A 72,089-nucleotide genomic window follows, 5' to 3' on the forward strand; every position below is an offset into this window, starting at 1 on the left:
TGTCCTGCTATTCACAGGCGTGATCCCACTACTGATCAGCACAGGAGTTTTGACCTGCTCCTTTCCCACCTGGTCCAGTGTACCCCCCTTTAGGCAACCTGGTGGTCTTCTGCTCCCAGAAGGTCACATTATTGATGCCAAACTTAGTACAGACACCAGATCAGCATAGTACACTACAGCTCAGAACTCCTGAACTCAAACAATCCTCCTACCTCAGCCTCCCCAGTAGCTTGGACTATAGGCAGACACCTGCCTTTGCAAACTTTCAGTATGTAAGATGTGTACATTTAAGGTTGGCCAGAGACAAAATTGTATAGTACTTGCAGTTGTATTTCATGACTCATTACCTCTCAAGCCCCTCTCTTACTCATATACCCAGACATATATACACATGAACTCATCTATCTCCTTCTACACAGGGCTCCCAATCAAGTCCCTACTCTATAGTTTTGGTTTTGGCCCTTCCCATGATACTATCTTCTATCTCATTCTCCCTCCAGCCAGTGATTTGCTAACTATGATGGCATGACACACACCAGGCAAAGAGTTCCTGAATATTCATGAATTGAATTTCTTTCTAGTTATTATATTTGCAATTGAAGGGGAAAGTTAACAAAAACAAAGTGCAATGGTAATACTGTGCGTGAGACAATATTACTAGATCATTTATTAAAAATACAGAGTTTTCATTATTTAATAAAATAACATGTACTCTACTTTTGATTATTTTAGTCCACGTAGTTATATTATGCATTTGGCAATCATCTTGCACAATTCATAGAGTTACCCTTTGTTCTCTACTTAGGTTATTCCAAAATCAAATAATGTGTCAGAACAGGTAGCTCAATTAACTATGGGAGAGATATAAAGCAAATTTGTTTTGAAGTACCCAGAGAATGACCATATTATTGGCACTTTATAGAGCTAGGCATTTTATATTTAATATACATTTAATATTAACCAAGGTTATTTAGAAAACTCTTTATAATCATGATACAGAGTTGTCCAGTAATGATATTTTTACTTGTTAAACACTCAGGATTCCCCTTGAAAAATATACTACTAATTTCTTTCTTCAGGGTTAGAAAAAAAAAAAACAGCTGTTAAATGTCACGTATAAGCATTAAACAATAAAGACTTTCCTTTATTGCAAAGGAGTTATAAGTCTATTTACAAATAATACAAATTTGTCTTTTCAGCATTCTATTATTCTCCTAAATCATCTCTAGCGCAAAACCAAAACTTAGAGAGAGAGAGAGACAGATGTGTTTCTGCTCCAATTTATACACAGCTGTCAAATGAGATGGGTTACTGTTGTTAACAGAGTGACCATTTCTGTATGCGTAAAACTGTTAGATGTTTACCTCTATCAGAAGGTCTCTCTCTCTATTTCTCTCTCCCCTCCATCTCTTCCCCACTCCCTCCCCTTTTCTTAAAACAAGCTTTGAAGTGTTTGAACAACCAAAGCCAAAGTTTATTATAGAATTGAGGGTCAGCCACTGCAAAATCAGCTACAGCACATGGTTGACTATAGGGAAATCACCAAAGACAGAAGGAGTTGAGCATTTGCACTTTCAGCTGCCTTTTGTCTTCTGGAATGGCAGGGTGTCTGGGACTCCAGCCTTCCCCTGTGAATTTGCCTTGCCTGTGGCATTTGCCACATAAGACTGACAAGGAGCAGTCTCTGTGATCAAAAGGTCATAAACCCCTCTTTCCAGCTGCTTCTTGCATAAACTTTCATACAGCACCCTTTCATGCATGTGTTGCCTTCCCATCTTCACCTTTCTTTTAGAGCCATGACCTTGTGAACCAAAGAATGAATTCCCACATCTATTCAGATCTGGGCTCCACCAAATGGCAGAATCAGTCTCAAATATAGGTCCTGTGTTAGAGGAAGGTGTGATAGTTCATAGAAAATCAAAGGCAGAGGATGGGAACAGTCTTCTAGAACACTCTAATGAGTAATTATAAATGAATCTTCCAATAAAACATGTATCTCCTTTTTTCTTTTTTTCCTTTTGTTCATCTGTCTTTGACCTCTACCTCACTTGGAATATGAATTATCCAAAATCATCATTGGTAGTAACGACTGTGGCTTCTCAACTATGCAGTCATGTGCTATATAACATTTCATTCAAGAACAAACCACATATAATACGGTGGGCCCATAAAATTATAATGAAATGGCCAGGCACGGTGGCTCATGCCTGTAATCCCAGCACTTTAGGAGGCCGAGGCAGGCGAATCACCCGAGGTCGGGAGTTTGAGACTAGCCTGATCAACATGGAAAGGCCCCATCTCTACTAAAAATACAAAATTAGCCAGGCATGGTAGTGCATGCCTGTAATCCCAGCTACTCGGGAGGCTGAGGCAGGAGAATCTTTGAGCCTGGGAGACAGAGGTTGTGGTGAGCCGAGAATGCACCATTGCACTCCAGCCTGGGCAACTCCATCTCAAAAAAAAAAAAAAGGAAGGTGAAAAATTCCTATAACCTAGTGACATTGTAGCTATCCCAATGAGGTGGCACAATGCATTACTTTTTCTATATTTAGATATGTTTAGATACAAAAATACTTACCATTGTTTTACAATTGCTGACAGTACTCAGTATAGGAACATGCTGTACAGGTTTGTAGCCTAGGAGCAATAGGCCATCTCATATACCCTAAGTGTGCAGTAGGCTGTCCAATCTATATATGTGTAAGTATACTCTATGATGTTTGCACAGCAACTAAATCACCTGATGATGCATTTGTCAGAGTATATTCCTGTCATTAAGCGACATGTGACTATCTATGTTCAGAAGTAGAACTCTTAATAGTTTTCAAAGAGGACTAATGCCCGTTTGTGGGTAATGGGAAAAACATGGGTTTGCCAATAAAATATATTTATTTTATTTTTTAGAGACGAGGGTTCTCACTATGTTGCCTAGGCTGGTCTCAAACTCATGGGCTCAGAAGATTCTTCGGCCGAAGCCTCCCAAAATGCTGGCATTACAGGTGTGAGCTGCCATGCCCGGCAGAAAATAAAATATAATTTAGAACAAATCTCAGCTTTCTCACTTGATGCCAGTGGAACATTGTATGAGTGATTTCACCTCTTGGAACTTCAAATGCATCTTATTAGAGGAGAGTTAATCACGTTCGTTTTCCTGGTTTGTTATGAGAATTAAGCAGTACAAAATAGTGCTCAATACAACCTTTCATAGAATGGTGCTCAATACATAGCAGCTTCCCTTGTAGCCAGTACGTTTTCAGTTTCTCCCACATTATTTTATCATAGTGATTTATGCTACTTTGATGTGAAAGTGTTTTCTGATTTTAAAAAGGTCCCTGTTGATTTACCAAATGAATATGACCAGTAACTATCTTTCTTAATATTTTCAGGACCTAATTACAGTATTTATCTTTTATATAAGATGCATATACTCAATATGACTCATGATCACAAAGTATTCTCATTGAATCATGCATACTTCTGAAAGAAAATCACATACATACACACACGCAGAGAATGAGGCTAGTTAATAGCTTAAGAAGGCTAATTTTCAAATGTAGAGTAATGCTTTTAAGCCGTAAGACTAGGATCTGCAATTCTAATATGCAGGGTTCTTGAGTTTTAACTCCCAAATAATGTCAGCTAATTCATGTATGTCTTTGCATAGAAATTTTGTGTTCTTTTTAAAATGCAGAAATGCATAAAGATTTTTGTTCATTCTTCCAGGGCTTCTGAAAAGAAGTTCTACCCATCCATCCAAGCCTATAGAACCAAGGATAAGGAGAAGCTGGGAGCCTAAAATATAGAAAAGAAATGATATATTCATAAGACACTGCCAGAAAAGCATAGTAATCACAAAATCATGACATTCGAGAGGGAATTTTATAGCATGTGCTGCATCCTGAGGTCAAAACCATAGTGGAATAGCATAGCTCCCTCTAAACCTCTTAGACATCACCCTCTGTGTGAGTAGTCACCATTGCTTTGCTTTTTTTCTACCCTCAATAGGGTTACAGTTTCAATTGCATAGCCTCTGTGTTACATTTATGATAACAATACTTCAAAAAAATCTGTCAAATCCTTTTTAAATCAAAGTTCAGAGGATTGCTTCTAAGCTAGGAGATAGAAATGGAGTGTTTCTTTAGGCCTTTTTATCTTTATTTTAATGATTATACTATAATTGTGAGGGCCATCTCAAATACAATTTTAAACATCATCAATGTATTCGGTGAAAGATATCAAAGGTGGGTTGTGTGAATTGTCTATGACTGTGCCACTGGATGGCAAAATATGGATGTCTCTGTGATTAGTTTTCTAGCTCATAAAAGCACACTTTTCAAAAAAGGCTAACAGCGGTTATTACCTAATTTATAAGTAATTGTATGTAGTGATGTAAGGTAGCCTGTCATTTTTAATACTTTTTTTGTGATTAAGTAAAAGTTTGTTATCTATTCTTTGCAGTGACTTTAAGTGTTCTTGGCTGTTCTTTGTTTGTTTGTTTGTTGGAGTCTTGCTTGGTCACCAGGTCACCAGGCTGGAGTGCAGTGGCAGGATCTCAGCTCACTGCAACCTCCACCTCCCAGGTTCAAGCAATTATCGTGCCTCAGTCTCCTGAGTAGCTGGGACTACAGATGTGTGCCACCTCGCCCAGCTAATTTTTGTATTTTTAGTAGAGACAGGATTTCACCATGTTGGCCAGGATGATCTCGATTTCTTGACCTCATGATCGGCCCAACTCGGCCTCTTGAAGTGCTGGGATTACAGGTATAAGTCACCGTGCCCGGCCCTTGACTGCCTTTATACCTCTGCCAAATAAAAATAAAAGTATGAAACAAAAAGAAGATTCCAGTTACCTCATATTATTCACAGCCTCATGTCTCAACTACACTTCCAAGACCCCTCTACAGGGTTATGATTTGAAGTCTGTCCCCCACAAAAGATATCCTGAAATCCTGACCCTATGGTACCTCAGAATGTAACCTTATGTGGGGAATGGGGTTGTTGCAGTTATAATTTGCTAAATTAATCCAATATGGCGGGTGTGCATATAAGAAGACAAAAATTTAGTCATAGGCCCAGAGGCAAAACAGCCATGTAAAGACAGAGGCAGTGATGGGAGATATGCAAGCACAAACCAAGGAATGCTGGGCCTCCCAGAAGCTGGAAGAGGCAAGGAGGCATCCTTTCCTAGAGGCTTTAGAGGGAGCATGGACCTAACCATATCTTGATTTTGGACTTCTAACCTACAGAACTATAGGACACTAAATTGCTGTTGCATGATACTTTGTTATGGCAACCCTAGGAAACTAACATACACAGTTTCACAAGTTCACTAATCTTCCTGCTTTCTGACCTTGGGACTCATATTCCCAATTATTTCTTTGCCTAACCCTTACACTTAAAACTGCACTATGTTTTCTGGCTTTGAGTGTTTATTTTCTTTCTTAACCATAATTAGTGATTGCCGTTCAATGATTTTATGAAACACAGGTGTCCTGGTGCCAACCAATCCCAGTTTGCAGGAGACAATTGTTAAAATTTGGAAATTTTGCAAGCTGGTTGCTAAACACAGTCATTATTTTAAAAATTACACTGTGTAAGCTTTAATATAGGGAAATAAAAACAAAGGTAACAATCAAAACTCATGACTTCCTAATTATTTGAATACATTTTACTACTCTCTGTGCTTACTATTCTTGCTGTTTTTGAGATTATTTACATGTGTTTTACCTGTATAGTGGAAACACTATGTAATGCTGAACTGCTTCCCATCCTCTCCCAACTCACATCTCACATTGGTAGCTTGATATCAGCCATGATGACAGTATTTATACCATGAATGTTGCTAAAAGCTACAAATCAATTATTTTTATATTTTCAGAGAGTTGGTTGTAAACATAAACCAGCACAGCATTGAAATAACCTATAAAGTCCATTCTATAGGCCAAATTGGGATGGCTGTAGAGGAACAGACCAAAGTTAGCTGTAGAGATCTCTTTTCTTGGCCCTGCATTGTACCTTTCGGGAGGAATTTAGAGCTCAGGATAGCAAGAAAAAGCAAATAAAGTATGCTATTACAAATAATGAAGGCAGAGAGATTTGACAGGGATTGTGAAGAGGGGATAAGGAAGACTTATATGCTGGTGACCTACTTTTAGTATTGTCTACTAAATCCTCAGGGAAGTGTTTAGCTCTGATTATAAATATTAACTAGATTTCAATCAGAGACTATTTAAAGGGTCTGTACACCTTAGAGAGAGATATTTCAAACACATTAATTGTTAAATAGATATAGAGATATAGTAATATATATAGCATTCTCATGTACAAGTGGTTCAAGTTGGTAATAAGTAGATGATTTCACATAGTAAAACAGACCCAAGCCAGCTACAAAATTATAGGTAAATTAAATGACTCTATAAATAAGCAGGATAAAACCTTAGTAACTTTAGCAGATACATAATTCAACTGTATATGGATAGGGTCAACATTCTTTAGCTTTGCTATAACATCTTCCTTGTTATGCATATAAACCAAACAAAAATATTTGTAGAAGCAGCAGCTCTACACATTTAAAAACAAACAGTGAAAGAACCTGATACTTATTAAATAGTGACTTCCTAAAATTCTTAGGCGTAATTTGAGGCTGTTGGCTGCTTGATAGTATTCTGCACTGTGGGGAGTGGAGTCTCAGGTAAGAGACCCTGCCCTACCCCTTGAACTCTGTGCCAGCAAGAGTTGGGAATGCTGCAAACTTGCAATCAGTGCCAGAAAGAAGGTGGAAGGCTTTTCTTCTTTTAACCACAATGCCAGCAGCAGACTAAGGAGTGGTGTTACCCACACTACGTGAAGCGTTGTTGAGTCTACTCTTGCTGGGAGTATTGTGTCTCAAACCAGGAAGTGTTCTAAGTGTGGAATGAGTGAAGCATGCATCACATCAGTCTGTTGTGACTGAGGCATTCTTTCAAAACCTGTCATCTGAGTCCAACAATGTTCCTATTAGCCACTAGTTTTTCTTTCTTTTTAATGATAAATAAGAGGCTCCCTTTCCTTCTCCATGAACACAACATAACTAGGGAAGAAACTCAGACTCTTAAAGTCCTCCATAGTTTAACACTCATTCTTAGACTCCTTATGCATTTTGAATAGAAAAAAAAGAGGCAAATCCAGCTTATACATATGGTGGTCTTAAAAGGAAGCACATAATAAAGTATAAAAAATTATATCACAAATAAAAACAATACAATAACCATTTTGACAGTTTTACTCTGCAGTATATTATTAGGCTTAGAGAAACACTGTGAGTTTAGGTGTTTGTTGACATGGCAAATACTACTAATCAAAGAAAGAGAGGTAGTTGGAGATGGACAAGAAAAGTATGAGCAGCGAGGGAGTGCTACTAAGAGTGATATGACTCAAGAAATTTTCCCCCTGTCTTTCTCAGTCCTCCCTATATTCCCTCTCCTACTTGTTGCTGAATTCACTCCTACCCCAAGCCCCCATCCTGGACTCATTACTGCAAAGTCTTCTCAACTGATTCCCCAAATCAAGATGTAATTAACTTCTCAGGCTAAGAGCAATTGGTGAAACATCTCACACATTTTTGTCCTTCTTGTTTGTGGGCATTTTTGTCTGTTTATTGTTTTGTTTTTGTTTTTTGAGGCAGTTTCTCACTCTGTCTCAAAGACTTAACGGACAGTGGCTCGATCATAGCTCACTGCAACCCTGAACCCCTGGACTCAAGCAGTCTTCTGGTCTCAGTTCCCCACCCCTAACCCCTTAGCTACGACTACAAGTGCATGCCTGGCTAATTTTTAAACTTTTTGAAGAGGTGGGGTCTCGCTATATTGCCCAGGATGACTCAGTTTCTTGAGAATCTTGAAATAAAATCATGCTCAAGAACCAAAGTAAAAAAATATATATATTTTCAAATAGAGTAAGAAATGTCCTCAGATCAAACCACATAAAGCAGTTATGGTAGCACTAACAACACTCTATTATAGATCCATAAACATTCAATGATTTTAATATATTCTGAAAACTAGCTAAAGCGTCATCCAAAATGTCTCCATTTTAAAATAAAATGTCAATAGGCATTTAACTGAAAAAAATTGAAAGGCTTGACATACTAAGCTTTTGTTCAAAAGTTTGCATTTTTTAAAATTTCACTGGAACTAAAGGTTACTTTGCATATACATCACACTTTTACTTTCAGAGGAGTTTCTTCTGCAGACTTCTTTAAAAAACTATATATATGCGTGTGTGTGTGTGTGTGTGTGTGCATATATGTTATCCTCAGCCTCAAATACTGATTTTACAGTCTGTGATTCATAGCAAAGGAGGTGTCCCATTTTTCTATGTTGACACACAATAATTTGACTTTTTTTTTTACTGATCAATTTCAAGCTAGATATTGCATCTATAAACTGCACTTAGCCAGCCCTGTGGTGAACTTTGTAAGGGTTTTGTAATAATAAACTGTTCTTGACTGAAACACAAGCCTTTCATAATTACATGTCATAGTGCAATTCTTATGCAATGAGCTTGTGTTTCTCCAAATTTAGGAACAAGCATGTAGTTTTATCAGTGAGCTGAGATTTGGTCTTGTTTTCTCGTGATTCTATAAGTGGTAGTTCTAACTTTGAAATGGGTCACCTAACTTATAACTATTTTCTTCATTTCTTTTCAAAAGGGAGAAATAGCATGCAAATTTCTGGCATGTTGATAAGAAAGTTCAGCATTTTTTTATCTGACACAAAATATTTCCTTTAGAATGCCTGTTTCCTCTCCGTATAAGCTGTCCTAGAGTCAGATATGATAGAAACAAACTCTGAGATGTATATATCTATGTTCTTACAAGTGTAAAACTTGAATGATGTCTCTGGAAATGAAGCCTCAGAGTGACCAGGAACACAAATACTTATTTGTCGCAGAAATAGAGGGGCACATACTTTGAAATATTTCAATGGAAATCAAAAATTGTAGTTTACTAGACTGAAATTAGTATCCTCTACTAATACATTTTTGACACAAACTCAATGCTGATTCAAATCTGTAATCCATGTAGCTCATAATAACTTACTCGGTAGAAGTATCGCAATTAATGAATTGTACAATTGTATAAATTAAAAAATTATACAAATTTTCAACTATACAATTAATTGTACAATTTGTATAGTTGAAAAAATCTATAAATTAATTTATAGCCAAATTATTAAAGAAGACAACATTTTAAACAGTCATTCCCGATATTTTTTCTTTCATAATTAAAGTAAAAGTAAGTAGCTCAGCAACTGTTCCCTCTTAAAACTGCTGCTATCTCAGGAGTCATATAAGTTATCCTGGCTAATTAATTCTTCGCTTTTGTTTGCATACGGTAACAGTTGGTAGGATAATTAAGTTTGATTGTACATTTTCACTGAACTTTTGATGAAATTGTTTCACTCTTTTTATTAGTATAAAATTGCTAGGAAAGTCTTCTGAAGAGAAGTTTTTTGTTTGTAGAGAGATGGGAAACGAACGACACCAAATATGAAGTCATTCCTCTATCTCTCATTTTAAAACCTGTTTTAAAGGTTGTAGCCACCAGGCGATTTAGTCAGGAAAACTGAAAAATCAACTGTTACTCCTAACTAAAGCAGGACGTTAAAACTCTTCTACCAGCGACAGGGTTGGGAAAATTCCTCTTGCTCTTCTTATCTGTGATATACGGTACAAGGGTTGGCCCTGGTTTGGTCCACCTGCCAGCGGAGTTTAAAGTTTCCGAGGCTAAGAGGAACACAATGACTTGGATCAAACAGCCTAAATGGGAAGAAGGACATTTTTCCTGCATCAAGGAAGCCGTTAAACTCCTGCTAAGCTAACTAGCTCTTTTTTATGCGTCCATGCACAAGACTGAACTCCTCTTTCACTGACCAGAGATTATTTCTGACAATCCAGGATATCCCGAAAGCTTGGAGACATATGGCTGGAAAATGAAACGACCCAGGACATCGTTTCTGGCTGCATCATTATTTTGTGTCGCGTGGTACCAGATGGGCAGTCAGTGAGCGGCGCAGGGATGTGAACGGACGGTTTTATAATGTGAAAATGTTCCCTTGGTAAAGCTAAAACAGGTTTCATTTCCCTCTCTTTTCTTTCACTACTTGCTTTATTCCCCCTCTCTCTGCAATATCAGTGAACTGAACTTTGCAGTGAGGTGGCCAAAAAGAAAGAGAATGAGGCGATCTTGGTCATCTTAGTGTCAGAGGAGTCGCAGCGACCAAGGAACTGCAGCTGCGACCCCCCGCGTCCTGTGCGGATTTCAGGGCTGACACCGCGAGGGCGGTTATGGAAAGGATGGTACACCGGAGCCGCAGAGGATAGAGACCCTGGGGCTCGGAGAGGTCTGCTGAGCTCGCAGCAGCCTTCGAGGCCGAGGCTGCCTCTCATCTGCTGCGTTTTATTACCATTATCGCCGTTCCCGAAAAGTCATGGAAGACAACCCGCTGCCAGACCTCAGAGACATCGAGCTGAAGCTGGGGCGCAAAGTACCCGAGAGCCTAGTGCGCTCGCTCCGTGGGGAGGAGCCGGTTCCCAGGGAAAGGGACAGGGACCCCTGCGGGGGGAGCGGTGGTGGCGGCGGCGGCGGCGGCTGCAGTAGCAGCAGCAGCTGCTGCAGCTTCCCTCCCTCCTTGTCGTCCTCCTCTTCGTCCTCCCCAACCTCTGGCTCCCCACGAGGTAGCCACTCTAGCGCCCTGGAGAGGCTAGAAACCAAGCTTCACCTCCTCAGGCAAGAGATGGTGAGTGTGGTGCGCCAGCCGCGGGGGCTGGGACCTGGGCTGGGCCAAAAGATGGGGGGATCTGAGAATGGGGCTGGGAGATAGGAGGGCAGGAGCTGCAGAGCGGAGCGCTGGGCGCGTGGGAAATGCTGGGTGGAGGAACGCGCAGGGGGCGCTCATCCGAAGGCAGCTGCTGCGAGACTTGTTTATCACGGACTTTGCTCGGTCATGGCTTGCAAAGACAGCACAGTCGGCTGGCTCCAATGTGTGTACTTTCGGACAGCGCCGACTCACTGCGCCGGGCTCTATGTAGCTGCCAGCCCGTAGCCTCTTAGGCACCAGCCCGTTGAGAGTTTGCAGTTACTGCACCCTACTAAGGCCTGCTGTGTGCTGTTAACTCTTTGGGTAGGTTCAAAAGGTGGCTCAGCCCAATGCACTTACTGCAAAAATACTTCCTGGTTTGCCGGGAGGTGGCGTGGCAGGGTCCTTGCAGCCCTCCCTCCTAGCTCACCCTTCCACAGTACCGCTCCGCCCTCCTGCCCTCCCTTCTTGGTGCAGCAGCCGCAGCTGTTCCAAGGCCACTGTTGAGCAGATTCTCCACAGCTGGTTCTGAAAAACAATGGCCCACTCGTCCTTGATGTACTTATGAATAGCTTTTTTCACTGTTTTGATCTCTGCGAGCAGGTGATCCCCAGGTCCAGGGATCTGCTAAAGACCATCTCCCACCCTTCTCCCTCAAGTCTCAATCTGCAGTTGTTTTCCCTGCTGTTTGCAAACGTTTGCCTAAGCATAGGACAATGAAACAAGTACAAGGTCTAAGAATACTCATTCTGGATGTATTTAGACTAAGACACTATTTACTTGTCATGGGCTCTTAGGCACGTCACTTCACTTCTGTAGACCTCCGTGAATTTGATGAGCTGGTTAGAGAAAATGATCCCTCCCTAAGTCCTTTGCAGAATCTGACCACAAAGCAACAGCATTTTCCACCAGCTTGGAGATGAGGAAAGTTGCAACAGTGGGCCTCAAAAAGAGAGGATAATTTCATTAAATTAACTTCACAGTTGTTTTGATTTGCTTCAAAGAAGGCTAGGAGATTTCTATCACGCTGACAGGATGCTGGAAATGATTTCTATCATTCTGTCATTTAGTTATTATAGAGTTCTGTCATTTAGTGATTATTAGTTTTTAGGTTGGACAAAAATTTAAGGAAAACCCTTAGGTACATAATGGAGAAGCTGGAAAGTGGAAGGCATCTTGATGAGTTTGCAAAATAGATGAAAAGATAAAATGGGAAAGAAGACAAACCAACAGGTCAGGGGATGCCTGATACCATATCACAAAGATCAGACATACGTGTGGAGACAAACAGGTAAAACTATTTTCCACAGGAAAATTCCTTGTACAAGGTATTAAGAATGTTGCTGACTCTGCAAATTAAGGACTTAATATGAGGGATGAAGATATCAAGGAGATGAGGACATTTTATTCCTAACCATGTCTTCTGTAATTTTGCCCATGGAATGTTAATATATTCACTTAATCTAATAAATAAATCTTGTTGAAACATATTTTCTTACTCAGTAGCTCACTGATAGCACATCAAAGACAATACTGTCGTTTTGCTGGACACTCAGACACAATTTAGAGTATTTATGTATAACTTGAAAACAGTAACATTTCCAAAAACCGATGAACCCCACCCTGTCCCAAGGAATGATTGGTATGTATGTGAAGATCATTTTCTGACAAAAATAATTACGTTCCACTTAGGATGCACAACCATGCTGTCCTGTAGAGAAATTACAAGTTTTGTGAGAATTTTTAAACTGATGACATTTATTTCCATGATAACATAAGAGTATGCATTTTACCTTCTATGTGATGAATCACAATTAGTCTTTTTTATAGGTTGGTGGAAAAGTAATTGCTGTTTTGCCATTGGTTTTAATGGCAACCACAGCTACTTTTGCACTAACCTAATATTTATTAAGACTTTATGAGACACAATTTCTGAAACTGGGATTCATGATGAGAGTCTCTAAGGTCCCTGATAATTTGTCACGTTTGTTGTTGTTTTTTGGAGAATATTTTGTCACTACTCAAATGATGGTTCTCTGGTTTAGTGGAAGCTTCATAGGCTTTGGAGTCAGATAAGCCAGGGTTTCAGGCAAGTCTAAAGCAAGTCAGGATATCAATAAGACCTAATAGGATGTCAGGGCTGCCAGTCTATGTATTTATCTTCCCTGGCAAAAAGGCTGGGCCCTCTCTCTGTGGTCCTCATTCTAGTCATGGCTTTTTCACTCACTAGTGTGTGGCATTGAACAAGTTATATAACCACTCTGAGACTCAGCTTTCTTGTTAACATGGGAATGAAAGCATCTCCATTAAAGCATTTTAAGAATTCAGTGAAATAATGTAAGAAAAACAACGATTACATAGGCATTCAAAAACAGTAAGGATGCTGGCAGTAATAAGCATTACGTCAATGACATGGGTTCTGTTGATCTTACAAAAGCAGCCCTAGATGTTCAATGTGGCTTTGGGACTGATGAAGGGCTAGATATTTTCTCCACCAGACTGACTCTATCATGGCGTCTCCCATGTCATTAGATACTCTCTGTAGAGACGATGTTTCCAAACTAACAAAGAAAATATGTGTAGGCTTCCCTAGCTTCAATTCAACTGGAAATCTTGATTTTTATTTTAGATTTAATATTTATTACACACATGCTATGTGCTAAGCATGCTGCTGATTGAAGTAGCATGTATTAAAGAATTGTGGAGCCTAATGTCAGATAGCCCAGGAAATCTGAGGAACTTAAACTAGTACAGTAGCCCACCTTATCGATGGGAGATATGTTCCAAGACCTCCCATGGATGCTTCAAACTGTGGATAGTACCAAAACCTATATAAAGACTGTTTAGTCCTATAAAGACATACCTATTACACAATTTAATTTATAAATCAGTTACAGTGAGAGATTAATAATAACTACGAATAAAATAGAAAAGAGTATATTGTTATGTGAATTTCTCTCTCTCTCACTTTCTCTCTCTCAAAATACTATAATATTTTCAGACTGCAGTTGACTTTAGGTAACTAAAACCATTAAAGCAAAGCCATAGATTAGGGTGTACTACTGTATTTGGTTACTTTGGTGAGACTTTTCTATGGGTAAGCCACTGTGATAGTTAAACATTTTATATGTATTTTCCCGTTGGAACCTATAATCTTTTAACTAAATGTAATTGTCACCACAATTTTATAAAGCATTGAGGTTTATTGAGCTAATGCTCAAGATAGTAAGGGGAGGAGCCAGAATGAGGTCAGAATCTGAGATTTTAACCATGCCTATGCTGTCACTTCTTACACTTTAGAATACCTCCATGCTCAAGTGGACACCCAGGAATAAATGAATATTTCTGTTCTTCTTCCAGAATTTCAAAACATTAAACATGTTAAACTGTATTTTTGTTTACCATTAGCCTTCCCAGGAGGAACAAGCACTAATCAGTCTCTGGCTTAGGATTTGGATGAACATATTCAAAAGCCCTCTGCTTCCCAGCAATCACAATCATACCCTTTCCTTTTGGCCACTATCACCAAGATCTCCGGTAGCACTTCTTCTCAGTCCAGAAGAACTGCCATGAGCAGTTCCAGGTTCTCCTGACATGACCAGTTCAAGTTTTAGAGCTCTGTAATATTCATGATGTAGGAGTGTCAAGAGCTTTTCATTGGTAGTATTTTAGTTCCGCAAGAGATTCTGTTCATGATAAAACTTAGACCTTAGGTAACTCACTGGAAAGAACTAGAAACTTGGAATCCTGACACCATCTTGTGTTCATTTAAGCAGTACTTTCAAACTGCTGTTCTTCCAACAGGAACTCAGTTATCCTCTTCTTCTCAAATGATATCAATTGCACAGAACTGTGTGGTGACTTCCCAGATGTGCGGTTGAAAACACATCCATCTGAATTGTGCTCATGTAAACTGTACTCATAGAATTCACAAGGAAAAAAATCAAGGTTATATTTTCAAGCATATATTTCAAAGGTCTCGATGTTAGACCTCTAAATTAAACCTGAATTATTCATTTTCTTACAAAGGGGCTAAACACTGTGGTGGATGTTGAGATATAACTAGGATAGTATTATTTCATTTTACAGATACAGTAACTATGGCTTACAGAGATTAATTAACTATGATCCCCAGCCCGTCATTCAAACAAGATCCACTGTTAGCCTGGCTATCTGCTTGATCCAAAGTGATCCTAAATTGTACTGTATCAATGCACTATGAAATGTGCCCATTTACTGTGAATGAACATTCTTATAGTAATTTCATCACATATCTACCAATGGATCTTTTGGCATTCCCTTAACAATACTGTTTCTTTCTTAAAAAAATAAATGTTTCTCGTAAAATTTCCAATAATACAGTAATAAATTGTATAAATAAAAAGAAAAGTTCACTTAATCTTACTCCTCCCCATTTTACTCTGTCCTCCAGTGGAAATGCTGCTGACATTTTGTTTGTTTGTTTAATCCATGAGCTCAGCCATTTATCATTTCTTTGTGTTACAAACATTTCAATTATATTCTTGTAGTTATTATTATTATTATCATTTGAGATGGAGTTTCCCTCTTGTTGCCCAGACTGGAGTGCAATGGTACGATCTCAGCTCACTGCAACTGCTGCCTCCTGGGTTCAAGTGATTCTCCTGCCTCAGCCTCCCGAGTAGCTGCGATTAAAGGCATGTGCCACCATGCCCGACTAATTTTGTATTTTTAGTAGAGACGGGTTTTCTCCATGTTGGTCAGGCTGGTCTGGAACTCCTGACCTCAGGTGATCCGCCCCCCTCGACCTCCCAAAGTGCTGGGATTACAGGCATGAGCCACCGTGCCAGGCCCCTTTTAGTTATTTTTAAATGTACAATAAATTATTGTTGACTGTAGTCACCCTGTTGTACTATCAAACATTAGATCTTATTCATTGTATCTAATTATATTAATATATCCATTAACCATTCCACTTCCCCCAGCTCACTACTCCTTCCCAGCCTCTAGTAACCATCATTCTACTCCCTAGCTCCTTGAGTTCAAATGTTTTCATTTTTAGCTCCCACAAATAAGTGAGAACATGCCAAGTCTGTCTTTCTGTGCCTGACTTATTTCACTTGACATGAAATCCAGTTCCATTCATGTTGATGAAATGACAGGTTCTCTTTTTTTGTGACTGATTAGTGCTCTATTGTGTGTACATACAACATTTTCTTTATCCATTTGTCTGTTGATGGACACAGGTTGCTTGTAAATCTTAGCTATTGTGAATAGTGCTGCAATGGACATAGGAGTGAATATATCTATTTGATATATCGATTTCCTTTCTCTTGAATATATACCTAGTAGTGGGATAGCTGGATTAAGTATTAGTTCTGTTTTTATTTTTTTGAGGAATCTCCAAACTCTTCTCCACAGTGGCTATGCTAATTTACATTCCCACCAACAGTGTACAAGGGTTCCCTTTTGTTCATATCTTCACTGTCATTAATTATTGTTTGTGGTTTGGATAAAAGTCATTTTAACTGGGGTAATATAGTATCTCATTGTAGTTTTGATTTGCATTTCTCCAGTGATGAGTGATGTTGAGCACTTTTGAATATACCTGTTTGTCATTTGGATGTCTTTTGAGAAATGTCTATTCAGATCTTTTGTCCATTTATTAATAAGATTATTAGACATTTTTCCTACTGAGTTGTTTGAGCTCCTTATATATTCTGGCAATTAATTCCTTGTCAGATGGGTAGTTTACAGATATTTTCTCCCATTTTGTGGATTGTCTCTCCACACTGTTGATTGTTTCCTTTGCTGTGCAGAAGTTTTTAACTTGATGTGACCCAGTTTTTCCATTTTTGCTTTGGTTGCCTATGCTTATGGGATATTCCTCAAGAAGTCCTTGTCCAGAGCAATGTTATAGGGAGTTTCCCTAATGTCTTCTCTCAGTGCTTTTATGTTTTTGATATAAGTCTTTGATTAGATTTTGTATATGGCAAGAGATAAGGGTCTAGTTTCATTCTTCTGCATATGGATATGTAGTTTTGCCAGTACCATTTATTGAAGAGACTATCTTTTCTCCAATGTATGTGCTTGGCGTCTTTGTGAAAAATGAGTTCACTGTAGGTATGTGAATTTGTTTATCAGTTCTCCATTTCGTTCCATTGCCAATGTGTCTGTTTTTATGCCAGTATCATGCTGTTTTGGTTACTATAACTCTGTAGTATAATTTGAAGTCAGGTATTTCTCCAGTTTTGTTCTTTTTGCTTGGGATGACTTTGGCTATTCAGGTTCTTTTTTGATTATAAATTTTAGGATTTTTTTCTATTTCTGTGAAGAATGTTATTGGTATTTTGATAAGGATTGCATTGAATATGGAGACTGTTTTGAGTAGTATGAACATGTAAAAAATGTCTATCTTCCAATCCATGAACATGGAATATCTTTTCACCTTTTTGTGTCTTATTCAATTTCTTGCATCAATATTTTATAGTATTTGTTGTAGAGATCTTTCACGTCTTTAGTTAAATCCTAGGCATTTAATTTTATTTGCAGTTATTTTAAATGGGATTACTTTCTTGATTGCTTTTTCAGATTGTTTGCTGTTGGCATATAGAAATGCTACTGATTTTTATGTTAATTTTTTATCCTACAACCTTACTCAACTTATCAGTTCTAATAATTTCTTAGTGGAGTCTTTAGGTTTTTCCATATATAAGATTATATTATTTGAAAGTAAGAATAATTTGACTTTTTTCTTTCCAATCTGGTTTCCCTTTATTTCTTTTTCTTGTCTGATTGCTCTGTCTAGGACTTCCAGTACTATGCTGATAAACAGTGATGAAAGTGGGCATCCTCATTATTTCCAGACTTTAGAGGAAAGGTTTTCAGTTTTTCCTCATTCAGTATGATACTAGCTGTAGGTCTGTCTTATGTGTCTTTTATTGTGTAGTGGTACATTCTTTCTATACCCAGTTTTTTGAGGGTTTTTATCATAAAGAGATACCAAATTTTGTCAAATGTTTTTCCAGTATCAACTGAAATTATCATATGGTTTATTCCTTCATTCTGTTGATATGATGTATCATATTGGGTGAATTTGCATATGTTGAACAGTCCTTGCATCCCTGGGATAAATTCCACTTAGCCATGATGAATGATTATCTTAATGTGTTGCTGAATTAGGTTCACTACTGTTTTGTTGTGGATTTTTGCATCAATGTTTTTCAGTGATATTGGCCTATACTTTCTTTTTTTTTTGATATGTCTTTGTTTGATTTTGATATCAGGGTAATACTGGCCTCATAGAATGAGTTTAGAAGTATTCCCTCCTCTGTTTTGTGGAATAGTTTGAGTAGGATTATTCTTTTTAAAATGTTTGGTAAAATTCAGCAGTGAAGCCATGAGGTCCTGGGCTTTTTTAAAAAAATAATTTTGCATGCTTCATTCTTTTTTATTATTTTATTTTGTCTCCCCTCACTGTATATTTTCAATTAGCATGTCTTCAGGCTCACTAATTCTTTATTCTGCTTGATCAATTCTGCTGTTAAGAGACTCAGATGCATTTTTCAGTATGTCAATTCAATTGTTTAGCTCCAGAATTTCAACTTGATTTTTAAAAATTATTTCAATCTCACTTACATTTCATTTTACATTTTCATTATCCTATTTATTGGATAGGATTCTGAATTCTTTTTTTTTTGTGGTTATATTTTTATCTTTCTTTTTTTTAAATTATACTTTAAGTTCTAGGGTACATGTGCACAACGTGCAGGTTTGTTACATATGTATATTTGTGCCATGTTGGTGTGCTGCACCTATCAACTCGTCAGCACCCATCAACTCGTCATTTACATCAGGTATAACTCCCAATGCCATCCCTCCCCGCTCCACCCTCCCCATAATAGGCCCCGGGGTGTGATGTTCCCCTTCCCGAGTCCAAGTGATCTCGTTGTTCATTTCCCACCTATGAGTGAGAACATGCGGTGTTTGGTTTTCTGTTCTTGTGATAGTTTGCTGAGAATGATGGTTTCCAGCTGCATCCATGTCCCTACAAACGATACAAACTCATCTTTCTCTCTGTTATCTTGATTTGTTTAGTTTTCGAAACCAGCTATATTGAGTTATCTGTCTGAAAGGTCACAGATCTCTGTCACTCTGGGATTGGTTACTGGTGCCCTTATTTAGTTCATCTGATGAGGTCGTGTTTTCCTAAATGATCTTGATGCTTGTGAGTGTTCATCAATGTCTAGGCATTGACAAGTGAGGTATTTATTGTAGTCTTCATAGTCTGGGCTTGCTTGTACCTGTCCTTCTTGGGAAGGCTTTAAAGAAGTACATAAAGAAAATTGAGTGTTCAGATCTAAGTATTTGCCTATTGCAGCCATATCTGCATTAGGGGGAACCCAAGCCCACTAATAATATGACTCTTGCAGACTAACAGAGGTAGCACTTTGGTGGTTTGGGGTACTAGATGAGATAATTCCCTGGATTACCAAGTAGAGACTCTTGTTCTCTTACTTTACCCCAAATGAAGAAGTTTCTCTCTGTGTTGAGCTTCCTAGAGTTGGGGGAGGGGTGACACAAGTACCTCTGTGGCCACCACGACTGCGACTGTGCTGAGTCAGACCTGAAGCCACCACAGTACTTGGTCTCACCCAAGGCCTGTGACAACTATTGCCTGGTCACCACTGATGTTTATTTAAGGCCCAAGGGCTCTTTAGTCAGCAGGTGGTGAATCATTCTAAACGTGTGTTTTTCCCTTCAAGGTGGTGAGTTCCCTTCTGGCCCAGGGAGGGTGTAGAAATGCTGTCCAGGAGCAAGGGTCTGGAGTCGGGAACTTTAGGAATCTAGAATCTACTTGGTACTTTATTTTACTGTGGCTGAGCTGATAACCAAATTCTGAGACAAGGTCTTTTTTACTCTCCTCTCTTACTTCCTCAAGCAAGAGTTTCTCCTCATGGCCACCACTGCCCTAGGCCCATGGCAAGTACTGCCTGGCTACCACTCACGTTTACTCAAGGCCCAAAGGCTCTTATTCAGCTTATGGCAAATCTTGCCAGGCCTGGTTATCTCCCTTAAGGGCAGTGGGTTCCCTTCTGGCCCACGATGTGTCTAGAAACGTCTGTTGTCTGGGAGCTAGGGCCTGGCATGGGGGCTTCAGTACTCTGCTTCGTGTTTTATTTTACTATGGCTGAGCTAGTATTTAAGTTACAAGACAAAGTCCTCTTTACTGTATCCTCTTTTCAAACAGAAGGTGTCTCTGCCAAAACTGCGAGCTGCACTGTCTGGGGCTGGGGGAGGGGGTGACACAAGCACTCCCTTGGCTGCCCCAGCTGATGTCTCACTAGGTCCTGTACACCCTAAGTCTACTGGCTCTGAGCCCAGCACAGCACCAGAACTTGCCTGGGAACTTTACTTCTTGAAAGGCCTAGGTTACCTTTCAAGTTTATTTATGACCCCAGAGCACTTTGGCCTGCAGTGTTGATGCTAGCCGGAACTCAAATTCTGACTGCTGGCATAGAAAATTCCCCTCTAGCTACGTCCAGTCTGAATGCTTCTAGTGTGGGAGCTAGCTAAATTCTGCCCTGTATGACTTTGCACTGTGACAGTTAGCACTGAGTTCCAATGCAAAGTCCCATAATCACTGTATTCTCCCTCCTTCAAGCACACAGATATTCTCTCTCTGCAGTGCTACACTGCTAGGAGATGGGGGAGAGGCTGTGTAAGCAATATAAGAGTCTTTTCTACCCTCTTCAGTGCCTTCTTCCTTGATATGATGTTAAAACTGGGTACTGTGATCTCTGATCGTTCACGTGATACTTGGTTCCTATGAAGGTACTTTATTGTTTAGATAGTTGTTCAATCTGATGTTTCTCTGGGGGTGACAATTGCTGGAGGGTTCTATTCAGCCATCTTGCTCCACCTGTCTCAGATCTTTTTTCATGTCTTTGCCTGCATATATTTGCATTTTATATACAGACTTAATGTTGGTATATTTGGATATCATTTTTCTTATTTTACATAATATTTTTTATATTACCTGGTGTTTATTAGATGATTACAATATGACACATAGTATTTCAAACACTTTTCAAGTATTAGGTCATTTCATTCTCATGCCTCACCCACTTATGAGGTAGACACTATGGAGTGTTAGATAATGTAAACAAATTACTGACAGAGCTTAAGAAATTCTTATCTAGTCAGATTTTATATTATTCTGTCGCTTCTCCTATACAAACCCAAATTAGTTACTAATTATATAGAAAAGGTAATTACTTCATTTTTTATAAGTGATTATTCAAACATTTCATAGTTGTTTTCTAAAGCAGATTCTGTTTACAGAGATCTGACTTAATCAGAACACTGCATTCTTCAATATAAAAAAAAATTAAAAGCCTTCAAACTGGACTGTACTTAAATTATATATCATTTTTTAATGTAATTCAGTGATTCTTTTTCTGGTAATAATATTAATGAACCCTCTAAAAATTGGACTAAATGGCTAACATGTATATATATGATATATATATGTGTGTGTGTGTGTGTGTATAAAACCTTGAGTCTTAAGTCTTTATGGCTCAAAATCATCTTAAATTTACTCATGATAAAAATCTTCTTAGATTTGCTCATCTGGGATGCTCATGATAACAAAACAGATTCTGTTCTTAGAGATCAGACATCATCAGAATATTTGATTCCTCAACTAAAGACATAACATCTCTCAAATAGGCTCTTATGAGAGAGTGATGTGTAAACCAGAACTATAATATATAACTAACTAATGTCACCTCTCTTTGCTGACCCACACCATGGAAAGTTAAACGACTGGGAAAGCATAGAATCAGGGCAAGAATGAGGTAAGAATTTACTTGTCTACTGTTACAATTAGACCCATCATTTCATTTGGCAGGTTCAGATTTTTCTCTATTTTTGGTGAGCAGAATAAAATTGCTATGTTTATGCCCACCTTAGTAATTTCATAAAAAGGTTTTAACACAAGCATCTGTAACAGTGAACTATTACAGCTTATTATTAAAATGATACATACTATTACTAAAACAGGCAAAGAGTACAAAAATATTTAAAGTAGAAGATAAAAGTTCTTCACATTCCTCTTTCCAATTCCCATTCCCTAGAGATGACTCTATGATGTCTTGTGTACCTTCCTGGAAATGTTCTAAATGCATACAACCATATCTAGTTTTATCTATAACTTAGCTGTCATTGTAGACATATAATTGTGTATGTTTAATTTTTAAAATTGAGATTCTGAGAAGTTCATGATGCAGCCATTTTTCTAGGTTCAGCAAATACTCTGCTATTGATTTTATGCGCACACACACACACACACACACACACACACACACACGGCTTCAAAGCACAACTTAAAATGCTGTGACTTTGAATATATTGTTTGCAAAAGACACAATTCAGAGAGAGTTAGTCTATTAGTATAAAAAATTGCAGCTGATGAGGCAAAGAGACAGAATCAGTAATCTCTAGAAACAGACAAAAGCATCACAGGACCATAGCATGGAAAGAAACTTTAGAGGTTATCCAGACAAATTCTCCACTGTCATCCTAGCCAGTTGATCATCAACTTTTGGTTGAACTTCTTCAGCAATGAGCACTTCTCTGGCTCCCAAGGCACACCATTTCATTTTCAGATACTTCTATTCAGTATATTTGTTAATTGGCATTCCAGTTGTTCCTCAAAAGACAATTCCATAATCATTCACCATGGGACAAAAAATGCTTCAGCATGTGTGCCTCAAAGTCATAGGTTCATAATTCATGATGGAAACTTTGTTGGGTATTAAAAACATAGAAAGTTCAGCCAGGCGTAGTGGCTCACGCCTGTAATCCCAGCACTCTGGAGGTTGAGGCAGGTAGGTCACTAGAAGTGAGGAATTCGAGACCAGCCTGGCCAACATGGTGAAACCCCATCTCTACTAAAAATACAAAAATTAGCTGGGTGTGGTGGCGGGCGACTGTAATCCAAGCTACTCAGGAGGCTGAAGCAGGAGAATCACATGAACCCAGGAGGCAGAGGCTGCAGTGACCCAACATGGTGCCAATGCTTTCCAGCTTTGGTGACAGAGCAAAACTAAGGAAAGAAAGAAAGAGAGAGAGAAAGAGAGAGAGAGAGAGAGAGAGAGAAAGAGAGAGAAAAAGAGAGAAAGAAAGAGAGGGAGAGAGGGAGAGAGGGAGGGAGGGTGGGAGGAGGAAGGAGGAAGGAAGGAGGGAGGGAGGGAGGGTGGGAGGAGGAAGGAGGAAGGAAGGAGGGAAGGAGGGAAGGAAGGGAGGAGGAAGGAAGGAGGGAAGGAAGGAAGAAGGAAGGAAGAAGGAAGGAAAGAGAGAAAGAAAGAAAAGCTCAGTGTGTTTCTTATAGGTTTGTATGTATATGACTAAAATAAAAGACTTTCATGTGTTTGTTGCAAAATGAGAAAAGAATGACGATACCTTGCATTGGCAAGGATGGAGAAAAACAAGCACTCTTCTGCACTACTGCTAGAAGTATACGTTGAAAAGCACCTTTAAAGGTAAACTGACACTATATTTTTAAAAAAATAAAAATAAAACATATACTCCTTAATTTGGCAATTCTGGTGCCAGTAACAATGTAGAAATTTATCCTACAGAAATGATAATGAATTGGTACAAAAATGTAGTTAGTGTATACATTTGGTATAATGTATAATTAAGAAAACTGGAATGACCTAAATGGCCAATAATGGCAAATATATTATTTATGTGAATATGATAGAAATTTTTGTAGCTATTAAAATTATGTTGTAAAAATTATTTATGGAACAGAGAGAATGGTTATGGATGTATAAAGCATAGAACAAAAAGCTCAAATGAAATACCCTGTAATGTTAACAGTGATATCATAGAATGATAAGGTTAGGGTTATAGGTTACTTTCTTTTTCTTAAGCTCCTTTATTTTGTTCAGCTTCTCTACACTAAGTACATATTATGCTTACGTAAGAAAAACTATTTTGAGGTCAGTTCAAGACCAGCCTGGGCAACAAAGTGAGACCCTATATCTATAATTTTTTTTTAAATTAGCTGGGTGCAGTGGCATTTGCCTTACTCCCAGCTTCTCAGGAGGCAGAGGCAGGAGGATCTCTGGAGTCAGGGAGCCAAGATCACAGTGAGCCATGATTGCACCATTGCATTCCAGGCTGGATGACAGCAGAGTGAGGGTGAGATCCTGCCTTCCCCATCCACTCCCCCCCAAAAAAAGAAAAGAAAAATTATTGATAGATAAATAGATAAAATAAAAATTAAAAAGTGGGGCTGTGGAATAAGGTAGAGTATAATTCAAGGAATCACAGCTCTGTATTTTTCTTTTTCTTTTTCTTTTTTTTTTGAGACGGAGTCTCGCTCTGTGGCCCAGGCTGGAGTGCAGTGGCCGGATCTCAGCTCACGGCAAGCTCCGCCTCCCGGGTTTACGCCATTCTCCTGCCTCAGCCTCCCGAGTAGCTGGGACTACAGGCGCCCGGCCAGCTCTGTGTTGTTCTAGCAATGTGATTTTAAGCACTTAATTTAAATAATGAGATGATATATGTAAAGTAGCTGAGATTCTGTCTGCTAAATAGTAACTACTTATTAAGCATTAGTGTTTTTGCTCTTCCCATTTGATTAGTGGTTTATCTCTTTGGCTCAGGAAAAGATGAGACTAGATTTTTTCCACCCTTTCTCTTTCTTCCTTTTATCTTATTTCATAGAAGGGTGAATGACAATATACAAATAACTTGTTTTCCTGAACATGCTACATCGGAGTCCCTAAATTTGGTATTGAGTGCCCCTGCACAGATGCAGCACCTGGAGTGATTAGTGCCCAAGTAAGAATTGGCCATTTAAGGTTTGGAGTGTCCTCTCTCTATAGAATCAGGTGAATTAATAACTAACTGGCTCTTTATGATTTTAGTCATATTGGCTAATGCTATATGGACAGGTCTATCGGAAGGCAAGGGAGTTGACAACTACTTTAAGAAATATTTACAAACCATTCTACAGTTTCTTCATAGGGCATATAGGAGCCTTACGCTTCTTACCAGAAATAGGTGAATAAAATAGGACTCAGATAGATGTTCATATAGATTTTTAGAAAAAAACAGTAGTCCTTTCCCAGACAGCGGAAAAGATTACAAATAAATTAGGACTACAGATAAAGCCCTTTTTAGGATTATGCAGGAACCATGGGCAAGAATCTGAGACCATACTTTAGTCTTATACAATTTTTTAATGGGTGATAAAATTGTATTGCAAATAAATAATAATACATGAGAAGCCACCAAGTGGCTTAATTTTATCACTTAGATTTGTGATTTTAGTCACATTGTAAAACTTAATGACATATGATAAAGTAAATTTTATGCATTGACAAAAATCTTTCTGTGGTTAAGTCATGTTATTTTTTAAAAATATTTATAAGTCTCTGGGGCTAAAGATTTCCAAAGAGTGAAAGTCTGTGGACAAAATTCTCTATACATGACTTCATCTATCATTTTCCTATTGTGCCAAATTTTAGGCTCTTTCTCTTATCTTGGTTAATAATATTGCTCACTATCTTTTTCTCCTGCACCATAATCACCTTAGGGCAGAACTGTGACTAATCAATGCTTGTATGTCCTTAATGCCTGGCCAGTTATTTAGGGACTACACATTTATTTAATTTCTGAATTAAAGTATTCCTTAATTCTGCTTCTAATTTTTGTGTTTGGACTACACGAGCAACATTTGCTTTTTCTGTAGTGGATCATAGAAATTCAGTGCCTCCTCTGCATCTCACCAGCTAAACTCAGTCATCTGGAACTTACGTTCCTGGTTACAGAAAGACTAAAATATCTTTCCCCTGTCTATTACTGTAACAATTCACTAAAAAGAAAAAAGACAGTAAAGAAAGAAAAGAAAAGAAAAAAGAAGAGAGAAAAGAAAAGAAAAGAATTTACTGCCTGCTTTGAAACGCTGCAGGAGAATTTCTCATTGGTTGCAGGACCTGCTCTTTCCTCAGATATTGTCACTCTCAGGAACCGTTGTTCTCAGAGCTGCTAGCAGAATATAGAAATGAAAGGTAGTACTTTTTTTTCATCCCTATGTCCACAAAGAATATGCACATGTTAGTTTTTGGCATCTTCTTTTACTATTCTAAATGAGGTTTTGAAGTTTTAGGATCAGAAGAACTTACAACAGCAACAACAAAACATTATTTGTAGCATTGTATATTACACATATTGACAAACAGTAAAGTCTGTGTGGTTTTAACTGAAAATAAATACGCATTTAATTTGGTAGCCTGATTTATTACCTAAGTAGCATTAATCACTAGGGCATTAATTCCCTGACTATCCTTGGCACAGCCCTCAGTATAGACTTGGCAACTTTTGATTGAAATGTGACTTGGGCACATTGTACCTGCGGTGTTTGAAGCAGTTGTTAGCAAGCTTATAGTAAGCATGACATCAGTAGTGTTCACATAGGTAAGATGGATGAATGGAATGAGGAAGATTAGGTTTCTTGAGTGTTCATTATAGGATTCTAGAATTAGAATGAATTTTAAGGAATCAACCTGTTTTTCTCTGTGTGATTTGAAAACAGATCCAAAATACGAAAAATGGCTACCACATATTCTAATGTTGCAACCAAACCAGCAGCTGTGTGGGTTTCCCCCTAGAATTTTTTGTCTCTACATGAACTTTTCAAATACCCATTTTCCCAAAGGCATCCGTTTTACCACCTTGCAAGAAGCTACAGTACATACAATATTGCTGGTTTAATCTCAGTATTTTTTATTTATATCATCCAGAGGAGGATTTCCTACTAAGTGGCAGGAATTTTACATTTTTTGTTTTGAAATAATTCCAGATTTTATGTAAAAACTGCAAAAGAGTACCAAAAATCACGATGTATCCCTTACCCAGATTCCCCCAAATGTAAACACTTTACATTTCCCCTTCTCATTCTCCCCCTCCCTCCTCTCTCCTCTGTCTCTCCTGCCCTCCTCCCTTCTTTTTATGCGCGCGCGCACACACACACACACACACACACGTTTTCTTAAACATTTTTCAACTTTCTTAAGAGTTTTGCACATGATATCACTCTTCCTCAAAATACTTCAGTGAGCATTCTCCTCCAAAAGAACAGTTGTGGGGTATAAATGTCCTTCTTCCATCCTGTGTACACTGTTGTCACACAATTAATGAAACAATTAATGACTTATGTCACTTTTTTTCTGCCGACTTCAGACCCGTCCTAGGAATATTTTTCAACAGAGCTCTGCAAGTGGTCACCTCCTATAAATCAGAAACATACCTGAGGCCAGCATTCACTTAGATAATACAAGTGGGTCTGCCTGAAGCATAGGAGGGTTGATTAGAAGAACATGCCCTTAATTTCTCACCTTTCTATTATTGGCTTAATGCCAGAAATTCAGTTCTCACAAAGTCATCTTTTCAGCCAGAACTTCTGATTCATATGAAAATATAAAATAGTAGCTGGGAGTTTTGGGACCATACATCGTGTTTAGTGGGTATATTTTGGTGTTAGATGAAGTAACAGAACAATTGCCTTGCAAGAGCTGTATGGAAGCAAGAATTCTGAGAACCAGTTTTGTTAGAAGAGGAAAATGAGAATGAAAGACACAGGAAAAAGAAATAATTTCTTAGCACTTTTGTCTAAAAAAAAAGATTTCTCCTGTGAGACTTTATTTTGCATTGCACATATTTTGCATAGTGTACAAAGCACTTTGATGTGTGCCATCTTCTTTCCTCAGTCCTGAAGTTATGAGAGTACAATGATTAAATAATGAATGTAACATTTGCAGCATACATTTAAATACAACATTTGCAGCATATATTTGCTAGGATAGAGTATTTGTCCAATAAATGTGTCTATTAATAATGGCCTTCTCCCTGATGTTACAGTTGCTTGGTCAAGGAAGTAAAGAATCAAACTATGCTATCACTATTACCATAAACTACATTGGATTTAATTTTTTAAAACTCATACAAACTCTTTTTGGGGATTATATTTAGTAGTGAAATCCACATATTAAATTGACTGTTGAAAAATATCCACTTGTTATTTCTTGAATCTGGCTATGATTCGTGTTTTTCAGGAATCCTGACCCTGACAACCCAGAGAAATGAAACAGAATTTTACCATTTATATTTGTGCTTCTTTTTAAATTTGCTTTTGTGTTTGCTTTGTAATGTAGTACTAGTTCCAATTATTCCTTATTTGGAAGTTTCTAAAAATTAGTTTGAAGATGCCATTATAATTATGCGAGAAGAAACTTAGAATAACTAAGAGATTTTTGGTCTTCTCTATATATGTGTTTTTGTCCATGGGGAAAAATGAACTAGAATATGACAAGGACTATTTTGGTAGTCACTGGGCTCATGCTGATTAACCCATATTGCATGTTACCTTAGTAGGGGTCAAACTTATAAGGATTTAGAAGTAGATCTTGAAATTTCCCCTACTCTGTCTCATCCCCCTCCCTCCAATTATCATCCTTCAGTAGCCTGAGACATTATAAAATAAAGTTACCATTCCATCTTACCAATATGCATTCTGCTTCAGGGTAATCTTACACCACAGGGAAATGAAATCTAGATTTTTCTATACCAATATGTTTAATATAAAACAACTATTTTCTTAGATAACTGTCTGTTTTGATATGATTTTGGTTATCACTTAATGAAGTTGATACTTATCAGTGTACTTCTATTTGTTGTCCATGACTTAACCTTATAGAATTAGACTGATGCATGTCCTGTCTTTCCTAGCAAAAAATGCTAGGCATTTTTTGGACTTGTTTGGTTACTCAACAGCCGTGTTGTTTTTTTTTATTGCCCTCCTTTCCAACAATGTCACATTTTACATATACAAGTGGGATTATAAGAGACTAATTTTGTAAAAGGTGGAAAACATATTCAGTGAAGCAATTGACTATTTCCACTCGAAGTTGAAATCTTAATGGGGATTCATACATGATATGTTCAAAAATTTTGAGAAGATCTTAATGAACATTGTGCATTACGCTAAAGACAGTGAAAAGCTGCTTCAAACGGTATCCCATCTAGTCATAGTACAAAGAAATCTCTTTAGTGAATGGTAGCTTTACTTACCAAAGATGGAAAACCACCATGCTTTGAAGAGTGGTGCCTGCACAAAATGGAACTGCTCAAACATTTTGATTTAATTAATAAATAAAATGAGCTCAAAATATGGTCATTAGTAGTCAATAAGTAAATAACAAGGCTTAATTCAAAAAATGGATGCCGCTTTCTGTGTTAGAGGCTTTTAAATAATTATAGCACAAACTTGTTATTGGCATTAATAAACAAGTCTGTTGAAATGATTATTGTTAGAGTCAAAACCATTAACCATTAATTAAGCCTCCTAGGAGCAATATCAAATGTCCACATTGTTGAGTTTAAAATGGAGATACAGAGACTGAGTGATTCACAGTGGACAAAAACAAAGGCAGCTTTCCCACTTCCTAAACTGGTTGTTCTGGGTGCCATGCAGCAGCCAATATAAATAGAGAAAATGTATTTCCATGTATACTTTAATTCCGAAAGTCCAAACATCATTACTGAGAATGCTCAGTAATTTCATAACAGTAAATGTTGGGTCACTTTTGTTTGCTTTCGGTCTTAAGACAAATGGATTCTATTTGGATTTCACCCAATTCTGTTACTTTTTTTTTTTTTTTAACATCAAGTTGATTTTGTGTCAACAAGATCAAATAACTTGAAAAACGTACCCTCTACATGTAAATTCCCCAGTGTCCTTTTGTAAACAAAACTTGGAACTACTCAAGTGTATTAACTCTTCTGAGAACAAATAAAATAAGTTAAGTATATGCTGAGAATGTCAGATCGGTTCATACACTTGGAAATGAATCTAACAAAAATCATTTGCCATCTCTGTGACCTTACACATGAAATTACTTTTGCCTCAGCCAAAAATCTTGTTTGCTACAATTAAACACCGATGATGCAAATCTATAGCAAATATACACATTTCCAAATCCTCACTCCTTGTTGAGCAATTGAGACAGATGGAAACTCAGCTGCACACCATTTAGCTATGTAAATGTCCACACTTTGGATATTACTCCCCATCTCTGCTTCCAGAAGTGTTTGTGTGATAGGCATGAAGTAACTAAAGATATATTTTTAGACATCAGCTATATTCCATTCTTGTGATAGCCCCAGCAGTAATACAGATGATGTGGAAGATATGTATTTCAGGTTACTTACTTATCAATCAGTTAAGTAAAGTATGAGGTTGCTACTAAAGGAATTTAACCTCCATGGTATGGAAAACTCTTGTTTAATCTCAGAGGTCCCATGGTCTGTAAAAACAAATGATTTTGATATGAAACCTAGTCATTTAATGCTATGCTGGGGAAGCTGGTCAATTGCTTCTCAATTTACAACCTAAGCCCCATCTCAGTTTCTCAGACTTGCCCTATGCACTTTTGCCCCTTAACATTTGTAGATGATGTTGCTTTTGCCTGGGTCTTTCTTCCTGTCCCACTCCTATTTCCTATACTTCTTGTAGTTAACTTTAACTTGTTATCCTTCAGGTCACACCACTGATTACTGTATATATCTTACTAGACTATCAGTTCTTTCATGGCTAGAACCAAGTCCAGTTCATTCCATCTTTAAAGTTTAGCTGAGTGTAAGAGGTCAGTATTGGAGGAACAAATTAATAATGTATTAATAATAAATTAATTAATGATCTAGAAATTTCCTTCTTTGAGAAATTCCTTCTAGAAAAATCTTCCTTCAAGGAAGTGATTAGAGAAATAGGATAGCTGTAGGTGGTGGTAATAAGGTAGTGATAAGCATGGATTGTCTAGGAAACCACAGTGAGATTGAGACAGTTGTGATGGTTATGTTGGAGTTAATAAAAACAAGATTGAAAAGGTAAAATAAGCTTAATTAATAAAGAGTACTGAATGCCAAGCTAAGAAGTTTGAATATGGTTTGAAAGGCAACATGACCACTTGTAGTTATTACGTTAGGGAAGTGATACAATGAAAGTTGTCTTGTATTTTTGCACACTTACTCTATTTTTTTCTTACAATTCTCTTCTTGAGATCCAAATAGTCTCCATGTGTTTTTTGTATTATGGGATCATTAAGGGATGCTGTGCTTTTGGAATAGTCACGAACAAGAAAGCACAGTGTTGATTACTGAGGAATGAAAATATGCAGTAAAATTAAAAATGACAAAAATATTTTTGGAACAAGAATAGAAAGAAAGTGAAAAGATTATACTAGTATAAGATAAATAAATATTTTTAAAAGTTTGTTTTCTTCCTATCAGATACAGTTCAACAATTACACAGATTTTTATGATTTCATAGTGTCCTCTCAATAAATTAATCATGGATGCTTGTGACCTTTGTAACTATGTTGAAGTTTTCTAAACAAATATTTAAATGTTTTAATCATCCAAAAAACATTTATCTATGATTTCCCATTTGTATAATTCTGTATGTTCATGATGGTTTCATTTTATAATTAAAGATCTTTTCTTTTGAAATGTAATGTACACTCCTGATAAATATTTTAGTACATAAAACATAAAGAAGAGTGACAAAAACACCATTGAGTTATCCAGAGGCCATTTTTGTTGCCATTTTTAAAATTTTATTGAAGTGTTTATCTTCTGTAATTTTCTGCATTGTTGAAATTATAATTTATAACTTGTATCATTTTTAGTGCCTCCTTCTTTGCTTGACATTGTGTTATAAACCCTTTCCTGTGTTATTTTTCTAAACTTCATTTGTATTTCCTGGAAAATATTCTATTTTATGTGCATTTCTCTAATACTGGATATTTAACTTGTTTTTTATGCTTTTGTTGTGATGTGCTTTTCCATATTTCAGGTTATTTCTGTAATAATTTATAAGCTGGGGGAATATACCTCGTTCCTTTTACGATATAATTTTGCAATTCTTGATTTATTTATTTTTTGTCAACTGAATAGTCTAGTAGTTTTTTAAAAAGAGTGCATAATGCTGTATTTACTGAGCTCTCACATAGGGGTGAGGAAGCAGGTTAAGCATGTGAACTTCAGAGCCAAGTAAATCTAGGCCTGAATCCCAGCCCCTTCACTTTCTAGTTGTATGACTTTAGTAAGTTACTTGAGTAACTTGCTTGAGTAAGTTATCTTCAAATTGCAGTTTGAAGATAATCATTTCTACCATTTAAGGTTTGAGTAAGATTTGGTGGGGTGGGTGGAAGTATTTAAAGTATCTGTCATTGTACCTGGCACTTGTGCTTTATTAAAGGCTAGAAGTTATTGTTTATGCTATTATTATTATCATTGGGGTTCTTTCTTGTCACTGTGAAAGTCAACATGGGTTAAAAATTTCTGCATGGGATTATCAAACAAAAGCAATAAGATAAACAACATACATATTATCAACAGCCAAAACCCTCATTGCCTCTGAAATTCATTGCTACCAGGACTCTTCCTATTTATGTGATCCACCAAGAGCTTTACTTATGGAAACTATACTTATTTCCTAGAATGCAATACATCACCACCCACTGCTCCTTATCCTACTTCCTGAGCAGGGAACTCTGATAACTACAAAACCAGCCTAGAAAGACACTACTGCTATGGTTGAAGAGTGACAATAGGAATCACACTGCGATTACTTTATAAAAGCAGCACATACAAAACGTTAGGAGGTACCAATGCCAAGTTTTATCTAGCTAAAAAATTATATTTCTGAATCAGATGACAGACACTGGAGAAGAAAAAAACACCTTTTTACAACTTTGGGTGTGGGATAGGTATTATAAAATATGGACTGTATTTTTTAACCTGCATCCACCAGGATTTTCATTATTAGTAGAAAAGTATCTCAAATTCTAGTAATAGTTTGAGCAAAAGTTTGAGCTTTTATTATTGTAACTTTGTTTTTTTATCTGTATTAAAACCTAGGAAAAGCTTTTGGATTTTATTTTAACTTCAGAAAGTTCTCTAAGGATTTTATGTAAGAATTACGTATTTGCTTTAATAGAGAAATATGAAATAAACCCAACAGAGTTTTCTTTTTTTTAACAAATTCATATCCAAGGGAAAACATATAATTTGACATTATCTTTGCTAATTATAGGGCACACAGTTATATCCAATAAAATCCAGCTATTACTTAGTTTCACGTGTATTTGAATATAAATTCTTTTTGTTTTCTTTTTTATCTTCTGAGTTTATGAATTATATTTACGGAACCAACTTCAAATAGATAATGAAATATTCCCTAAAAATGAACAGTAATTTAGATGCTAGTTCATGGGGCAAGCATTTGATCTTAAGATATCTCTGCAGTGTTTTATGGGTATTGAATCAAAGTTTTAACATAAGCATCATTTTTATTTCTAGTTTACAATAAAAGCATGTATAATTTAATATAAAATTGTAACTGCTTCATAGGTAAAATTTTAAGTGTAATATTAAGATAGGGCAGCATCTGAGCAAGAATAATAAAACTTGATATTATAAAGCTGGCCGTCTGGACATGTCCCGATGAATTCATCATCTCATCTGCTTCAATAATTCTGGCCACCAGCAGACAATATTTTGCCAGTGAGTATTGTACAATCCTACCTATAGTTGGTCGAATCCTTTTTTATGAATATTTCTACCTGGCTATGGACAACACTATGACATGAAACATGCTAGCAAACTACAAGTTATGTATTTTAACAGCACATTTTAAAACTGAAGGACAATTAGGAGTCAATTAAGTCTGCATTGCCTAGATTGTTTTCTTCTCCATTCTTTTCACCTTTTGTAGTAAGAACTGAGAAAAGTAAACCAAGCTATTCCCAGTAGCTTTTCTTAAATGTGGTGACCCATCTGTTGCCATATGCTAGGCATCTGCTTTTATCACCCTCATTTGTGATCCTTCAAAGCTAGAAGTGATGAATTAACATCAAATTTATGCTAATTTGTGGTAGGAGAGAACAGCTTTTTGTAAACTATTTAATCTGGCCATAGTCATTATCAGATATAAGGAATACAGGAGAATAAGAATAGAAATCATAAATACTTTTGTGAATTAGTACATGACTTTTAGGTAATTGTAGCACCTCCATGGTTGTATTTCTGTATCAGCAAAATGTGCACGTGACCCTTGCTTGCAAATATTTGTTGATTTTACATCCAAGTGACTATGATATCAAATATAATAGGATAGAATCATTCATGAATGCTCATGCAGGTCAGTGCCTGTTTAACTTCAGTTGCAGAATTGCTTCTTTCTTGAAAAAGATTATTCTTTTTTTAAATCCAGTCCTAAACTGTCATTAGAAAATGTTCACAGAATATGAAAGGCCAATACTACACTGAACAGACCATAATAAAAATATTTTTCTATTCTTTAGTATTGTGGAAAAAAGGGAATTAGAATCAGAAGATCAAGATATTTGTCCCATTTCTAGCACTAAGTGGTGATACAATTTTGGCCAAGTCATCGAGCTTGTGTCCACTTACGTATCATAGAATGCGGTACTCTGACTCCAAAATTAACTATGGTTTCTTTTAGCACTAGAAATCTGCAATTCCTCTGTCTGTCTTTAGGGTATATTTTCATTGTGGCATGGAAATCATAACTTACGCATTTATCAGCCCAGTTTTTCAATGCACACATGTAATTTTTCAGAACAATACATGTAATATCAATGATACTTAGATTTAAATGACTTTTTTTAAAATAAAAATTAAATTAATGTGTATTGGGCAGGTTTTGTACTCTAAAACCATATATAAATAATCATTTTGAAAAAGAGAACAACCAGATCATTACTGAAAACAAATTGTCAGCTTAATTAACCTACTTGATTACATTATATTTCTACATCCTTGAATGTGGAAGACATTTTAAAAAATTAGGCTGGATGCAGTGGCTCACGCCTGTAATACCAGCACTTTGGGAGGCCGAGGTGGGCAGATCACGAGGTCAGGAGATCGAGACCATCCTGGCTAACACAGTGAAACCCCATCTCTACTAAAAATACAAAAAATTAGCCAGGCGTGGTGGCGGGCATCTGTAGCTCCAGCTATTTGGGAGGCTGAGCCAGGAGAATGGTGTGAACCTGGGAGGTGGAGCTTGCATTGAGCTGAGATCACGATCACGCCACTGCACTCCAGCCTGAGTGACAGAGTGAGACTCTGTCTCAAAAAAAAAAAAAAAAAAATCCCATTTTATTTTATGGTATATACTCTATGTATTTATTTATACAGCATAATCTTTTGGTATACATAGGGAAATGGTTACTGGTTACTACCGTCGAATGAATTAACCTATTATCTCATATAGTTAACTTTTACATTCTCTTTTTGGGGTAGTAGCGCCTAAAACCTACTCTCAGTAAATTTTCAGAATGCAATACAGTATTATTAACTATAGTCCTCATGCTGTGCATTAGATTCCTAGACCTATTCATCCAACAGAGCTATAACTTTGTACCCTTTGACCTATATTATGTCAATTTAAAAGTAGAGGAGATAACTGAATTTTATTAAGCACTGTCTAGTGAGGCTTTATGCTACATGCATATGTTATCTTATGCAGTTTTCCCAACTGCATTGCCTTGTCATGTACATAATATATACCACTTTTTGGATTAGAAAATTGGTATAGAGAAAATGTTAAGTAACATAACCAACTGACAAAAATCCAAGAGCTAATTAATATAAGAATAACATATCAACCCCAGTCATCTGAGATCCAAGACTTTTTATAGGGTGTCCAACTGACTGGAATACCATTTACCAAACTGTCTTCATTACATTGGGAACTTCATAGGAGTTTAGCAAAACAAAAAACATATTGAATCAGAAAGAAAAAAATCTATTACTCATTTGTTGAATTTATATTTCTGAGCAAGAATCGTTCAAGAGTATCTGAGTATTTGATAATCTAGTAATTTCCACAATAGAAAAGAAATAATGACTGTATGATAGTATCTCTTAATGAGCTCAAATCATCACCTTCTGCCATGATTGTAAGTTTCCTGAGGCCTCCCCACAAGCTGAGCAGATGCCAGCATCATGCTTCCTATATAGCCTTCGGAACCATAAGCTGAACGAAACTCTTTTTTTTTTTTTTTTATTTAAATAAATTACCCCGTCTCAGGTATTTCTTTATACCAATGTGAGAACCGACTAATATACTTAGTAACCTGCAGCACAGCAGTGAGCTAAAGCTCCTGTCAAGTGCTTCTGTTTAGGATAATGTGGCAAGTTTTTTATGGAATGAACGGTCACAGCATCTCTCAGGGTTATATTTGCTTAACTGAAAGACCTATCTAATTTTGACTAGGCATAATGTTAATTATGATACCTAGGTGTAAAAGCAACTGAAAATATTTAGGGCTTTTACATAATGATAAAAATCAAAATTATTACCTTTGGTGCAAAAATAATTTCCCAGTGAATTGTATAAGCAGAGAATGTGGCCTCTTAATTGTAGCAATTATATTGCTATTTCCCATGGCACCATTCATCCAAGAACATCCAACTACTCCGCAAGCTATAACTAATGGAGCTTAGCTGTATCTCTCCAAAGAAGTCTAGCATTAGGATATTATATTAAATGTGGTTAAGTATATTAAAGATGGCTAAAGCTGTTAAGAAACTTGCTCATGGTGAAGTTGTGAATGAGGAATTAGAGAAATACATCTTAGGAATCCATACCCCAGTTCCTTATTATGGAGCTCCAGGCTATGTATATATGTAGCATGTATATGTATGCATGTATGTGTGTATTTTCTAAAGGGAAACATGATTTCTCAAACCATCTATTACTTTAATAAGTTTTTATTAGATCAATTTCATTAAACTGCTGTAAGACTACAATTTAAAAAGGAAATATTGCTTTATGAACTTTTTTAAATGGACAAATGGATAAATTTAAAACAGTATATTCAGGAATTAAACTTGAGAATGAGTTTTATTGCATTTGAAAGTCATGTGACAAACTTCTTTTATGTTCATTCTTTTTAAAGGGGATAAACACAGACTTCAGGGAAATTTAACAATGTTCCAAAAAGGGAGAATAAGTCAAAACAAAAGAGGAAGAACATATTTGTCATGGGAATTTTAGTAACTGTAATACTGGATTTATAGGGAGGAAATAGGAGATCAAGCCCTCTGAATTTTTCTGGGTCATATATTTGAAAAGCACTTCATTGCCTCTGATTGAAACATGGAAAGCATCCATGATTCACATATACAAATTAACTCTTTGTGAATTCCCAGCCCATTTCCTTCTGAGAGTGAATCTGTCACTCTGGATTCAGGAGAATGAAGTAGTTTGAGTACTGGAAGAGTTAGCCTCCATTCCAGAAAGAGATACACATGATAAAGTTGTCCTGGTGTCAGTCTAAGCGGTAGTTTTATATAATTTCCCTACACAGCCAAATTATTTTTTCTTTAACTTCCTTTGTTGTTATTAGTACATTTTACCCACACTAAAGAATAGGCCTGAGATGCTAATAAAGCCTCTAAGCTATTTTGAGGTCAGCTCAAAGTCAGTGATATTGTTTGGATCTGTGTCCCCAACCAAGTCTCATGTTCTGTATTAATCGCCAGTGGTGGAGGTTGGGCCTGGTGGGAGGTGATAGAATCATGGGGGTGGTTCCTCATGGTTTAACATCACTCTCCTTGATGCTGTCATTGGATTAGTGAGTTCTCCTGAGATCTGGTCATTTAAAAGTATGTGGCACATCCCCAACCCTCTTCCTTCTGCTCTGGCCATGTGAAATGCTAGCTCTCCTTTTGCCTTCCTCCATGACAGAAACTTTCCTGAGGCCTCTCCAGAAGCTGAGCAGATGCCAGCATCAGCTTCCTGTGCAGCTTTCAGAACCATGATCCAATTAAACTACTTTTCTTTACAAATTACCCAGTCCCCAGTATTTCTTTACAGCAACATGAGAGCAGATTAATGCAGTCAGTAACCTGCAGCACAGAAGTGGGTTAAAACTCCTGTCAAGTGCCTCTGTTTGGGATAATGTGTTGAGCTTTTCTGTGGAATGAACTGTCACAGCATCTCTCAGGGTTATCGTTGCTCAATATTCCAGATCCTCCATAAATGCCTCCAAATTACCTTTCTACTTTTCCTCTACCACCACCTGTTCCCCTGGTTGTCTTGTCACTTTATTAGCACAAAATGAACATTTTCATCTCTGAGCCTTTGCTTATTTCTCTCATTCCAGATTCAAATTGAAATGTCCTTCTTGGCATGGATCACCCACACCCATCTGACTGACAGATGTCTTCTTTTCCTAACAAAAATGAATCCATGCTTACTCTCTGCTGTCTGTACCTGTTCTTCCTCTGTCATCCATTTCTTCATTCAGCGTGTTTATTGCTTTTCCATGTGCCACTTTAGAAACTGGGCTTATTGGGTAGGATACAACCACTGCACTGGAAGTGTTCATGCTTACCACCTCTTTGTCACTTGTCTTTATATTTCATTGTCACCAATGTGTTTCTTTTTCCTATATCTTGAAAAATTTCCTATCACTTCTAACATGCTATATCAGAGAAGCAAGACATTTTCAGGCTGAAAGGAATTTTGAAGATGATCCCCAATATTCTTATGTAACAGACAGGAGAATGGAGACATGGGAAGATTGGATACTTGTTATATTACAGGTTAAGTTACTGGTGGAACCAAGACTAAAACCAATGTTTTAGCTTTCTTTGCTATTGCCACTAAATGATACTGCCAATGGGTAGTTGAGTCATAGGGCATCATAGGTGTAAATAAATACAAAACACCTGTTATCTCTGTTTTAAATTTCGTTGTAAGTTATTTCTGCTGGAAATGGATCAGTATACATACAAACATGATAAATTATATCACCTTCAAAGGAGAGCAAACTCTCACATGTCCAGGTAAAATTGTTTACATTAATTAGACTAAAATTCTAGGAGAATACTAAATTAGAAAAGGAAATTGATATTTTAGGCAAGTTTCTTTCAATAAATGTAACATCATTTAAACTAACTCAAATACTTTAATTGTTCAAAACGGTAGCATGCCAAAGGACAACTTAAACACTTTAATTTCTAAAGACTAGAGATAAAGCATAAAAATTTAGTCATTGATATCCTGTGGTGCCAGAGATATCATTAAGGTATTTATGGAAAATAACATGTAAACAGCTACATGAAATTATTAGCACTGCATCATCACAATATTCAATACTTGGTATATGCTGAATCGCATGTCATCTGAGACAGAAACCTATTAGAAATAAAGAGCAAATCTATTATTTCATCATAGAATTCATTGTGATTCACACTGAAAAGACAAGGCATATTTAGTCATAGTTGTATTAAATTATGTATTTAATAAGTTCAGGGTATGAATTTTTCCTGTGCGACAGGGTGTCTTTTATTCTAATAAATCAATGACAAGAAGTGGCTAAATAATGACTAAAAAGGAGTTGAAGGTTTGGGGACAGATATTTGATGGGAACTTTTGTCACAGCAGAATCATAGTTTTAAATTCTTTTGTATTGTCTGCATAGTCTATACCGTATTGGCCCCATCTACATTTGCATCAGTTCTAATAAGATTTTTGTCTGTGGCTCTGTTATTTTGTTATCTGGTTATTATTATTATTATTATTATTATTATTATTGAGACAAAGACTTGCTCTGTCACCCAGGCTGGAGTGCAGTGGCATGGTCTTGGCTCACTGCAACCTCTGCCTCCCAGGTTTGTGATTCTCTTACCTAAGCCTTCTGAGTAGGTGGGTTTACAGGTATGCACCACCACGCCTGGCTAATTTTTGTATTTTTAGTAGAAATGGGGTTTCACCATGTTCGCCAGGCTGGTCTCAAATTCCTGACCTGAGGTGATCTGCTTGCCTCAGCCTCCACAAGCATTAGAATTAGGCGTGAGCCACCATGCCTGGTCCTCTGCTAATTTGATTCTATCAAAATTTTTTTTTTTAATAGTAAAAATATACAAATATAAAACGAGCATATGCTTAACATTTATTTGGCTCAATGAGGGAAATCATCAAGATGGAAAGATGGTTAAAGGAAGAAACAGAAGTCAAATAATTCATTAGGAAAGGTATTCCGAGTTAAATTAACCAGGAAGTGCTTTTTTTTCTTTTTTAATACTTGTCAGGTTGGGACCCTGGCAACTCACTGCCTAAATCCAGCCCACCTGTTTTTGTAAATACTTTTATTGGAACACAAACATGCTCATTTATTTACCATGACCACCCATATAAGCCAAAAATTGTGCCCAAATTTAAGATTAACTAGTGTCTTCATTAGAAAATAAATATAAACTATAAAAATTAATTTAAATGATGTTTTTCATAATGACCAAAGAAAATTTTATTAACTAAAATTAGCAAACCAATATATGCCTAAAGATTCATCTTGATTCTTACATACTAATGATGCTTCTGAGGTAGCATTTTTATGAGGAAATTTATTTTTCCTTAAAAGACTAGAACATTCAGTATATTAGAGTTCAGTTTCTTTATTTTCTGAGAATTCTGGGACTATTAAATTTGTACAAGTGTTTAATAGCCTCTTAAATTAGAAAAAGCTGTTTTTACTGAAGATACATTGTAATTTAATTTATTGGTATATCCTAGAAGAAAATACTTCATATTCTTATTATGATAAATAGTTATATGCACATATAAATAGTAAATATGCTAAATAGTGGTAAAAGGTTTTTCTCAGTTAAATACACAACCACCTACAGGACTTGAAATTCAGTTCCACAACCTCAAGCAAAAGACACACAGTGTCAATGGTTATTCTCCTTTTCAGTGGAAAATGAACATTTTCTTTATGGATTTAAGCAGACAAATAGACACACAAAAATATACAACAACTAACCATATTCTTTCTTCTACCACTCAACACAGAATATATTCTCATCATCCTAATATAGGTTACCAAGTGATCTTGTCATGAAACCAGATTGCTAATTATTGTCATCTCAAAGGGAGAACAATTTATAGGTTATGTGACCTCTACTCACCTAGTTATTCAGTACCTACTAGTCTCTGGAACTGGCTGTTGTATACACATCTTTTATACATGAGGGTTCTCTTGATTACATAATTAAGCCCAACCTTGTGGTCCAGTATCAGTTGTGAAAATGGACATAATCCTAGACAATAAGTTAAACAAATGTGAAACTTCCTGGCCAAGATCAGGAGCAACAATGAAACAAACCAGTAAAAAAGAAAAGAAAAGAAAAACAGAATCAGAAGACACATCTGACAGTCCAAAAGGGAAAGTTCTATTGCTATTTGTGATTCACTCCAGGAGTTTCTTAGGCAAGTTTGCGTAATAGCTCTAGCATGCGAGCACACTATGCATCCTTAGGGTGACCTTCAAATCTGTCAAAATACAATTTTTTAAAAAAGTTGAAAAACATGACTATCACACAAATATAGAGGGAACATTTGTCAAAGATTGATTTAGCTAATTTAATGAGAGAACCAGCAAGATGGTACAGCTGGTTCAAGAGTACTGGAGGAATAGGTTGTATATTTTCTCAGGAAAATCATATGAATTCGTTTTCTAGTATGCATATTAAATTATCAAACATCCAGTAGGAAAATAAAACTATAACCTTTGAGATTATCTTTTTTTTTCTGGATAGAAGTAATTTGCATTTCTTCAAAACAAGAATCTGCAAGTCAATTTACAGCTTCATAATGCTGGGCCAATTCAGTAGTAAATAGTAGGTCACACAAAACTATAACCACATAGATAATTAAATAATGCTTTGATGCGCCTCTTGGGCTATGCTCCATTTTATCATGGAAGAGACATTCAAACTTTGCTTTATTTTCAAATGTTGGATAATTTTCTAAAACAATTTTATGTTATCCTTTTAGAAGTCTATAGATATTCTTAAGGAATTTTGAAAATTTTGAAAATTTTTGGTAAAAGTAGATTATACTAACTTACTTTTCTATTTTTTCTGGTAGGCCTAGAAAAAAAATAAGGTGTTGAGATTTCTAGTGTTCTTCAGTTGAGGTGACAGTGTTGTCTCTATGCTCTACCAGGGTCTAGGAGAATGTCATATACATACAGTCTCTCAATAAGTGTTAATGGCCTCTTTTTGCCCCTCAATTAGTTCTTTTGCCACTATTCAACTATATCACTCTACTCTTCTGAACAACTAAAGTCTTTTAAAAATGAGACTAAACCATCTTGGCTAACACGGTGAAATCCCGTCTCTACTAAAAACACAAAAAAATATTAGCCGGGCCTGGTGGCGGGCGCCTGTAATCCCAGCTACTCAGGAGGCTGAAGCAGGACAATGTTGTGAACCCGAGAGGTGGAGCTTGCAGTGAGCTGAGGTTGAGCCACTGCACTCCAGCCTGGGCGACAGAAGTGAGACTCCATTTCAAAAAATAAATAAATAAATAAATAAATAAATAAATAAATAAATAAATAAAATGAGACTGAAAAAGAGAATTGGCTAGGGTAGTCTGATGTATTATGAGTAAGCTTTGGAAGATATCATCTGTTTCTCATAGCATGGAATATAAAAACCCTTTCCAGGCAGCACAGTTTGAAGGAGAGACTACAGACTATGTAGTTAAGTAAACTTCAGTCTGATTCTGGCTCTGCCACTTAAAATCTGCAAGAACAGGATGCCTTACTCCTCTGAGTCGCATTTTCCTTCACCTGCATAATGGAATTAATCTATCTGTGACTTTATATTTAAGGTGGGTTTCTAATAGACAGACAAGATATAATTGCATCTTATTTGTTTATCCACTTTGACACTCTTTGTCTTTTAATTGATGTAGTTAGACTATTCACATTTAAAGTGATTGATATAGTTGGACTAATAGCGATCATATTTGTAAATATTTTCTATTTCTTTCCTGTGTTTACTCATTCATTCTTACTTTTTTCTTTCTCTCTTTTCTTTCCTTTTTTGTTTTCCACTTCTCTGATTTTAATTAGGCAATTTATGATTCTTTTTCTTCTCTTGGCATATTAATTATACTTCTTTTTTAAACACGATTTTTAGTGGTTGCCCTAGAGTTTTTAGAATATGTTTACAACCAATCCAAGTGCACTTTAAAGTAATATTATGCCACATCATGATAGTACAAGTACTATATAAAACAGTATTCCCAATTCTCCTCTCTTGTCTCTAATAAAATGGCTATCATTCATTTTATTCACAAATAAGCTATAATCACTGAATACATTGTCATTGTTATTTTGAACAAACTGTTCTCTGTTAGATCAATAAATAATAAGAAACATCTTCATTTTTTCTTCAGTTTTTTCTTTCCTAATGCTCTTTCTTTTTTTTTATATAGATCTGGAGTTTCTGCCTATATATTTTCCTTCTCTCTAAAGAACTTTTAAAACATTTCTTGCAAGGCAAGTCTACTGGTGACAAATTTCCTCCATTTTTGTTGGTCTCAGAAAGTCTTTAGTATTTACTACTTCACTTTAAAAAAATTGTGGCAAAATATATATAACACGAAATATACTATTTTAACCACTTTTAAGTGTATAGTTCAAGGGCATATAAGTTCATTCACATTGTTGTACAACTATCACCACCATTCATCTCCAGAAGTTTTTTATTTTCCCAAACTTCTCCTTCATACCTGAAGGATAATTTGTTGGACACAGAATTTTAGGTTAGTAGGCTTTTTTTTTTTTTTTTTAAGACTTTAAATATTTTACTTCACAATCTTCTTGCTTATATGGTTTCTGAGTAGAAGTTTGATGTAAATCTTATACTTGTGCCACTGTTGGTAAGGTGTTCTTTTTCCTCTAGCTTTTAAAGAAGATTTTCTATAATTTGAATATAATATGCCTAGATATAGGTTTTTTGGTATTTATCCTCCTAGATGTTCTCTGAGTTTTGCAGATCTGCGGCTTTGTGTCTGTCATTCATTTTGGGGACATTCTTAGTCATTGTAGCTTTAAATGTTGCTTCTGTTCCTTTTTCTCTCCTCCATCCAGTATTCCCATTATACATGTGTTATTCTGTGTCAGCCCATTTGCATTGCTATAAAGGACTCAGGCTCGCTAAAAGAGCGAGCTGGGTAATGTATAAAGAAAACAGATTCATTTTGGCCCATGGTTCTGCAGGCTGTACAGGAAGCGTGGTGCCACCATCCGCTTCTGGTTAGGTCCTCAGGAAGCTTACAATCATGGCAGAAGGAAATGAAGCTAGCAGGTCACATGCTGAGAGAGGGAAAGTGACAAGATGCAACATTCTTTTTTTTTTTTTTTTTTTTGAGACGGAGTCTGGCTCTGTCACCCGGGCTGGAGTGCAGTGGCCGGATCTCAGCTCACTGCAAGCTCCGCCTCCCGGGTTTACGCCATTCTCCTGCCTCAGCCTCCCGAGTAGCTGGGACTACAGGCGCCCGCCGCCTCGCCCGGCTAGTTTTTTGTATTTTTTTAGTAGAGCATTCTTTTAAACAACCAGATCTCACATTAATGTAGAATAATAACTCATTCATTGTCGTGAGTAGGGCACTAAGCCATTCCTGATGGATCTGCCCCTGTGACCCAAACACCTCCCACCAGGCCCTACCTCTAGCATTGGGGATCATATTTCAACATGAAATTTGGAGGTGGCAGAACATCTAAACTGTATCATGTAACTTTTCTAATAGCCCACAAATCTTAGATATTCTGTTCTGTCTTTTTATTTCTTTTTTCTTTTTTCACTTCAGTTTGGGGAGTTTCTATGGACACATCTTCAAGCTCACTGATTCCTTCCTCAGCTATGTCCAATCCACTTATGAGTCCATCAAAGGCATTATTTATGTTACAGTGTTTTTGATTCCTTGCATTTTCTTTTCTTTCTTTCTTTGCATTTTCATCTCTCTGCTTTTATTACTCACTTGTTCTTGCATGTGCCCACTTTTTCCATTAGAACCATTAGCATATTAATCATAGTTGTTTTAAATTCCTTGTCTGATAGTTCCCAAATCTGTGCCTCACCTGAGTCTGGTTCTGATGCTTTGTCTCTTCAGACTTTGTTTTTGCCTTTTAGAGTGGCTCGTAATTCTTTGTTGAAGGCTGGATATGATATAAAAGGAACTGTGATAGATCAGCCTTTAGTGCAAGGTTTTATATTTATGTGACTAGGAGTTAGATTCTTCTTACTATTTGCTGTAGCTACAGTGTTAGAGACTAAAATTTCCTGTAGTATCCTTGCTTCCATCTACTCTATTGTCTTTGGGTTTCCTTTGACACTCTTTAAATACGGTCAGAGGCCTGCAGTTCTTTTTGCTGTAATCCCCTGTTATTATACAGTAGCCTTATTGATGTGGCAAGGTATGGGAGAAGACGAAGTGTTCTACTGTCCATAATTAGGTCTCAGTCCTTTAGCGAGACTGAGTTGGATATTTTGTTGATTCAGCTTTGGTAAAACTCCAGTCTGTTAGGTTCTAGTAAAATAGGTTCCCTTAGGGACAAGCTTTTTTAAGGAGATCAGAGAGGTCTGGATATATTTCAGCACTTTCCTCTCCCTGCCAGAAACACAGGGGATATTGAGAACCTGGTAGTGTTCCTGGAGGTAAAACTCATGAAAGTGTGGGGTGCCCCTGAGCCTGGGACCCCTTGGGTTTTTTAACTCACAAGCTAGTCCACACTAACCTTCCAGCAATTCATCAATTACACTTAGTGTTCCTACAGAAAGCTAAGGCTTTCTGCCTTCTGCTTCCAGTTTTCTGTTCCTGTTAAGCTATGATTCTCTGTATCCATCTATCTGTCTTCTGGGGCAGCAATTTACCCAATGACTTCAATTTTCTGATGAACCTAAGAATAGTTGTTGATTTCCAGGTTGTTCAGCTTTTTTTCTTGTTATGAAGATGGGGGTGATGACTTTTGAGCCCGTTACATATCAGACTGGAACCATAATGAGAATAATAATCAGCTTCTTCACCAATTTGTTGTAAGAATGGCACTACATTTATTAGATAAATTAATATTTAAGGCATCTAGCTAAGTACACGGTACATAGGAAGCATTTGATAAATGGCAGATACTATTATCAATATTCCTAAAGCCATTTTAAAAAGCTGAAAATGAATAAATCACTAGACTGGAAAGTTAATGTATTATCAGTGAATGTTGGAATATGTCAGGTGTCTCTTATTGGATGCTCTTCAGATCACCACTTACAGCTAGTGAAACTCTCCCATCTGGACAGTCCCACCCAAAAGTTTCCAAATGAAAATATTTAGTCAGTGTTTAGACACCACATGAAAAACAAAACAAAACTGATCTTAAGCATCATAAAGTATTCCAAATATTACCAAATTATCAATGGCAGGTGAAAATAAATATTTGCAGTAAAATATCTGATCCTTCATTATATTTCCTATGCAAAGGGCCATTGTACAGGTCTTTCCAAAAAAAAAATGTTAATCTATGAAAAAGAATTAACTCCTAGAAGGAAACTCAATAAACATAAGTAACTTTTATTATCATCCTAATCACCCCCTCTTTTTCTCCTACTGGGGCCAAGTCAAAGCACATTTTCAAATAAATGAGGAATTCTGAAAAGCAAGACTGCAACTTAATAAAGTTGTCAATATTGAAAATTCAGTAATTTCAGTTTAGTTAATCTCACTGTATTTTAAACTCTTTAAATTATATCTGAATGTTACTAAGTTTAGTCTATTATCTTATCAATGTATGCCCTACTTTCATGACCCTCAGATTATAGGGGATATAATTTATAAATGAAATATATTGAAAGCATCATTTTTGTCATTAATTATCAAACATAAATCATCTATCATTTCTCCTTCAGGGTAAGAAATCAATTTCTCTTAGGGGAAAGAAAAGCTGTCCTCCGGTAGATGCGAATGGCTCTTCCAATAATGACCTTCAGTTTCCTTGAACATTTTTTGTTTTTGTTAACAAATATTTAACTGCTTACTCTATTTGTTCCTTTTTTTTCAAACTACAAAGCAATATATTGATAAAGTAGCCTTCCATAGACGGTGATTCAGCATCTATCAACAAAATTATCCACAAATGGAAAGATCTCTAGGACCTTGCTAAAAAGTGTGATCTGTATACCAACAGCATTGGTGTATTAGTTATTCATGCTGCATAACAAATATCCCAAAACTTAACAACTTAAAACAACAAACATGTATTATCTCACAGTTAATAATATTCAGGAGTCTGGGCACATATTAAGTGAAGGCCCCTGGATCGGTGTCTCTCACAAATCTGCCATCAAGGTGCCTTGATGAGGCTGCAGTCATCTCAAGGCTCGATCCAGGGAGGATCCACTTCCCAGCTCAATCACATGACCAGTAGCAGTCCACAGGTCTATGTCCTTGCTAGCTGTTATCCAGAGATCTCAGTTCCTTACCTTATGCATCTCACAAGGGGCCGTTCACAGCATGGTAGATTGCTTCATTCAGAGCAAGCATTTGAGAGAGTGTGCACAAGGCAGAAGCCACAATCTTTTTGTAACCTTTTCTCAGAAATGACATCCCATCACTTTTGCCATAGTCTATTATTTAGAAATAAGTCAATAGGCCCATCCAATACCAGGACAGGAAACTACATGAGGATGTAGATACCAGAAGAGGGTGGTTATTAGGAGATATCTTTGAGACTGCCTACCACAATTGGTAACAACTAGGAACTTGTTAGAAGTGCAGAATCATAAAACTAGTGAGCAAAATTTAAATTTTAACAAGATTTGATCCATAGGTCCATTCAAGGTTGCAGATGTCTGCTCTAGGAGCAGGGCCCATCTATTTTATTCTGTTGCAGAGATTGCTTCCTCACTTAATTTTACTCACTGTCTGTTGCTTTATAAAGAAATACAGAGATCACTTTTGTTTGCAACTCAGTTCTCTCCTACAAAGAACTTTACAAAGTAAGTTCACTAAAGCACTACTGGGCTGCACATAGCAGATAGGAAATAGAATTGGGAGAATGAAGAAGAAATATGAGGCATAAGATACATGGCAAACAGACTGAATTATAGTATCAAGAAATTACTAAAAGAGAAGATAAAGCATTTGGATAGAAAAGATGTCAGGAATCATGTAAAAATAGGGATTATAGTCCTATCTCCTCAACAATCTTTAAATGCATTGCTGAACAACTGTGCATTATAAAGCCTACTGTTTATAACAGTGGCCTCTTATTTTAGAAATATAACCATCAAAAATTATAATACAAAAACATAAATGTTCAACTGAGTTCAGATACCTGGCTTATTCCCTTTTTCAGTATATTTCATGTCTCAACAATGTCGAGTCATTTATATTCAGTATTTGAAATCTTTCCATAAAAGGCACTAAAAACTCTGGTATAAATATTTTACATCTACCTCAAATTTTATTAAATGTAAAAGATAAGATTACATTCAGATTTTAATTATGTCTAGAAAAATAAAAGCCCCAAGAGGTAAAATGCAAGTCTCTAATCTGCTTATCACAAAATGCAATCAATTAAGTAAAGCCTTCATTCCGCACCTTCTCAATGGTATACTGAAGCCAATACCTCTGATATGTGTGAGCTCTTTGTTAAATTTTCAGGAGTTTTGTGAACTAGTTGCTAATTACAGACATTATTAAAATTTGAAGTATTTATATAAACTTACAAGTATTTATATAAACCTTCAATTTAAAACAAATGTAATAAAGACTCAAAATTCATCACCTCCTACTTATTTTACTTTCATTATTTTTTGAGGTCATTTAAAACATCTATTGTACTTATAGGGTGAAAATACCATATATGCTGCAGTACTGAGTATCTCTTATCAATCCCATGTTTATGTTTAAGGACATCCTATTGATAGCTTAAAATTGGCTATATAGGAGTATTTATGCTACATAAATTTAAAAACACGATAAAGCAGAACTTGATTTTTATTTTATTGATTGTCTAGACTTAAGAAAGCGATAGAGAAAATGTTAATACTGCAGATTCAACTTGAAAAATGTGGCATGTCCCTAGTTATTACATGTCCAATAGTGTCAAAAAAGGGAAATATTCTCCATGTATTTGAAAACTGTTATTCAATTCAGTGAAGAAGTTGCTCACATCATTGATGACCCAGTAAAATTCCAACATAACCAGTGCTGAGGCTGAAACAGGTTTCAGTTTAATTAATGTATTTTTCACTAAGTGACAAAGAATTTAACAGTGGATCACATATCAGGTGTAACGATAACAATTATTGAGGAATTAATTACCAATTAACTGTATTTGTGAAATTTTGTTTGAACTGCATCCATAGTTTGCTATACATACAAGAGTCCAGCAAGAATAAATAAAAGCATTCTCTGAAATCAGTTGGTCATATGGAATTGACAATAGAAAGTTCTATATATTTTATTATTATCTGTAAAATGTGTTATACATCTTCTATATCAGCACATTTGTATTGTATGTATATACACATGCGTGTGTGTGTGTGCACGTTTATTTTTCCCAGGAAGCTGCTTGTTAAACATTTACTGGCACACTACCCTGTGTCCTTCCCTTACAATGTAATTGTGGCCACTACAGATCACAGAGGAGCACATTAACATGCCCTGGTCTTCCATGTGAAAAGAAGAATATTTTAAGTTCTAAAATTGAAAAGACATGCATGCACAATACTTACTATAAATCAGTGGAAACACTTCTCTGGTCTGTGTTCAATGTGAATAAGCTTCTCTGCTGTGAATATGGGGAGTCCATGTTTTTGTTAGATCATTCTAAATGAATCTTGGCTCAGGTGATTTATAGCCTATTGCATCAGCCTAAATTACACTTTGCACATTCATGTTGAAAATATTCAGGGAAACAGTTTTCACTGTATTAGAATATGGAAAAGGAATTGACATCACAAGCATCTAAGTATCAATTGGACCTAGAATCTGATGAAATCATACTGAAAAGCTGCATGTCTTGCTTTGGCAATCAGATGACTCACCAGAAGAAACTGTACAGATCTCACGAGCAGGCCTGGTGGCCGGAATTTATGCTTATGATTCACGGGAGTCACATATGCCCCTTTCAAACACCACATACAGCTTTCTACTTTATCAAAACAAATCAATCAGTCCGCTGTGCTGATGACAGTGTTTTTATGTATGTAATTTAATCTTTGGGGAAATTACTCTTCTATAAGGTTCTGGGAAAAGAGTGAACTGTTTTAGTTATTGTTCAGTTCCACATATAAACAACAAAAATGGAGGAAGACAAAGCTGACTGATATAAAAATGGAATTCTCTGTTGCCCAATTAGAAACAAATTTTGTTGTAAATTTTGAACTGACTGAGAAAGTGAAGGAAAGCTTTGGCGGAAGGAACAGCACTGATTTTTGTGTAATTGTAGGCTTTTCACCTGAACCATTCCAAACCAAAAACAGTGAGTGGAAATGTTGTACAGTGCCTTCTCAGACTGCAAAAAGATGATAATATTTTATGGATCTTCTGAGAAACCAGAGGAGTGCTTTATAAGTATAGATATTGAAAAAACTGCTGGAAATTTTAAAGATGGGTAGGCAGAAAATCTTCTGTGATCATCAAATTGAGGATGTGCTGAGTTTGGAGAGAGGATAAATTTGGACACAAGAAGGTTATGCAAAAGGAACAAGCAAACAAACTGGAATAAATTTCTGGAAAAACAACATTCCAAGTGCTTTTACAACAGCTCTTCAGTTCATATAGACTTTTAAAAATATATTCTAAAATAAATGTGGGTAGAAAAGAGGCCTTGACAGAACTGAACTCTCTTCCACCAACTACAAGTCAGAGAGAATGATGATTAGTTTTTCCTAATGAGAAACTAGGATTAGAACATCACATTAAAAAGCAAGTCTAATCTTTCTTCCTTCAATGTATGTGACTATGGACTGGCAAAGAAGTTCTTCTTCCTTCTAATTCATATTACAGCTTGCAGAATGGTTGCGATTTACATCTTGAATATTGTGGATTTTGCAGTAGAAATGCCTAACTAGCAGGTGACCTGCTTTTATCTGATTAGTTGACATTCATAAATAAAAGGGTAACAATAATGGAGGAGTGCTTTATGAGAAACATAAGTATATGATGCTATCCAAGTCTCCAGTATGGCGAGAAAGGCAAAAAATGTCCCTATTTGGAAGATACATTCAGCAGCTCATGTGCACACTTCAGTTAATGTATAGACATATTAAAGATGATATGCATGTTTGTCTTGGAGTGGAATACAAAAAATAACTTTTATTCAAACCCAAATAGTGAGAGCAAAAAGTATTATTATGACAAAATTTTGGATAAAGTACCTAAAATTAACATCAAGCCCAAACTTCTGGCCTTAGCCATGAGTTTTTACCAGCTACATCTTGTGCTGGAGTTACTGAGCAGCAGAATTGACTGTTCTGTCTCCTCTATAGCCTGCATAATTTTCTCCATAGTAGAGACAATTTTGTAATGAAATGGTCACAGGAATGCAAAATATCAGAGAATATGTCAAAATGGAAGGAAATCCTGAGATTATCTGATCTGTAGAATCTTCTTACTAAATTAAACATTAAATGCCTGAAACGTTATAAGACGTTATTAAACATCTGAAAGGAAATCTCAGTATGAAAAGCAGGTATGTTAGGTGGATGCCTCAGTTGAATTCAGTCTTCTTATTGGGTAAGATTAGTCTTTGTTCACAGAACTACTTTACCACCTTCACTGAGTCCCATGGTTCACTGCAGCTCGGAATGAAATCTCCTAATTTTTCTTCATGTATAAGGAAACTGAGGTTCTGTATGCCAAGCCGCTTTCTCCAGAGGTCAAATAAGAAGATAGTGGCAGTGGCAGATTGGAGTCAGTACCATGGTTCTCATACAACATCACAAAGAAGTCAACTTGATTAGCAACCAAAAATCCGACTGCATTCTTAGATTCCATTGCGCCAATGTATAACATTTGTATTCTTTCAGTATTAAAATGGCAGCCTAGAAGAAAAAAAGGTGTCTGGGAAAGTTTACTGTTAAGAATATTTTCTCCTTCAAGATTCCTCATTTCAAGTTCTACCATAGACTCAGTTCATCACCTGTCAAAAAAAAAATGACATGAAATCTCCGCATTCTCCCTAAAATACAGAGACCTGTGACATCACAATCCTGAAGCCTGAGAGACTAAGTAGGAAGGTGAACCATATGACATAAACTGTAAGGACAAGTGTGGAGGAGGGGAAATGAAGAGGAAAAGAAGAAAGGACATCCACATATCTTTGGACCTTTGGATCAATCAGTCCAAACCTTATTTTTTTGTTGTTGTGTTGTTTTTTGGTACATGTCCTGGTTGTTTGTTCCCTTTGCTCAATTCATTTCGCCAAGTGTTTACAGAACACCCACACTGTGCTAGTACCGGTTATCACCCCTGAACAAATAGAATAATGTTTGGAGTGTGACTCACACCTTGAAGTCCACTTCCTTTTAGAGATACTATCTCATACTCTGTAAATTTAAGCTAGGAATAACCTCACACCAGTTACTCAGTGTTTGAATCTGGAGAAGGAATAGAAGGGATTATCTGCTGGGAATGCTTCAATATTGAAATGTTCTTTCCTGAGGCTACTTTGTTTCCCCTCTCAAGTCACATATTACTGACCCACAGCAAAACCCCAGATTCCAACAGATAATCCAATCTGAAGCAATGTTTGTTATTCAGGTGTTGGACAGGTACTAATTTAGCACCTACTTTGTGTGAGATACTCTTCTAGGTCTTGGCATAGAGTGGTGACCAGGACAGATCAAGACCCAAGCACTCTGTGGTGCTTCCATGCTCATGGGGGAAACAGAAAACAATAGGTAAATCCATGATAAAGATTATGATTTCAACTAGTCATAAATATTATGAAGGAAACAGACATGAAAATGTAATATTAATCTAGGCATGGGTATTGCATATTATGATTGATCAGGAAACAGGTTCTCCTAGGAGGTGACATTTAAACTCAGACCCTTAGGAGATCTCAATTCTCAGTATCCTCAAAGTCAAGTTGCGGGACCTTGTAAGACTCCAACAGAAGGAAACACACAGTTTCATGCTGCCAGCGCAAGGCTACTCTGTTTTTAATGGATGGCTAGACTTCATAAAGACTGAAATGAATAACAGTGAGGAAAGGCGGAGCAGTTACTAGAGACAGAAGAGTCATTGTGATTTAGTTCTTTGGTGCATTGCTCATACTTTCAAGGGTCATCGGTAGCATAACCGCACCTTGGTGCTTAGAGAAAGCAGAGTGCAGCAGCTGGGCCGGCCCAGGGCTCTCTGTGCCTGGAGCTCCTGGTGATGGACCTGCCAGCGTGTGAACCTGCATGCCCAGCGCTCCCACGGTGGGAAGCTGTTTACTCTCTCCTGGGAGGACACAGGGTTAGACACAGTTAAATCTATAATCATTATCAACCAGATCAACACGTTCTAACCGACTTGCTTTCGTCGTTTTTTTTCCCAACAGTGGTTCAATGGCCTGTGAATGTTTTCCTTTCAGTTAAAAAAAAAAAAAAAAAAAAAAAAAAAAAGATTTTCCTATTTAAATAAGGCATTTCATGGTCAAAGGAAGCTTTTGTTAGTTCATAGTCCACTCTTCTTTTCTTCTTATTGCTTAATAAAACTGAAAAACTTGTACTTGATGTAGCCACTGTGTAAGTCAGAAAAAAATTGCTGACAAAAAAAATGTATTCTAAGTATGTTTTAACCCCTGGTGGCATAGTTGTTATGAACGTGTATTACTACTGTCTTAAGAGCTAAACTTTCACAGTTCCTAAAATTATGACTATTTCCAAAAATCAACTAATTATGACTATTCCCAAAAATCAACCAATGCTTAGGACAGACCTTAAGATATAGAAGAAATGTGAGACATGGCTTCTTTCTTTTAGGAGCTCACAGCCTAGTTGAAAATGCTGAAAGACAATCAATGGCAGTATATGACAGTACAAAGTTAAGCTATGTTGGGAGATAAGCTGATAGGACTGTAGTGGTGAAGCAGGCCAGCAGAGGAGGCTGGAGCCCTCAAGTAGTGCTTGATGAGAGAAGTATGACTTGGAGAATGGAGAGTATTTGGAGAGGAAGAGAGTAAAGTTTTTCAAGAATGGGGAATGACAGAGGAGCATGCCCAGAGCTGGGAATGGGCTGGAACATTTTCATGGGAGAGGGTGGAGATGTGAATAAATGCAACTGTGATTCATTTGGGGAGTTGTTGGGAAATGGTCAGATTGATATTGTGCCAAGGGGCCAGCATGTTTTATCTGCTACAGATGACTGCTGAATAATTTTGCAAAAGTTTGACTCATATTGATTTTTCTGGGCTGCTCAGTGGACCTAGGCAAATTGTTGTTGATTTATAAATATTTGTTGTATTACTTGTAGCTTGACCATCGTCTTCCTGGCTCATAGGGTGTGCGGATGAATTTAAACATAAAGACTGTCAGAAAGCCTCCTTCCTCAACATAAAGTCATTGCAAGGTTATTGAGACACCCCAACAAATAGAGGGGCATCTCAAGGCTAAGTTCACATCCTTCTGTTCATGAACGTCTCAGTGAAAAGTAATTTTCTTTGTTACTCCCTGTGCAATTTATTTTTAGTGCTTTGTTCAGAGAAGACGAAGAAGTCACTCAAGTCACCTCAATATTCCAGTAAAATTAAGGGATTTTAAATTGTACTTTATGCTTTTTGTATTCATAGATATATTTTTACTCTTTTGAAACCTGCACAATCTTGCATCTCTTGGAGTTATTAATGGAACTTCCACCTCTCCTAATGTTTGTTCATCATGTTCCCTCAATCCTTCAGTTATGGATTAACTCCTCACACGGAAATATTTTTACAATACAAATGGATACTTTTGAGGACAATTCGCTCTTTTCTTCCTTACAGTTTGAGTCATTCAAGAATGAATGTTAATTCAGATAATTCCAGAAACTGACATAAATCTGAATTAGCTCTGGATCCTACGAAAGAATTAGTATGACTGAGACTTTTGGGTCAATAACCCAACTGGAGGGACAGAAATCAATTTTTAAACCATAGAGAAGGCCAGGTGTGGTGGCTCACACTTGTAGTCCCAGCACTTTGGAAGGCTGAGGCGGGCAGATCACGAGGTCTGGAGTCTGAGACCAGCCAGGCCAGCATGGTGAAACCCTGTCTCCACTAAAAATACTAAAAATTAGCTGGGCATGGTGGTGTGTGCCTGTATTCCCAGCTACTCGCGAGGCTGAGGCAGAAGAATCATTTGAACCCAGGAGGCGGAGGTTGCAGTGAGCCAAGATTGCGCCACTGCACTCCAGCTTGGGCAATAGAGCCAGACTCTGTCTCAAAAAAACCAACCAACCAACCATAGAGAATGTGACTAGGACCTCTAGTGGCCAAACATGGCCCTGCCAGGCTCTGGACTCAAGAGCCCTATCTCTTCTGTTTCAACAGAACAATCATGGGAGTTCTTACAGCACCACCTCCCCAAACACCACCTCTTGATATTACCAAATGTTTACAGTAAACTATGGGACCTGCAAAGAGACTCTGCTTTGTGGCTGTGGAGATAGATATCCCGGAAGTAACTTAGATCTATCAGAAGGACCACACACCTAGAAGGCACATAAGGGAGATCTCAGACCTTCCCAACATCTGATATCCCACTTTTGATTGTGGTGCCCTCGATATATCTGAAACAGTCAGATCTACAGAAATATTTGTTCACTTCATCTCATAAATTGGATCAGCCTAGTGTATCACCATCCTTTGGATTCAGGGAATATTAGAGCAATTTGTTTCTTAAAAGCAAAAGCATTATTCAGCACTGTCTATGTTAATATAGTCATTAAGAATACAGGCCTTTTTCTTGTACTCTTAACTCTTTTCTATAGATTTATCTTCTTCATCTGTAAAATGAAGACAAAAATAATAATACCTGTCATATAGTGTTATTATATTTTGCTAATTAATGCTGTACTTTTATGATGACACTTGGCACATTATCACTCTATAATCAGAGGCTTTTAGAGTCTTCCATGAGCTGAGGATGACTCCTTAATTTCTTCACCTTCATTTTCTCCCCACCCCTCAGGACTCACATATATACTACAATGTAAACATTAATGAACTTAATCTGGCCAAAGAGAAAATAAATTTTGTAGTAGAGAACTTGCCATTCAATACGATATGTTCAGGTCACTTGGTTAGGGTCAGGGATGCAGCAGGGGTTTTGTTGTACCTTTTGGAGCCTGATGAATCTGGCAGGAAGTGAGTTTTTTTTATTACAACTCCTACCATCAGTCAGCAATTTTCAAAAGTTCCTGAGATCCAGTCCACTTATATTTTTTTCTGTGAATTTAAAATTCTGAAATGCAGCAGAAAGTCCCCAAATGAATTTGAAGTCTTTCAAGAATGTAAAATAACTGGAATGTCTTTTTTCTCTCCTTCTCCATAGATTAACCTCAGAGCCACAGACGTCAGGCTCATGCGCCAGTTGCTTGTAATCAATGAGAGCATCGAGTCCATCAAGTGGATGATTGAAGAGAAAGCCACCATTACCAGCAGAGGCAGCAGCCTCAGTGGTAGCCTGTGCAGTTTGCTGGAGAGTCAGAGCACCTCTTTACGTGGCAGCTACAACAGCCTACACGATAGCAGTGATGGGCTGGATGGCATTTCCGTGGGAAGTTATCTGGACACATTGGCAGATGATGTCCCAGGCCATCAGACCCCTTCAGACTTGGACCAATTCAGTGACAGCTCCCTAATAGAGGACCCACAGGCACTACACAAGCGTCCTAAATTGGATTCAGACTACTACTGCTTTGGCTAGTGACACAGTTTTTTGCATGGGACTGGTGTGCAATTAACTTGTATTTATCCTTCTTCTCCGCTGCTATATTTTTGGTGTGATTTTTATTTTAATAAGATGACCTTTTTAAAAGAAGCTGATTTTGAAACTGCTTAATGGTATTTCTGTTGCTCCTAATACTTCTCATCTGAACTGATTTATTTTCCTCTTATATCTCTATTTTTTATTTATTACAATGATTTTCTCCCTTCTTTTACAGTAGCACAAACAAAGTAGGGGGAAAAGTATAAGCAATAATTATGTTTTTGCTTTTGTTTTCAGAGCAACGGGTCAGGGATTACAAGGAAAACTTTGCTAAATTTTACAATAAACCGAAGTCTGATAACAGTTAATTTTGTTGCTTGTGTTCTTAAATGATTTAAGGTTTCATCTTCCAGGAGACATTGAGATATATTACTGTTTGCATATCAGGTTGAACAAAATGCTTGGAACAAAATTAAGCATTATTTCTAGGCCACAACATTCTAGTGTATAATCAACAATACTGTTAGTCACACACGCCCACATGACAATCATTTGGAAGTCCCCAACTATACACAGTCTGTTCAACCAACTCACCCTTGTGTTGGTACTTTCGATTAACATTTTGTCATCAGTGATTCTAACTCAAATCATATGTTTATTTGTGTTATAATACATATTATTCTTCCAAATTTCAAAGAATAATTGAGATTAAGTATGGAGCCCATTCAAGGCAAAAATGTCCTAAATTTAATTGTATTTTGAGATTTTGTTGGCATTTACTTGTATGCATTTTGCAATTCTGATAGGATGTACAAATACTTAGATGCATACAAGCAGATGGATAGAAAGACAGATAAATATCCCAATAGTAGGGAAGCAGAATTGTTATTCATTTAAGAAGTCCAGTATGACATTTGTTCATCCTAGTATAAATAATCTCTTAGTTTTCTGAAATAGAATATTGTAACTCACATAGAGAGTGGACATTTAGTTTTGATATAATGTTATTAATCCTCTGCATTTCTTTTATCTTGATAACTCCTAGTGAAGGAATCTAATTAAGATTTCATGCTGTTCTTTATAATGATAAATGTTTCTGGACTAAACCCTCTACAATACAAATCAAAAAGTCTTCCTTCTTATAAGTGAGAAATGTCCATACCCAAAAAATATTTCACCCAAATTTCCTTTATTATTATATGCTTACTACACATGTCAAATTTATTGTTTGTTTCCAAGGCATGTATTATTCAATTTCTAATTAACATATATCAGGGCTTATATTTTGCACTGATCTTTTCCCATAAATTGCTTGATATAATCCTCATCACAACAGTCTCATAATGTGAGGACTGTTACCATCCTATGTTTGAGGAAATTGAGGCAAATAGAAGGCAGGCTACTGAGACAAGTCTCCCGGTAAGTGTCAAAGCTAGGATTTAACTTGCATCTGTCTTATTCCTAACAGTAAAACTCAATAACCTCTTTGGTAATTATTGATGTTAAATAACAAAATCGGAACGAGAAAGCAAATGTAAGTCTATAACAAAAATTAAAAATGTAACCAACCAATTTCAAACAGAAGATAATGAAATATGTAACCACATGTCTATAGCCTTGCAAGGAGAATATCCTCAACTACAGAGAAGTGGCAGGCAGCAAGAGTATGAGCCAACAAGGGTAAATTCTAACTTCTTTAAAACCCGCCTTTTGCCTTGAACAAGCCATGCACATGAAAGGCTATTTCTGTTCTCAGATCGTGAATACAATCTGGTAAATTTCTGTTACACTCTTCTCATGCAACCCGCTTCCCCTGCTATATGTCCACCCCATGCCCTCTATAAATTTTCCCTCTGGAGAAAGGAAATGCAAAAAGCACAAGAGCATAATGTGGAAGAAGTGTCTGGAATAGGTTTCATTTATATATTGTATTTTAAGAAACCTATAATGAACATTGGCAGAACACTTGAGAACGTTTTTGGTTTTATAAGTTTCAATATTTTATATGCTTTATATTAATTCCAATATTTTTTGCAAGACAACAAATATAGATTCCACCATTTAAAAATATGGAATCACATGTAAGCCAACAAGTTTTTTAATAATTGATTTTACTAAAAGGAAGTCAATAAACAATTAAGCAACACTATTAACATATTCATTGGTCTCAAGAGAGTGAGCGCATAGGAGTGCTTCATTTTTAACTGAAGAATCCCCATAACTAATCTCTGACCTGGCTTACATGGAACCACATGGAAGCCAACAATTTTTTAATAATTGATTCTACCGAAAGGAAGGCAATAAACAATTAAGCAACACTAACTATTAACATATTCATTGGTCTCAAGAGAGTGAGTACACAGGAGTGCCTCACTTTTAACTGAAGAATCCCCGTAACTAATCTCTGACCTGGACCATTTGATATTTGACCTCTGTCAGCACCAGAAGGAAAAGGAGTAAAAAGTTGTAGTATCTTTCAAACTATTCTGCCTACACTGAGTTGTGTTTTCCCAGAGAAGATGGAATTTTCCTCAGTTACATTAATCTCTCAATTTTTATGGACTTGTTAGTCTTTTAATAGATGGAAAATAATTAGATGTAATGAATTTAGACAAGCTAAAACTAGTACATTTTTGGAGTTTTGCAAATAAAGGAACTCTGGAAGACCCCTAGGAGTCTTAACTAAACTTCAAGGAAACAATGTTTATACTACCAGTCAGACCCAAAGTACATAGTATAAAGTTTTAAGTATTCATCAATGTTTGGAAACGCAAAAAATATTATTTACTGTGGGTGGACTATAAAGGTACTTGGAGCCCCACATATAATTGCATTCAGGCATTTGTTCCCCCAACTTCATAAAAATACAATCACCTCCACGAGGACAAAATAAACTTTTTTTTAAATTTTGTTTTGTTGAGACAAGGTATCACTGTGTGACCCAGGAAGAATACAGTGGCACCATCATGGCTCACTACAGCCTCCAACTCCCGGGTTCAAGCAATCCTCCCAAGTTAGCCTCTAGAGTAGCTGGGACCACAAGTATGCACCAGCATATCTGGCTAATTTTTCATTTTTTGTAAAGATGGAGTTTCACTACATTGCTGAGGCTGGTCTCAAACTCCTGGACTCAAGTGATCCTTCCACCTCTGCCTCCCAAACTGCTGGGATTACAGGCATGAGCCATCCTGCCCAACCAACAAATGATTATTAAGCCTAGCATAGTGGCACATGCCTGTTGTCTCAGCTACTCAGGAAGCTGAGATAGAAGGACTGCTTGAGCCCAGGAGTCTGAGTCCACCCTGAGCAACAAAGCAAGACCCTATTTCTAATAAAAATAAATATAGATCAAATAAAAGAAAACAAAATAAATGGTTATTTCAAGCTCCTCATCTTACTGATCTCACAATAGTTGACATATTTTATCACTCCTTTTTGAAAGAATGTCTTCATTTTCTTCCAGGACAAGACTTTCCCCCATCCCCCAACGCCTGCATGTTTGCAGACTCCACTGCTGGTTTCTCTTCATTTTTTCTGACCTTCAAAGGCAAGAGTGTACTTGGGCTCAATTCTCTTCCAAAATTGCTCCCCTGGAGAATCTATTCAGTTTCGTAGTTTTGAATGTCATATATGTGCTGAGATTTCTAAATGTATGTGTCTAGCCCCAATCTCTCCTCTACACTCCAGTCTCCCATGTCCATCTACCCCTGCAGCAACTCTATTTGGTGTCTGATAAGCATCTCAATCCGAACATATCCAAAATGGAAATTTTGCTCATTTTGAAATCCTTCCCAGTGTAGTAAATGGTGCTTCCACTCATCAATTGCTCAGTTCAAAACCTTGAAGTCATTCTTAACTATTCTCTTTCCGTTATACAACATCCATATCGTATGAGTTACATGTTAGAAATATATCCAGAATGCTACAGATTCTCATCATCATCACCACTGCTATCACTCTAATTCAAGCACCATCGCTTCTCCCTGAAACTACTGCAATAGCCTTGTTTCCTTTCTCCCATCCCCACCTTCCTACCGTCAGTGTTCAGCACAGCAGAGTAATCTTCTAAGACACAAGTCAGATTTTACCAGCCCCTATTCAACCCTGTAATGAATTTCCATCCTCTTCGGAGTCTAGTCCAAATCTTTATTGTGGACTACAAAACCCCGTGCAATCTGCCATCCTTCTGCCTGACCTCATCTAGTACAACTCCCCTCCTCTCTCATTGTGAAGCCTCATTTGCATCCTTGTTAGTTCTTACAAATCTCAAAATCCAAGCATTTTCCTGTCTCAGAATCTTTGCATTTCTCGTTTCTTCTTTCTGAAATATTCCCCTAAATACACGTAAGTCTTGATTCCCTAGTTCTTTGTGGTCTCCAATCAAGTGGCCGCTTGTCTGAGAGGACTTCTCCCAGAGTCTCCCGGCACTGTTTATCGTCCTTACCCTGGCTTATTTTTCTTCCTAACCCTTATCAGCACCTAACGTTTTGGGGTGCACTTTCTGCCTCCCCACACTAGAATGAAAGGTCTGTGAGAGGAATAACTTTATTTTGTTCACCGCCATATCCCTTGGAACCCAGAAAAGTATCTGTCACATAGTAGATACCAAGTAAATCTTCTTTGACTAAAGCAATTATTACACATTTCCTGAGTGCCTTTTAGGTGCCAGGCAATAACTGTGCTAGGTCCTGGTGTTAGGAAGATGAAGAAGGTGTGAAATCTGCCTCTGAGAGTTCATCTGTTTAGTACGTTTCTCTGATTGGAAGAATAACGGTCTCCACTCTCACCCCAAATATGTCCATTTCCTAAACTCTTGAACCTGTTAAGTGGCAAAAGGGACATTGCAGATGTGATTGAGTTAAGGATCTTGAGATAGAAAGATGACGCTGGATTATCTGGATGGGCCCTATGAGAGAGAAGTAGGAGAGTCAGAGTAAAAAAGTGAGAGAGAATGGAAGAGAGAAGTGAAGACATGCAAAATGATATATTGCTGGCTATGAGGGTAGAAGAAGAGGCCAGAGCCAAGGAATGCAAGCAGGGTACAGTTTCTATTTCTCAGCTTGAACTGCTGTATCAATCTTATGCTATTTCTATGTAATCACTGTTATCATTGTTCAAATATTTAGTAGAGAATTCCCATTAAACACAAAAACTCAAATATTCTCACCTATCATTGTGGATTATTTTTATGTAACCCAAGGCCTGGTTGGGTCAAATCAGAGCTCTGGGATTGTTTCACATCTACCTGTATTTGAGTGCTAGTGACATTACAAATATGGTCCAAGTTTGCATTCTTTCAAGTCATCAACACTGTGTGCAGGGTCTGTTTTCCAATATGGGAGGAAGAACTGTCAGAGGCTGCATTATTTCACTCTTTACTAATGAAGGATCCTGTACCAATAGGAAAATGTATGCTTTCTTGAAGTTTTAGATTATTCTCAGAGTAATTTACTACAATTATTTTGACATCAGCCAAATGCACCTATAAATCAAATATACTTCCAGCTAGCAACTCTGCATTTTTTCACTCTCATGCAAAGGAATATTCCTTACTCTTTTATTGCTGATGCATTCCAGCTTCTTGTCACTTGGCCTTCCGCTGAAAGCAATTTCCTTGTGATTTTTATACAAAAGTATTAGTGAAGACTCCCTCAATCAATCCCTGAAAATTTTGTTCATCACAAAATAATGGACTGAAATTATTATATATACATATTCTGCTAAATCCTCAAAAATCTAGTTTTTTTTTTTTTTTAAATTCAAAGATTGCATGGTATTAGGTGTGAAAGGGCTGCTAGAGGACACGTGGAATAGTACAAATAAGGAAAATGAGGCATTCTTGGGCAACTTGTACCGTTGATAGACAATATGGCCATACGGTGTGTCTAAATTAAGCTTCAGTAAATTAAGCTTCAGAAAATCATCAGATCCACACTTGCAGCATAGAATGAGTGGCTCAAGATGTTTTAATGCAAAACAAAAATAATTTATTTTATTTAAAATACAATTGATGTAATATTAAAGGAAAAAGAATGACATTTAAGAAGTAAAATGGCATAATCGTTAACTTGCAATTAAGGGATAATATAAATTATCAAGGCTTAGGGTTCAGGGTATCCCTGTTTTACCACTCATGATTATGTTTGAGTTAAGTAATTTTGGAATAAGTAACTTTGCTTCTTTGTGCCTCAGTTTCCTCATTTGTAAAACGGACATAATGATATTTGCCTCATAAAATTGATGGAGAATTAATATTTAGAAAGTGCTTGAAATGTAACCTAGTACACAGAAACACTTAATACCTTATGTTATTATCATTATAATAAACAATCAAGTAATCTGTTTTATATCTAAGAAGGAAGAAATTAAGACTAGCTCATCATAGTGCATATAATTTAAGTATACATACTGTTGTGTGACCAATCCAATAACTTGTCAATCTCTCTGGAGAATATCTTCCATAAAGCCTGCAGAAATAAAATAGTTACATTTTCAGCCCCCTAGTTGCTAACCATGGCCATAGGACAAAGTTTTGCCCAATAAACTATAAGCAGAACTCTGAGAGAGGTTTCTGGAAAACGTTTGCTGACTTTGAGCTGTCTATATAAGCCATTCTTGAGCTAACAATATTTTGAGATTTTCACATCCTTATTTCCTATGGCAGTTGTAAACTCTTGCAGGAAAAAAATGTTTAAAGTGCAACTTGCATTTTAGTACTGTTAATACACAGTGCTAGCAGTGAATTAAACAAACGAAATACAGTTGTTTTTATTACATCCTCAATGTTACCATAACACAGCTAATTGATATGGAGACTTTTTTAAAAAAGCAAAACAAGCTTTCACCTTTACAGTACATGCTTTAGAATAATAGGTCTTCAGAATGATGACACTATGCTAAATTCAGCTTGTTTTCTTTCATTTACTTTCTGGAAACCTACAAAGGTGCATAGAGAATTCTTTAGACATGAAGACTTTGTAAAGCATTGTTAATTTGCTGTCTCAAATTTCACTTGGAGCTATGTTTTAAAAAGAGGAAAGAAATATTTATATAATGTGTCACTTTCTTCTTTTAGATCACTTACAAATATACCACCAGTTAAATGATAATGTCTTACTTTGATAGATTTATTATAGATACAAAAACAAAGCCAATATTAATAGGAGTAGAGTTTTAAATGGAGCTGTACCTGACCTACTTTTTCCTACTAGGTTTGTCAAATCAATCAGTGAGACAATAATAGGTGACAAAATGATGGCTGGTGATACTATTTATAGTATACATATCACTTACCATAGAGATTATTTTGATTGAATAGATGTTCAAAATAATTTATCAAAAATCTGTCATGATTCTATCTTATTCCAAATTTGTACTACTGATAAAACTTTAAAATACTAAAATCCTTGTAGACTTCACTGGCATGGTTCTAGGCAAAAATATCTGCCAGCATTCAGAGTGAAGGTCTTCATCACATTGAGGGCTAAGTCTCCCACTTGAGTTCATGACAGGCACAACGTGAATACTCCCAAATCCCAAGACCAGTAGATCTATGAAAATGACTGCAATCTAATGTAGTGTGTCCCAAGATGGCTGACTAATTAGAAAAAGTGAAAACTTTGAGCCTTTCAGAGAATTTGCAAAGTTAGACAAGATGGGTCCATTAAACACTATTTTGAAAAAATAAAAATATTACAGTAAAAATGTTATTCTTTTTCTATTTCAGTTTTCTATTTTGATGAGGAACATATATGGACTCACAGGTCTTGAAGGTCTTAAGAATTCAAGTTTGAGGTTTTGCTCTGGAACGGGGACCAGAAAAACAAATGACATACAGTTTTCACCACAAGTTTTTCATAATTTTTATCACTACATCTGACACCTGATCCACTGATATGTGATCCACTGTTATCTTAAGAGTACTATGAAGAAATCCAAATTGCCAATTGCTGGTGTCGCCATTATTTGGTACCTGGGAATTATTTGGTTTTAAGTTGAACAATTCAATTTTATATTAACACTGTAATCCATTATTTCTTGTAGTGATGCAAATACTTCCACACTCTTCCATTCCACCCTTGTGTTTCTAATTATGAAAGTCTACCCTACTTCATATTTCACATATTAGGTTAGTGCAAAAGTAATTGTGTTTTCGGGCTGTGAATCTGAAATCATTATTATAACTAGGCTCAAACACATATTTATTAATCAAAATAGGAACCATTACAATCAACAGATTTTTGCCAATGAGAAATAAGTTTGTTTATTCCTGTAACATAAAAATCCATGCTTTGGGATTTGACAAACTCTTGGAAAGCATTTTCTGTACCCTGCTGGTTGTGGAAGCATTTTCCCTGCAAAAAGTTGTCTAGGTGTTTGAGAAGTGGTAGTCGGTTGGTGAGAGGTTGGGCATGTATGTCAAAACCTCATAGCTCAATTCCTTCCACTTTTGAAGGGTTGGTTGTGTGACTTGTGGTTGGGTGTTGTCATTAAGAAGAACTGGGCCCTTTTTGTTGACCAATGCCAGCTGCAGGTGTTGCAGTTGTTGGTGAAGCTCATTGATTTGCTGAGCATACATCTCAGATGTAATGGTTTCACCAGGATTCAGAAAGCTGCAGTGGATCAGACTGGCAGCAGACTACCAAACAGTAACCATGACTTTTTGGGGGTGCAAGTTTGGCTTTGGGAAGTGCTTTAGAGCTTCTTTTCAGTCCAGCCATTGCTGGTTGTTGTATAAAATCCATTAAAATCACTGCACGTCACAATCAGGTCAAGAAATGATTCGTCCTTGTTGCATAGAATAAGAGAAGAAGACACTTCAAAACGATGATTCTTTGGATTTTCACTCAGCTCATGAAGCACCCCACTCTTTGAGCTTTTTCACCTTTCCAATTCACTTCAAAAGGCACATGACCATACAGTGGCTGATGTTAAGTTCTTTGGCATCTTCTCGCGTAGTTGTAAGAAGATCAGCTTCCATGATTGCTTTCAATGGGTCATTGTCAATTTCCAATGGCCGGCCACTGTGCTCCTCATCTTCAAGACCCTTGTCTCCTTTGTGAAACTTCTTGAACCACCATTGCACTGTAAGTTCATTAGCAGTTTCTGGGCCAAATGCATTGTTGATGTTGCAAGATGTCTCTGCTACTTTATGACCCATTTTGAACTCAAATAAGAAAATTTCTCGAATTTGCTTTTTGTCTAACATCATTTCCATAGTCTAAAATAAACAGCAAATAATCAGTAATCAGCAAAACAAACAAAAACTGAAAAATGCCCATTAAAATTATGTATAAGATAATCACATTTATTTAAGAATGTATTCCAATATCAAACGGCAAATTCCAACAACGTAAAAACAGCAATTACTTTCCCACTCACCTAACAGATTCATTTGGAAGCAAGGACTACAAAATATTTTTAATGTAAAATGTTTCTTTAGTCACACTTATTCTGTAGTTCTATACTCTAATGTAATCCCTTTAAGGACTTTCTATTGCAGAATCATCTTCTTACCTTGGAGGTCAAGCCTACAACTTTATCTGCCCAGTATCAGCTTTTTGCAATGTAAGATCATTCTTCCTTCTCAATGAGAGGGGCAAAAAGACTAAAAATGTCATAAAGATTTAAGAAATGAAACAGATAACCAAACCTTTACTAAAGATTTTATTAGTAACAAACATCAATAATAAGGGCAATGATACAAAAAGTTATGCAAAACTACAAATCATGCTCAACAGCCAGTAACCAGAGACCAGAAAGATCATCAGAAAAAGGTCACATTGGTGAGGACATGAGGATACAAAGATAAAAGTGTGTAACCTTGATAAAGGAACACAGGGAAAGAAGTCTAAGTTCAAACGGAGACAAAGAGTAAACTCTTATCTACTAACGTCAGACAGTTCTAAAGACCAGCAGAGGCATAGCTCATGAGCAGGTCAAGCTAGATTAATGAGCCAGGGAAAGGCAAATATCCACTGTTCCCACCACGAATGTTAATCTCCCTATTTTCTGAGTATGCTCTGAGAATACTACATTGATGTCATCACTTTTTCTTCTCCATGCTCAAGAATGTCCTTCTCTCAGTTCTCTATCATCCAAATCCATTTATCTTTGAAGATCTATCTTCTCCAGGTAGCAGTCAGCTTTTCTCTAAACCTATAATATTCATTGATTGTACCATATGCTTTGGTACTTAAGAATTTGCTCTATTATGATGTGAGAATGTGTGTGTGAGTTTACTTTCAAATTGCTTATACATAAATTTTAGTTTCTTATTGTCTATAATATAATATATCTCATAATATTCACTGTCAGTATATGTCCAACAGATATTTCTAGAATTAAATTAATTGAATTTATTTTTTAAGATCTACCAAAAAATAAAAGTAACTTCCCTGCCATCAAAAACAATAGAAAAAAGTATTCATACCATATTATTTTTATTGCTATTTATTTATTACTATGATTTAAATTGTATTATTTTATGTATTACCATTATTTAAAATGTTTAAATTATCATAAAAACTATTATTTAAATTGTTTTTCCTATATGGTAAAAAATATGGGAGCAAAAATAAAAGGTAGCAAACAAAAACATTAGGAAGTTATATAATATTTTGACTAGAAAAGCCAACTACCAAATTAAAAATTTTAGATTAATAAAAGCATTAATAAAATGAATAAATAGATGAATATTTTTAAAAATCTGCAGTTTTGTTATATGCCATTGTCATTTGAGAGACGTGACAGGATCCCATTCACAATAAGAAAAAAATACATAAAATATTTAAGAGTAATTGCAACAATAAATGAATTTTACCTACTTGAAAAAAGCAATAGACCTTTCCGAAATATATAAGATACAATTCGGAAAAAATCAAATATATTGTAAGAAGTTAAATTTTTCTCATTAATTTATATTTAATGAAAGTAAATAAGAAAGTAAAATAGATTGTTGTAGAAGAAAAAAGGAATAAATAAACCAGTTTTCAATTTCACCTGGCTAGAAGACCAAGCAAAAATATGACAGTATCTATTCAGCAAAGGAAGAATAAAGAAAAATTTCCTATGTGATAGTAAACCCTTTTAGACCTATAATAATTAAAACAATGTGTTGTTGGAACAAAAATAGATCTCTTAGAATAGAATAGATTATATATTATATATAAAGATTATATATAAATATTTAATGTTTATAAAATAAGTATCTGAAAACAATAAGGAAAATAGTTTATTCAACAGTATTGACACAATGTGTTAGAAATCTAAAGACAAAATATGTATTTTTTGTTGTTGTTGTTGTTGTTTTTTATTTTGAGACAGAGTCTCACTCTGTCACCAGGCTGGAGTGCAGTGGTGCAATCTCAGCTCACTGCAACCTCTGCCTCCCAGGTTCAAGCAATTTTCCTGCCTCAGCCCCCTGAGTAGCTGGGGCTACAAGCACGCACCACCATGCCCAAGTAATTTTTGTATTTTTAATAGAGACAGGGTTTCACCATGTTGGCCAGGATGATCTCAATCTCTTGACCTTGTGATTTGCCCGCCTTGGCCTCCCAAAGTGTTGGGATTACAGGCGTGAGCCACCAAGCCCAGCTGAAAATCTGTTTTAGACTCACAATTTACATGACAAACTAAAATAAATCTCATGTGTATTAAATTGTTACTTTTTAAAATAACTATAAGAAAACTAGAGAAGACATTTAGTTTTAAACATACTGAGATAAAAATCAGTTATTAACACAATGAAAATTTTTATATGTAAAAAAGTTAAAACTATGAAATTTAGGAAAAAAGACGAGTATGTTGAGGAAAATAATTGCAGCAAATAGAATATTATAATGAATGTAATTGGTAAGAAATAATCAAAGTGCTGGGATTACAGGGATGAGCCACTGTGCCTGGCTAACAAAGTCTGTTTTACAATCATATACTGAATCTCTCATGTAACTTATTAAATACTGTACTGAAAGTGAAGCACAGAATGGATATGGGTACTAGATATATGATTTCAACTGAATGTGCACCACTTTCACATCATCATAAACTCAAAATTAATGTCAAACTATTGTAAGTTGGGTACTATCTGTATGTTATTTAATTTTATTTTTGTGGATTGGATTTGATGGATTAAGTTTTAGATTGTATATTATTGGAAATATCAGATTTCCCTTATTATAAGTGTGAAGTTCATATGCTCTAGTGAGAATTTCTTCAGACTCATAGTCTACAGTATTGGGTTTAAATGTGAAGATTTCAATTATGAGCTACATGATTATCTGCCAGCATGTTTTCTCATGCATCAAACTGAAAATTTATCTTTCAAGGTTGTGTGAGTGGTACAGCAGACAACATTACTATAAAATGTTCCACAAATATTAGGGAACATATCTCCTGCCTTACTTATGAAATGGTTCTGCAGTCCTCCCCAGAAGGCAGCTTTATAGGGAAGTGCTTATCAATTATGTATTATTGTTTCATGATTGTGATTTTTTTTTCACGATTCATCTGAAAGACTTGCAAATGAAATACTCCATAAAGCAAGACAACCTTGAAAATGTCATAGTTTCAGAAACGTTGGATAAGAAAATCAGCTGTTATTGAAACTAAGCTCGATGTGATTTGATATCATGCTCTGAGCTTGTCACTAAGAATATCTGATCTCTACCCATAAACAAACTGTTTAAAAACTAGTTAAAAGCTATCAGCACTAAGAATGATTGAATTTATTTAACCTAGTGCTGAATACACTGTAGATAGTAAACAAGTACATACTATATGATCAATACCAGAAAAATATTCCAACTAGTCAATTTCTAGAAAACCTTTCAATGTTGTTTGACTAGTTTTAAATCAAATTCATAATTTGATTTTGTATAACTTGATTTTGGAATAATGCTTCTTGCATCTCAGACTTGCCCAATTACTTTTTGATTTGTGCATTATCCATGTGTGGCTCTGTTTGTTTTTATAAATAAACTCTGAATAAATGGCTCTCACTGAAATTGCACTCATTTGAGAATGCACATGTCTATGTGGGGTTTACGGATAATGGCTTTCTTCTCTTAGCTTGACTTACCAAATTGACTGCCACTTGCTATTTATGTTTGAATTTAATCTGAATTAAATTCTTACAAAAGAAATAAAAACCTCATTTTAACACAAAGAGTTTGGTAGAATCCCTTGAATAAGGAAGAGAAAATATATTTATATATAGATAAATGAGGCTGTAGGTGGTTTTATGAAATGGTGTGGTTTTGTGAATTAAAATGTTACCCTATGTTAAGATTTCTGACAAAACATGAGATCTATAATTATTTACTCAACAAACATATTTATGATGAGCTGTAACAGAGGTGGATGGCAGAATCTGATTTTAAGTTTTTCATAGTTGCACAAACAAGCAAAGTGCAATAGTGACTGTGGCAGAAATCACAATAATTTTTTTTAAACCAGGTATTTGACTTTCTCCCAATCTTCTAAGAAGTATCATTTGTAAGAAAAGTCTGATTAAGTGGGTTACTGCTTTTCTAAGAAGAGTCATGACTGGCTGTTCATAATCAGTAAACCCAAAGAGGCATTGACTAGCTTTAAGGTTAAGATACAAGTACATTATCTTACCTCTGAAATACATAAGAATTGGCAAGAAGGTTGGAGGACTTAGGGCAATGATGGAAGGGAAGAGTTAGAAAAGAAAAACCAAATTGCAACACAATAGAGAAAATGTGGAGAAAGACTGAGAGATGAAGAAGCTGTTATGAACAATGCATCATTAGTTGGTAAAGCAAAGAGAAAATTTAAGTCAAACTACTCCAAAAAATGTTAGGGATATATATATATATATCCCTAACATATATATATATATGGTGCAGTACCTCCACTGGGATGAATCTTTCAGTAAAGATGAAGGTTGCTCTTCAATGCTTCTTTAGAATGATTTGTGTGTTTTTCCAGATGCATCTGCATTTGAGATTGAACTTGAGGTTAGCTGAGTGGATCAAGATGGACCACACTTGTTTGGAAGTTATGTTTGAAGTGTTACGAGAAAAGAGAGAAAAGAGTTGCTTATTCAGTAAATGGATAAGTGGAATGAAGAAAATACTTCAAATGTAGTCGTTTGGCTGGGTGTGGTGGCTCACACCTGTAATTCTAGCACTTAGGGAGACCAAGGCAGGTAGATCACTTGAGGCCAGGAGTGTGAGATCAGCCTGGCCAACATGAAGAAAATTCGCCTCTACTAAAAATACAAAAATTAGCTGGGCATGTGGTGCACACTTGTAGTCCCAGCTACTCAGGTGGCTGAGGCATGAGAATCACTTGAACCGAGGAAGTGGATGTTACAGTGAGCCAAGATTGTGCCACTGCACTTCAGGCTGGGCTACAGAACAAGACCCTGTGTGGTGTGGGGGGTGGGTGTGTGTGTATACAGAAAGAGAGTCAACAAAACTTAAAGATATTAAAAAAAGGGAAGAATATGTGTAAAGGCAAGAGTTTCCTGTTTACAGCTACTAAACAAAACTGGGGACATCAGACATTATGAGTCTAATGATGAGATTCAACAGGAAGTGAACGATATCACCTAAATTTTGGTACCTACAGAAGCAGGAACCATTGTATTCTCATCAAACATCTGAGCTAACTACTGTGTTTTTAAAAAATAGAGATAAAAGGGCAAGTTAAGGTACAAGAAAATGCAAACACTCAAAACCAAGATAAATACATTCTATAGAACAAATGTGCAGGTTCTCCAAACAAGGAAAGATGAGGTAACTGTCAAATAAAAAAAAAAAAAAGTTAAGACACCATAGCTAAATACAATATGTAGACCTTGTTGGAGCTAAATTGAAGCAAATCAACTGGAAAATAGCTTTCTTTGAGAAAATTTAAAAATTTGAATATACAAATATACTCTGGGTATCAGATACTATTAAAGTATTAATGTTAATTCAGTTAGGTGTAAACATAGAGAGAATTTTGATATTTATCAGAAATACATTCTGTAGTACTTATGCATGAAATAACATGACTACAATTCACTTTAAAATACCATGGTTAAAAATGTAGGAAGTGAAAATTAAAATAGAATTAGTCAATCTTGATCTTTTTTGAAAATGGGTAATGAATAGGTTTATAGCTGCTTACTGTACACTTTGTCCCTTTTGTATGGTTTTTAAATTTTTTATAATAAAAAGTGAAAACTAAAGAAAATGGAGAAAGTTTCCCGGCTCCTTTTTACTTCTCTGGAATCACAGTTCTAGAACTTCCATTTGGTTCTTCTTCATGTGTTCCATTTCTCTGCTAATATTTTCTATCTTTTCATTTACTGTGAACATATTATCTTTTACATTTTTGAACACCAAAGGAGTATCTGCTTTAAAATTCTTTGACAATTCCAACATCTGGGTTATC

The 72,089-nt window shown here is 36.3% G+C and overlaps 1 protein-coding gene across 1 annotated transcript; it reads left to right on the forward strand.

Moving 5' to 3' along the window:
- Positions 1-9,750: 9,750 nt before the first annotated feature.
- LURAP1L (leucine rich adaptor protein 1 like) lies at positions 9,751-57,049 on the forward strand. Its single transcript, XM_003911709.5, has 2 exons — positions 9,751-10,778; positions 56,304-57,049. Exons 1-2 carry the CDS (start codon positions 10,470-10,472, stop codon positions 56,676-56,678), a joined length of 684 nt encoding a protein of 227 aa, XP_003911758.1. The 5' UTR covers positions 9,751-10,469; the 3' UTR covers positions 56,679-57,049.
- Positions 57,050-72,089: the final 15,040 nt, after the last annotated feature.

The sequence above is a fragment of the Papio anubis genome, chromosome 13, assembly GCF_008728515.1.
Source record: "Papio anubis isolate 15944 chromosome 13, Panubis1.0, whole genome shotgun sequence".
In the NCBI taxonomy this organism is placed as follows: Eukaryota; Metazoa; Chordata; class Mammalia; order Primates; family Cercopithecidae; genus Papio; species Papio anubis.

Bases quoted from the DNA above. Each gene is read 5' to 3' on its own strand.
- LURAP1L (XM_003911709.5), top strand. From the start codon at position 10,470: ATGGAAGACAACCCGCTGCCAGACCTCAGAGACATCGAGCTGAAGCTG. The intron at 10,779-56,303 runs GTGAGTGTGGTG...CCTTCTCCATAG, and splicing joins ACCTCCTCAGGCAAGAGATG to ATTAACCTCAGAGCCACAGA.